The 60,040-nt window shown below is 38.1% G+C and overlaps 4 protein-coding genes and 1 long non-coding RNA gene across 6 annotated transcripts; 3 read left to right on the top strand and 2 right to left on the bottom strand.

The window, feature by feature from the left end:
• The first annotated feature begins 1,312 nt into the window (after positions 1–1,312).
• grm5a (glutamate receptor, metabotropic 5a) lies at positions 1,313–29,511 on the top strand. 2 transcript variants are annotated; one of them, XM_004076311.5, is made up of 18 exons: positions 1,313–1,467; positions 1,592–1,893; positions 1,963–2,096; positions 2,804–3,065; positions 3,272–3,386; positions 4,772–5,021; positions 9,843–10,078; positions 10,166–10,287; positions 10,354–10,478; positions 10,560–10,728; positions 13,982–14,108; positions 15,011–15,128; positions 15,661–15,847; positions 16,530–16,688; positions 16,774–16,899; positions 17,011–17,193; positions 26,156–26,325; positions 26,821–29,511. In XM_004076311.5, the coding sequence occupies exons 2-18, from the start codon at positions 1,672–1,674 to the stop codon at positions 27,710–27,712; spliced, it is 3,597 nt and encodes a 1,198-aa protein (XP_004076359.1). In that variant the 5' UTR covers positions 1,313–1,467; positions 1,592–1,671; the 3' UTR covers positions 27,713–29,511. The 2 variants fall into 2 exon arrangements, with proteins under 2 accessions (XP_004076359.1, XP_078787239.1); XM_078931113.1 differs by having other exon boundaries at positions 1,328–1,467; positions 1,592–1,897; positions 1,967–2,096.
• A 1,461-nt stretch (positions 29,512–30,972) lies between these two features.
• rab38b (RAB38b, member of RAS oncogene family) lies at positions 30,973–36,435 on the top strand. The gene is made up of 3 exons (XM_004076216.5): positions 30,973–31,397; positions 32,589–32,866; positions 35,235–36,435. Exons 1-3 carry the CDS (start codon positions 31,169–31,171, stop codon positions 35,382–35,384), a joined length of 657 nt encoding a protein of 218 aa, XP_004076264.1. The 5' UTR covers positions 30,973–31,168; the 3' UTR covers positions 35,385–36,435.
• Positions 36,436–42,182: 5,747 nt separating this feature from the next.
• On the bottom strand, positions 42,183–47,601 carry bach1b (BTB and CNC homology 1, basic leucine zipper transcription factor 1 b). The gene is made up of 5 exons (XM_004076215.5): positions 47,376–47,601; positions 47,032–47,280; positions 45,359–46,729; positions 43,424–43,630; positions 42,183–43,335 (listed from the first exon to the last, which is right to left on the bottom strand). The coding sequence occupies exons 2-5, from the start codon at positions 47,278–47,280 to the stop codon at positions 43,015–43,017; spliced, it is 2,148 nt and encodes a 715-aa protein (XP_004076263.2). The 5' UTR covers positions 47,376–47,601; the 3' UTR covers positions 42,183–43,014.
• An 815-nt stretch (positions 47,602–48,416) lies between these two features.
• On the bottom strand, positions 48,417–59,492 carry map3k7cl (map3k7 C-terminal like). Its single transcript, XM_004076214.5, has 5 exons — positions 59,171–59,492; positions 56,414–56,495; positions 53,872–53,930; positions 52,690–52,805; positions 48,417–49,183 (listed from the first exon to the last, which is right to left on the bottom strand). The coding sequence occupies exons 2-5, from the start codon at positions 56,487–56,489 to the stop codon at positions 49,003–49,005; spliced, it is 432 nt and encodes a 143-aa protein (XP_004076262.1). The 5' UTR covers positions 56,490–56,495; positions 59,171–59,492; the 3' UTR covers positions 48,417–49,002.
• On the top strand, positions 50,435–51,302 carry LOC110016373 (uncharacterized). The gene is made up of 3 exons (XR_013647607.1): positions 50,435–50,573; positions 50,987–51,082; positions 51,180–51,302. It is a non-coding gene; the product is annotated as an uncharacterized LOC110016373 (long non-coding RNA).
• Positions 59,493–60,040: the final 548 nt, after the last annotated feature.

Below are 60,040 nucleotides of genomic sequence, written 5' to 3'. Positions count from 1 at the left end.
ACTGCAAAATATTTATATACGGGAAACAAAACAAAACAGAAAAAAATAAAAATTTGGTACAAAAAAATAAACTAGTCGACGCATTAAACACAGAGGAAAAGTAAGAAGGAGAAACCATCTTTTAGGAAGACCTAATGTCAAAGAGATGATACTATACAGATACACAGAGGAGTTTCCTAAATATGGTCATAATTAGTTCATAATTAGTTCATAATGACTGTGGGAGTCACCGAAAGTAAAAAATAAAGAATAAAAACGTTGGGCTACTGGGGTGACTATTGTGTTTTGTGATTGCAGGAATCAAGGATGATGTCTTGCAATAGTTGTAGTCACAGTGAGCTGAAGGCACAGTTTCTGCATGTTGCATCTGTGCTGTTAAATTCATGAAGTTCTTCTTTCCAAAATCAGTTTAGGATCATCCTTTTAACGCATAAAAGGGGAAAAATGTTGGTACAAATATAAAATGAGCTATACATGGCCAGAAAAACACCCAGGTTTCATCTTTTAACGGATTTTCTCTCTAAATGGTAATCATCTTGGTTGTGCTGAAATACATTTCTTTAAGTGCTTTTGTGCAGCTCATCGTTTCCTTAAACAGTCAGTTATTTTTTTAAAACGAGGTACTGGCTGTAAAATGGACAGAAGTAAAACTACTGTTGCTTTGAGAAAAGCTTTTAGACACCTCAGACCTTTACAGAATATTCTATTCAGAGACTCTAGTAACGGATTTTACAAAAGAATAATAATAAAATTCTTTAGTATTATTAATACTATTATTTCATGATTATTAATAATATTATTTTTTGGCTATAATTGACCACAGTAGGCTAAACATGTATCTTTGCCAGTAATTTCAGGTGTTGTGCCATAAAGAGACTTTTAGAAGCAGATTAGACGTCTATAGGGAACGCGCAGCTAGTAAATGCTGTGCATCTTAGTTACAAACCCTGCGCACCCCTGCAGTCAAATAATCGGTTTGCGGCAGAAAGTCACTTAATGGCACAACACCTGCTTTCAGAGGTAAATATGTATTAACAAATCATTCTGTTTAGTTTATGAAAAACTATGAAAACTTTGCATGAAAGATAAAAAAATAACTAAATTAACTCCAGAAGAAAAATGATTTTTTTTCCATTTAATTACTAATAGCATAAACATTCTGAATTTAAATCAACATGGCAGCCTCCTTTTAAGTGAGATCTTGTAGTTTTCTGTCTATGCAAGCTGGGAGTGAAGAGGAGGAGGAGGGAGAGGAGGAGGAGGAGGAGGGGGGAGAGGAGGAGGATATCGTGTGCGTCAGTAACTCAAACATGTTCCAATAACGGGATGTGTTATCTGCTGCTATTTGCAGTTTCTGTAGCCAGGCGAGCTTGAGCAAGAAGCTGCTGCAGCTCCTTCTGGTGCTCCTCTGTGATGGAAACGCTCTCATCAGAAATGACTTCTGCATGGCAACTGGCAGAGAAGAAGGTGAGCACAGGTGTTTGAAAGTTTACCTGTCCAGGGGGAATTTGAAACGATATCAGCGTTAGGTATTTTAGAGGTTTTAGACTTCTTTCCTACTGTAACTTCCTCGCTGCGTTGCTTTGTTTAGGAAAGCGCTGATTTTGGCTCAACACTCATCATGCCAAAGTCAAGGTGTTCCTCTGAGCCTCAGCTCTGAGGAGATCAAGGATGGCAGGAGGCTTCAAAAGGAGTATAAGGGTGCAGAGGAGGTTGTTTATGGGGCTGCTTACAGTCACTGTGGTGCTGGTTTGTGATCTGAACTGGCTGAGTTTGAAGGAGCAGGTTGGAGTCAAAGCCCAGAGCAATGAGAGAAGAGTTTTGGCACACATCCCCGGTGACATAATCATCGGAGCTTTGTTCTCTGTCCACCATCAACCACCTGCTGACAAGGTACCTGTTGTAAATGTTAATGCATTTGTGCATTTCCCATGTGGAAGTGATAATAATTCTCTTTTTTAGGTACATGAGAGAAAATGTGGAGCTGTGCGTGAGCAGTATGGGATTCAGAGAGTAGAGGCCATGATGCACACTCTGGATCGGATTAATGCAGATTCCACAATCCTTCCCAACATCACCCTGGGCTGTGAGATCAGGTCAGCAAACCATCAGGAAACGTGTCACATTGTTCTTCTTTTGCAGCAAATTTCTTTGAAGGAGAAGGTAAATACTGCAGGAGGAAATTGTGGGGAAAAAACAGGTCAAATATGCCCTTGTGGCTCATCATCTGTTCTACTGAATGTTCAAATCCATTTAACATAGATTATCAGGATGTCAGTCTACAAAATAAATCTCACAGTATAACAAAATATAGGACAGCAGTCAGAAGTCTTATATCAGCACATTTTAGCACAATGTGCTATTATTAATTTCCTCGCAAATCAGATAGCAGTCACAGAGATAGTACACACACAAGAATATATGCACAGAGCAGAGAGATACTATACAACAAAAAAAAACAATACAAAAAAAGAAGATTCTGGTAGATGAACCACAAAAACATCTTGTTTGGAAAGAGTCACTACACTAGAAAGTCTAAAGAACTTTTGATTTTGGAAAAAGTCTATAATGTAAGGCACTAAAAATGATCTTGTCTTATCTTAGATATGGAGGATTTAGATTTTTTTTTACAGAAAGTGTAAACTACCTGTTGTTTTTGTTTTACAAATTTCAGAAACAATTAGGTGGTTAATCCATAAAAAGCAAGAACTTTTAAAAATCTTAATTTTCCACTGAGATGAATCCAGTGGAAATAAAATGTGATTTAAAAAAAATGATAGCTTAAAACCTTTGTTTATACCAGGGACTCATGCTGGCACTCTGCAGTAGCACTGGAGCAGAGCATTGAGTTTATCCGTGACACACTGGTCTCCAGCGATGATGAAGAGAGCCAAGGCAGATGCTCCACTGAAGGAGGGAGTGTTCTTCTTCAGGGCAAGAAACCCATTGTTGGACTAATTGGACCCGGATCAAGCTCTGTCGCCATCCAAGTGCAAAATCTCCTCCAGCTTTTTAATATTCCTCAAATAGCCTACTCAGCCACAAGCATGGATCTCAGCGACAAGGTGAGCCTACAATGGTTTAAACAGACAAAGTATCAGGACAGGCTCGTAAAAATGTTTTACAGCATTGTTATCATTGCTTAATTTGAGTAGGACAATGTAAGTTATTGTGGATCAATAAGCAAATGAGAAGAAAGATGTTTTAAATGCAAACATGTGAAGGTGGCCGTCAAAATCATCTAGCGTGCAAAAAAAATCCTTTCCAAAAGAGCCTGTTTAAATACTTCATGAGGGTGGTGCCATCAGACATGCAACAGGCCAGAGCCATGGTGGACATCGTCAGGAGGTACGGCTGGAGCTATGTGTCTGCGATACACACTGAGGGTGAGACGGCACTTGTGCATCTTTTCCATCATTCTTTCATTTGGATGTGATTGAAGTCTGATTGTTGCATTTGCATTGTCTGCTTGTTGTACACTAATTTTAAAAATCTTTATTAAAAGTTTAACCTCAATCCTTTTTTTTAATCTCTAGTCTTATTGCTAAATTTAACTTTTGCTGCAGAAAAATCTTTGTAAACATAAGACGTTCAGAGGTTCTGCAGTATAGTTTTTGCAGTATAGTAGAGTTTTACAAATTTTTCTCCAAGTTTGTCATTTATGTTTGATTTTCCTTTTTTATTGCCAGCAAGAAAAAAAACATCATTTTATAAAAAAAAGTGGCTCAAAAATTAGCATGGACTCACAGAAGGGGCTAAAATGATGGCAACTTCTTTTAAAGTTACCTTAAAACAGCTGCCACATGGAGGCATTTAGGAAATTTAAAGACATACAAATTCAGCAGAAAAAGTCCATGAAATATGTGCAAGTAAAGAGGAAACTGCTGGTGCATCATTACCATTTATTTCTGTTCCCTTGAACTTTTTGCATCTGTTGTAAGGGCTCAGGACCATTGATGTATGAAATAAATCCCTGTAGATAAGTGCTAAATCTTGACTGTAGTTTTATATACCAAGCTGTTTTTAAGGAGGATTTAAAATAAGTATTTTTTGAGCCAAAAGCCTTTTTTTTATGATAAAACGCAGTTGAAAGTTCCTGTTTTGAAAAACCATGTGTTTATGTTGGACTCTATCCTTTTTTTTTTGCCCTTTTTAAAGTCAGTTAGCGGTGGAAATGGGTCAAAAGGATCAGACTTTTCACCGCTTAGTCATGCATTTACATGTAGTTGTTTGATAAGGTGGTTTAGTCGCAAAGACAAAAATAATACTTACAGTTTTGCAAAATATATCTAGCTTTAATCAGCATTACATAAATTATTTTATGGCATGCGTTACCTAAAAGGTTTTCACTGTCATATGAAGAGCTGCCTTTCTTACACTTTACGCACTTGCAGTAATAAAGTGGATGGCCCAGTAAATAATAGCAAATTAGAAATTATAGTAACCAAACACCAGCAGAAAATGGGTGACCTACTTTTCAGCAAAATCCGTAAACTCAGCCATCAACAGTTCCCATGGTAAAGACGACTTCCCCAGACTCTTGCTGTGTTGGCACTACTGTATTCATTTTCTTCTGTGCTAACATTAGTGTGAACACAACTAAACAGGATTAAGAAGTTTCCTGGAATATATTTGATTTACAAATTACCATAAAAAAACAAGTTTAGCCTTGTTTTCAGGGCTTTAATAAAGAAACCTGTTAACATTTGTGTTTATTTATAACATTCTTAGGTAACAAATGCCCAGTTAATATGTTTTTCTTCGTCTGTAGGTAACTATGGTGAAAGTGGAATGGAAGCATTTAAAGACATGGCAGCAAAGGAGGGAATCTGCATCGCCCACTCTGATAAGATTTACAGCAATGCAGGAGAACAGAGCTTTGACAAACTACTGGAAAAACTCAGAGGTCATTTGCCCAAAGCTAGAGTGGTAGCCTGCTTCTGTGAGGGGATGACGGTCAGAGGCATACTGATGGCCATGAGACGCCGGCGTTTGGTCGGGGAGTTTCTGCTGGTTGGCAGGTGAGGGGCTTCCTCTGGGTTTTAAAAACTATGACTGGATGTCACACCAGAACTGAGATTTTTTTAATTTACAAGTGGCTAAAAAGGAATTTTTAAGTGTTTCACTTTCTAGTCTTGACGTTACAGGTAAAAATCTTTTTTCAGAAGTACATCATCATCATCATCATCTTGGACCATCTTTGTCCTTTCATCGTCACCACTATCATCGCCATTTTGACATATTCACCCCCCCTATCGTGGTCTTGGAAATAGAAGGTATATTTTGTACTCTTTTCCCCATGTATTTTACCAATCAATATCTACACTCTAAAAACATTGAGGTTATTTTTCAGCTCAATTATTGGGTTTTTATTATTGGAATATAATGTTGGGTAATTTTTGATGCAAAGCTAATTTTATGAGTTACTGTTGTTTCATTTTAACCAAAATTTTGTTTCCTTTTCTGAGTTAAAATAACCCAGAAAAACGTTAGTCCCTTGTTTAACCTCAGAGTTGGGTTAAAAACCAACCCAAATTGTTTTTTTTTAACTATTGAGGTTTTAGTGTGTATGTTTGATTCTAAATTAGACTAGTTTTTAGTCAGATAATAAAATTGTTTGAAATGCTTTTATAAAGGGAATTTGTGCTATTTTTAAGTGGTGACATTAAAAAAAAACTTTAATTACACCTGTTAAATCAAAAACATGTTTAATAAAAAAAAAATAAATACAAGAAAAAAGAAAAAAAGAAAAGAGGATTGAACTAGCAAGTTGTTTGACTCTTTCCGAGAATACCATGTTTTATTTTAAGGTTCATCTCTCTGGCTCGCTCGTGTCCTTGGTGTTCTATAAATGCCTTTCCTCATTAGGAGCCACATATGTAGGCTGTCGCTCAAATCTGACAGCAGGAAACATAAAATAACCTTGAACCACATATTACCAAATAATACACTCTATAGTTTTTGCATGCAAAACAACACTTGACATTTTTTTGTTTTTGATTTCTCTTGTTCATTTTACAATTTTGAAGTAAACTTAATAGCACTGACTTGTGTTTAGTATTTTCATGCTCTCATTTTGCATTCTGTCCTATGTCACAGTGACAAATGACAAGAATATGTGGAGTTGTTTTGGAAAATAGAGCAAAAGTACAGAGATGTAATCAGTAAACAAAAAAACAAATGTAAAAAATAAAAATAAAAAAGAAATGAAATTAAAAAACTTTGAAGTATTTCTGAAGCAGGGTTGGCCAGCAGGGGACAAAAATTAACAAAGGTAGCCATATTGAACAGCACATTTTTTGGTAGATTTTCTTTAAAAAAAAATCAAAATAGAGGGAGATTTGAATTATTCAACAGCTGTTAAGTGGTATTTTCTCTTAACTATCGGTTAATTTACAGTAAATAACAGTTTTACATTTATGAATCATGTAGCAGATGCTGAATGTCTTCCAGACATTTTCTGCACTTATTTTTGCATTGACAGTTGCCAGCAAAATCAAGCATCAAAAATGCTCCACCTAAATGGAATTAATGCAGTGTAGGATGCCTCTTTGGTGGGTAAACCATGCTTAAAAGCCTTTGCTTGATTCCACAAGTGGCATTTCTATCATCGATGCAATCTGGTTTACATTTATTTTCTTTAATGCATATGCATCCGTTTCATTTATGTTGCTTTGAGGGGAAAGCTCATCTATCAGATAAAAATGTGACTTTACACCCACAAATACTGTTATAGGGTGTATCAACATATCCTGTTCGTACTGTAAAGCTTTTTTTTTATTTGTACATTAAATTAAAATTTTTTATTTGTACATTAAGAATCCTATAGTGTATTTATTTTTTTATTTGTTTTATTTCTTCACTTGGTCTAAACATTTAAGTGAAAGAGGGCTAGATTTAAAGTTCAGAGCTTATTGTGTGCAAGCACGCCAGGGTGTGCACGTCTGTGTATGTGAGTGAGTCGATAATGCACACTTTTGCACTTTCGTCTGTCTTCAGGCATGTAGGTGGTGTAGAAGCATACTGCATACAGCATATTGGCCCCCCAGGTCGATGTGTGGGTTTCAGAGCGCTTGCTGAAGAGTGATTCAAACTATCTAGAGTCAAAGCTCTCTATGCTTCTAAATATCCGCTCCTGCTCGTGTACCATTTCTGTCCTCACTTCTCTAAGGATGTGTTATAAAATGATTTCCTACATCACCAGAAGCAGGCATTATAAAACGCCCACTCAACAGTTGTGTAACTCGAGCTTGGTTAGAGAAGTTTCCAAAAAAAACACACTCATTTCTCTCTTTTTTATTTTTTATTTCAAGTCGATTGGAAAAAGGTTTTTTTTAATGATGTGTTATGGCACATGCGTACAGAGGTGATCTACCCTTTGCCTTTGCTAATTTAGAAAGGAGACGCGTCCAGGTGCTGAATATAGAAGCAGTAGACAGCTCATTTTGAGACAGACTATAGAAAAACAAATAAAGACAATAAAAACATGTTTTTTTCTGAGTTTCAGTGGTAACAAAGGCAAAAATGTCTTTAAAAATTCAAAAAGTTTTTAATCCTAAATTATGAACATTCAAAACATTTTACAGTTAAATAAAAAATGCTGTCATAAATATAAACATTTTGATGAATGATGAATGATGAAAACTATAATGTCAAATCAATGAATTAATTTAAAAGAAAACTAGGGCAAAACAATGAACCAAATAAAAAAAAAGAGCACTTTTGCACCTCTTGTGGCTTCTGTGGCAGCTCAGATCAACTATGCATCTTATTGGTTTAAAAAAAAAAAAACACTGTGCACATTTATTAAACTGGTTCAAACTTTCTCATTGAAGGTAGAGGTTCGGTTTTTCAGAAGTAAATTTTGTGAACGACTTTTTTATTAGTGTTCACACTTAAATGTTTGAACTAATTCAGATCTTGACTGTTTGTCTGTGGTTTCACTTTTTAAGTTTTTTAAAGGTACATTGTCCCCCTGACAAATAACTGCAGCTTTTGTTTATTGTTGTGTTTCTCAGTAAAAAAAAAAAGTTCAGTTTTGTACTAAGCATACATCTTAGCAGGAACTTTAAAATCCATATTTCTTTCTCCCTGCTGGTAATTTTCCTAACATTTTGCTCATATCCTCCTTTAATATAGACATACACCTATTTTCATTCGATCTTCATTTGGTTTATTGGCTCATCACCAAGCAAGATTCCCATGATAATGTGTTTGCAGACCAGTGATTCATCACTAATAACATTGTTCATTGTTCAGATTAGTCTTTCTGACTTATTTGGCCACAATAACTGTTCCACCTGTCAGTTTGCTGATCTGTTTTTTCCTGCTGTGACTTGTAGTCTTGTCAGGTTGGTGCATCCCACACAAGAGAAAAACCTTAATGAAGTCTCTAACAGCTTTAATCTAGTCTTCCAGTAATATGTTGATTACAAAAAAAAAAAAAAAAAAACTAAAGCTGCAGTATGAACAATTGACTTTACTTACCTGAAAAAAGATATTCTTTAAAAAAATGTATTTTAACGTAAAAATATATTTGATTAAACTCTATCTAATAAATATTTATATATATATTATGTATATGGCACAATCAATTACTCATACATATTTTTACCATATAGTCATATAGTCAGAGAGCTCAAAGCTGCAAAAGAAGAACCAAATACAGCTACACACACAAACATACATTTACTCAGTTCAATACTGAGTGTCACTAATTTGATACCCAAAGCATTTCCATTTGGTCTCACCGCACATTTATATCAAGGTCAAAATTTCAAATGCAAACTAGGTCTGCAAATTAAAAAATAGGAAAAAATAGTAAACGAGGGGAAAAAATGGCAACAAATGTCTCTGGAGGCCATTAACAGTGATACACCTTTTCAATTTAATGCACATTTAAAAACTGCAGCTCTTTTTACAATTGCACTGAAATGTAAAAAGCTAAAATGTTGATTGCCAGTCTGCCCCAGGGCAGCTGTGGCTACAACCGTAGCTACCATCACCAAGTATGAATGAGGAGTGAATGAATAATGGACACAATGTAAGCGCTTTGGGTGTCTTGAAAAGCGCAGATAAATCCAAACCATTATTATTATTATTATTATTAATTTCGTGTCATGACAAAATTCAAGGTTTGTTTTAATTTACTTTATAAGAGAACTGGACTGAGTGATCCTTTTTCCGTATTCCAAACAAGAAGTACCTGCTGGTACAAAAAAGCCAAAATGCCTTAGACTTCTATTTAGAAATTTAGAAACAGTTATTACACTGTCATTGGATGTGTCAGAATAACCATTCTAGCTCTGATACCATTTTTAACAAGTTCTTGCTAATTCTATTCTTTTTCATACTAATTTTGAAAGTTATTTGTTATAAACTGGCCAATCAGATGCTTTAGTAAAAGCATGTGGTGCCGGTTGGCCCCCACCTTCAACGTTTGACAGATTCTCCCGACCTGCTTTAAGTGGAAGGGGTTGGACTTCATCAAGCTCACTCTCAACTGGCGACGGTAGCTGCCATAGAAACATTGATTCAGACCGACTCGAACCAATCGCTGTTTACTTATGTGGTCTGGCTCCAAAATGGCGACGCTGGAAGTAAGCCATTTTCAATGGGTGACGCCACCCTCACTCAGTCCAGTTCTCTCATACAGTCAATAAATCAAATACAGAAACAAAAATCATCAGAGAGATTTGGTTTTTGACTTATAAAGCAATGCTCATCCAAGCTTTTTTATTGTCAAAGTTAGACTCTGCTATATAGCTTTTATTTTCTGTTTACCTGCCATTTTGCCGGTCATGTTTACAGCTAGCTGTGTTTTTGTCTATTCCACTACCAAGTGACGGCTGGGCTGACAGGTACGACGTGACAGATGGCTACGAGAGAGAAGCAGCCGGTGGAATCACCATAAAGCTGAAGTCAGCTTATGTTACCTGGTTCGATGACTATTACCTGAACCTGAAGCCTGATGCCAACCCGAGAAATCCCTGGTTTCCTGAATTCTGGCAGCACCGCTTCCAGTGCAGGTTGAGAGGCCATCCTCAGGAGAACACGATGTTCAACCGTACTTGCAGCTGTTAGTACCTCACAGACGTAGCAACCTAATCTGTGGACGTGATGTGAAAAACATTTGTTCTCATGGATAAAACTGTGTTTTCTACAGGGAGAGAGTCTCTGCGCCACCAGTATGCCCAGGACACCAAAATGGGTTTTGTCATAAATGCCATATATTCCATGGCTTATGGCCTAAATGCCATGCAGCAATCTCTCTGTCCGGGGTATAAGGTGTGCAGATCACTTTTGTTTTCCAGCTCGTTCTTCATGGCATTCACATTGTTTGATCTTCCCTAGGGTTTGTGTGAGAATATGAGACCCATCGATGGTCGCAAACTCCTTGATTTCCTAATGAAAACCAATTTCACCGGAGTGTCCGGTGAGACCATCCTCTTCGACCAGAATGGTGACTCACCTGGCAGGTGAGGATTCTCCAATAAAACAAAAACAGGGGGCTTGGAGGCAAATCAGATGAATGAAAAGCATACCAACATGTGCCTCAGGTATGAAATCATGAACTTCAAGCAGATTGGTGAGAACGAATACTCTTACATCCATGTGGGAAGCTGGGATCAGGGAGGACTTAAGATGAATGATGAGGAAATCTGGAGCAACAGCAGTGAAGTGATCCAATCGGTCTGCTCTGAGCCCTGCCAGAAGGCCCAAATCAAGGTAAGAGGAGCCCTGTCAACTCAACGTTTTTTTTTAACAGAATGCTTTAAACATGAAAGTTAAACTTTTTCTCAGCTTTTTACAGAGGTTTTGTGTATTTTATTTACATACAAGCCGTCATTTGTCAACCACTGACAGCAATAAGTTTAATTTTATTATTTTAAGATTACAAGAAAACAGAACATTATAAAAACCCAGTTTTTCTGTTATTGTCTTTTTCGTCCTATGATAATCGCCAAGCAAAAGGGGCTCCTAAATTTAGGATCTGTCAAACAACCCACACAGCAGTCTTAAATTGATCCCACGGGTTTACAGTCCTAAAAAAGATAGCCCAATAAAATAATCAAGTCCATCAGGGACTGAATTCAGCCTTTTGTTCAGATCTTAATCATATCCCATATGTCCTCCTCTACAGATGCCCCCCCCAGTCTGTCCAAATCACAAAGAACGCTTCGTTCTCTTTTTTGTTTTGTTTTCCCAGAAGTTTATCAGAAAAACCTCATTAAGCAGTCAATACATGCACTTTGTAGTTTGGCAGGTAATGTAAAAAAGTACTTATAGTTTAAAAAGATGTACGATTTTCTAATTTCCAAAATTCAGAACAAAAAAAAAGGAAAAAAGGAAAGATGTGTTTCAATTTAAGAACTAAGGAAATACAATCTATAACATTCAATTAAACAAAACCAAATCACAGTCGAAATAAATGTTAGATAAGAATTGCTCTAAAAATAAAATCAATGAGCCTTGTTGCTTAAATCCACCTATCTAAATTTGGAACTTGCAAACTTGTCAGTGTCAGTGTCCTTCCATACTGAACGCTTTAACGTAAGCCACAAGCACACATATTATAAAGAAAATATGTATATATATGATAGATACAGTATATATATATATATATATATATATATATATATATATATATATATATATATATATATATATATATATATATATATATATATATATATATGTATGTATGTATACAGTATATATGTGATGGACTACTCTTAATGGGTCTTTTTGTAGTCCATTTAAAAAGCCAAAAAAATCAAATGTAAAAGAAATCTGCAGATACAACTGTGTGACGTAACATAAAAACAGGGAGTGAAAACTGCTTTGCGTAGAATTGAAAAATACCTACGTAAGAAACTAGTTCTAGCTATATTATTCACACAGAAGAAATAAAGTTTTATATCATGAATCAACTTCAAGTCATTGTTGCCAAGTTTCCAGCTGACCATCATCATAGTTACTTAGTTCATGAACTGGAAACAGAAGCAAGAGCAAAGGGAAAAAAAGAAAACAAATGAATGTTGGAACTTTATTCTTAGTAAAACTAATTGTTTATTTATAAAATATTTGAATATTTTTAGTTATAAAACAATTATGAATACACTTATAATTATAGATTATTGCTGCACTAACCTTTTGAACAAGATAATATGATAATAAATAAATAAAATCAAATCTATGATTCTTGAATGTATATGAGTTGTAAGGAAATCTGAAATCCTAAAACAAAACCTTATTAATCTTTTCTTATGTTACAGGAGAGTGTAACACAAATATAGCAGTGACGTGGTGGTATAAAGTGTCGGTCATTATAAAGCCACAAAGCAGAGCAAGAAAATGTACAAAAAATTAAAACCTAACACCATCTCAATCTAAGTAATCAGCCTCTATCTTTTCTGAACTGCATAAGAAAACTTGCCCTGTTCTCATTTTTCCACAGTCCTTAACAATTTTACTTCCACCACCACAATTAACTTCTCAGCAAATCTGAGCAATTCAGATGTTTATATTTTTTTCAGATATTCCTGGAATTTGAAATGCATCATCTCTATCTTGTATATTTCATGAGTACCATTTATCTGGCCTTTTAGTTGAAAAATAAAACTCTTTACCAGCCTAAATATCTGTTTTAAAAAAAACATAACTGTTCATATCCTACTATATCGTTTTGATCAACTAACCAACTTTGAACCAAAACGGCTTTTTTTGATCATTTTCCATCTTGTTTTTGTGCCACCCGCGGTCCTTGCAGCCACGGCCAGAAACATCATCAAACAGCTACAGATGGTGCAGAGAAAGCAGCAAGACATCTTACAAAGACCAAAGGAAGTGGTCATATCCCCCCAGTACCAAAGCTGACAGTAATTCAAACAACGGATTTATAAAATACTGCTGTCTGAAACCCATAAACAAACTGCCACTTTAAAATGTTTCAGCAAAAATGATCTGGAAATCTTTTAAAAATAAAACTGGGGAGAAACAATTTGACTGTTGCTCCCGCTGCTGAGCTTAACTTTACAGATTCATTTAATAGTCAGCTGGTTATCTAATTTGACATATTTGACGCCAGAATTTATTCATTTTGGACAGATTAAAATAGAAGAAAAATCATCATGTAACCAGCAGAGTGTTGCCAAGAACAACATTTTAATGCCCATCATGCTCTAGCAGCTATTTAGCCATACAGGTGAAATGTATTAATGTTTATCACAGTATTTCCTTATAAGGGGAAAGAAGGGACAAGCCATGTAAATATGAAAAATTATTAATAACCTTTCCCATATAGATGCATCAAAATGGATCCTCAATCATTTAAATGAATATTCTTGTGGTTTATTTTAAAGCTGGGGTGCAACAATTCATTTTTTAATAATTTGATTCATGTCATTATTTCTTTTCTGATACTATTTATAGTCAGTGTTGGTTCGTTTTGAACGATCCGATTCACTGACCTTAAATCGATCCAGGACATCTTTAACCAAATATTCATCCAGTGTGACTAAAGAGTGTGGTAGAATGTTCTAATAATGTTCCCTTTGGATTGTTTTGATGTGGTTAAACAACAGTGGGTTGAATTAAACAAACAAAAATGTAAATGGATTTGCCATTAATTCTTGCTTACACGTATGTTTGTACACATGTTTAATTTACACTTGCAAGAAATACAAGGCGTGTGTAACAATTCCCCTGCGGTCAAATGACTTTGCTAAATTTCAAAGTATTTCCACACATTAGACTGTAATGATGGTTTGATCAGCCATCAAACCAAACAAGTGCCCATCCTGATGCACTTGTTGTTTTTACGTTACTGTAAAAAAAACTTACCATGCCCCAATCCAAACGGTATTGGTACTGGACAGAATGCAAGATGAGCTTCAGAAGTGTCGTTGGAGCCTTGAGACTTGTGTGTGTGTGCGTGTGTGGGTGTGTGTGTAAAATGCTTGTGTATTGATGCCTGTAGGTGATCCGAAAAGGAGAAGTGAGCTGCTGTTGGACTTGCACTCCCTGCAAGGAGAACGAGTTTGTGTTTGATGAATACACTTGTCGAGCCTGCACCCTTGGCTCTTGGCCCACTGATGACCTCACTGGTAAAAACAAAAATCATTTTTTACTTATAAATCACAAACAATGCAATGCCACAAGGAAATCAATGGCATGTGTGTTTAACCAAGTGACTTGCACTTGCATGTGGGTCTTTAAAAGCTAGGACCCTAAAAAGATTTACCAAAAACTTGAGCTTAAGAACTTTCTCCCACATTATTTTCAATGAAAAAAATGCAGGTGATTGTTGTTTCCTGGAATGGATGAGTTTTCTTCCGTTCACAGAAAGTAATGAAATTGCTTAGTTTCCTGTTTTTCATTTTCTCTGCTCCATCTTCAATGTCCTGCTGTCCCACCATGCATAAGGGAAGAAATTTTACATTTAAGTGAAATATGTTCTTAAACACCTACTCCAATGAAAATTGTGTTTTTGGTGTTTTTAACATGCTCTTGTAGCATTTTTCTCATGATGGAGGAAATATATTAAGAAAATTAAGCTTTGAGTGTTTCTTTATTTTAGTCATTGTGAATCAGGAGCAGACAAAAAAATGCTGTTTAAAAAAAAAAGTGTAATTGTTACTTTGAAAACACGCTGAACGTGCGTCCCTTTGAGCCCTCATTAGCAGGAAGGGGAACGGGGGGGAAAGGGGTTTTTTTTTCGTACCACGGCCTCACCTACAACTCAGATGCGAATATCTGATGAACTACTGCAGCTACTGTCCAGGAAAAACACCTTTTTTTTTTTTTTAAAGTTTGACTAAAAAGTACATAATTATAATTAAAAGACCGCTACGAATGCTCTAAAATAATTCAAAAGATAATTGGAGTGAAACTTTAAACAGTAAATTCTTGAAACTGAACAGCTTGACGTACATGCAAACTTATCCTGTAACTCTGTCATAATGGAGCAAATTTTTCCTAACTTGTTAAACTTGTTTTTTTTTCTCAGGTTGTGAACCAATTCCAGTGCAGTACGTGCGTTGGGGGGATCCAGAGCCCATTGCTGCTGTAGTCTTTGCCTGTCTGGGCCTGATGGCAACACTTTTTGTTACTTCTGTTTTTATCAAGTAATTTTAACTGATTTTTCTGCACTCTACTCTCTATTTTCCATTTTAAAAAACATTTATTCCTGCTTGTTTGTTTGTTTGTTTTTATTGAGCCTGTATATGGTCTCTGCATCAACCTGATTGCCAATCTAGGACCAATCAATTGTCTTTATCTTTATCTTAGTCGTCCGCATGGTTACTGGGATGCTGGAACCTATCCCAGTTGTTTCAGGTCTTGCCATGTTGCCTGGCCATCACAGGGTCACACAAAGACAGACAACCACTCATGGGACAATTTAAGAACCAGGGTCTCCTTACTGAGAGGCAACAATGCTCACTGTGCAGCCCCAGTTTTAAATTATAGGCCAAAAATAGAAAGATGAAATTGACAAGAGAAAGAAGTAAACAATTAGTTTAGCTGTCTGAATCATGCTTGTATACTTTGCTTTTCTGCAGTCTGGTGATTTTTATATTTTGCTAAATTGAAGTCACTTAAAACCATTAAATGGTTGATTTAATTCTCATAATGTTTAAACTTTGTGTTTGTATGAAGGTTTTGGGACACTCCTGTGGTCAAGTCATCGAGCCGTGAGCTTTGTTACATTATTCTAGCTGGAATTTGTTTGGGCTACCTATGCACTTTCAGCCTAATTGCCAAGCCACACATTATCTATTGCTACCTGCAGCGACTGGGAATTGGTTTGTCCCCCGCCATGAGCTACTCTGCTCTCGTCACTAAGGTAAATTTTGTCAATGTTGATAACGTTGATTTTTTTAAGTGTAATTCTGTGTGTGACAAATGACACTTTTGTGTTTCATTTAAACCACTGAAAGAGCCAAACAAAGTAACAACTGTAAAGTAGCATTTCTTTTTAAAATATAATTTTATCACAAAAGTCCAGACCTTAAGGGCCAGTGTTCCATAAAAAAAGTTAAAGACATTATGTTGATGAATTAAAAAATACATTTAGCAAGTTGTAAGTTTTTTGGTTGATCATTCAAGACCTGAGAAAGGTATATTTTTGCACTAAATAAACTTAAAAAAATTAGAGTTGGTCAAATGACATGGTCAGACAAAAATACCTTTAGAAATTCTTCATTTCCATTCTATTCGTCAAAATTGTTGTTGGCAAGGGGAGGATTACTCATCACTGATGTCTGTCTGCCATTACAGTTATAATTTCTGATAGTCTTAGCATTTTTTGGCAAGCCAAAATAAATCTTGGAAACAATAAAGCCACTTTCAGAAATTGGATGATATCCAGTTGCTAAGAAAGCAAGCACAAATTGATGGTGAGTGTGTGGGTTGGTGCTGATATATAAAATCAGGGGCAAGGATTATTCCCATGAATCAGTATGGGTATTATCCACATCCTATGTAACTAAAGCATGCCTAACCGTTTTATTTATTTTTTGATCCAGACCAACCGTATAGCACGCATCTTGGCAGGCAGCAAAAAGAAGATCTGCACCAAGAAACCTCGCTTTATGTCCGCCTGCGCACAATTGGTCATTGCCTTCCTACTCATACTGCTGCAGCTGGGAATTATTGTGGCACTTCTTATCATTGAGCCCCCACAGGTGTGTGTTTTTTTGTTTTTGTTTTTTTTTGTAATTTAACTTCCTTATTACAATTTCAACAACTTTTTTGTTTATTTCTTTTAAGGTGATCTACGACTACCCCAGTATCCGTGAAGTGCATTTAATCTGCAACCTGACCACTTTGGGGGTGGTGGCACCACTGGGCTACAATGGGTTGCTCATCCTCAGCTGCACCTTTTACGCCTTTAAGGTAATTTAATAAAACTAGTGAATTTATAAGAAGATTTATCTTGGATCTTGATAAAATACTTTACTCTGCTTTCCCTAAAAACAAACCTATTTTCTCCTTTTCCCTTTGCAGACCCGTAATGTACCAGCTAATTTTAATGAGGCCAAGTACATCGCCTTTACCATGTACACCACCTGCATTATCTGGCTGGCTTTTGTTCCCATTTACTTCGGATCCAACTACAAAATCATAACCATGTGCTTTAGTGTCAGCCTCAGTGCCACAGTGGCTCTCTGCTGCATGTTTGTTCCGAAGGTAAGACTTAAATACAAGAACATTTTCAATATCAATGTCTTTTTTAAGAGTGACAAGGCCAAGATAGCAACACGATGTTTAATCATATTATTAGGTTTAAAGGTTGTCATCTGGACTTGGTTTTTAAAGTTGAAGACGTTTCACCTGTTATCCAAAAGGCTTTGTCAATTCTGAAAAAGCTGATAAAAGAGCTGGTTTATATCTGCTCATGGGGGAGGAGTCAGACCTGAAACTGGATTGAATTGTCTACTTAGACTTCATGTTTTCGGGTCGTTAGGAGTCCTTTGTCCTCAGCTGGGGCTAGGGAGACAGTGGCTACCCTTCCCAACCCTTCCCAATCTCTTTCAGCTGTTACCGACCCAGGCGGAACTGGTTTGGTTTGTTTGGGTTTCATAACACTGCCGTAGATGGATGGAAGAATAAACCTGAGACCACCATTCTTGTTAAGAGAAGGTTTATCCTTCTTGACAAAGATGGCTTCTTTCACTCTACGCTCAAACCATCCTCTCTCTCTGGCTAAATTTCGGACTTCACTGTCCTCGAACGAGTGGTTTGTGGCCTTCAGGTGGAGGTGCACTGCAGAGTACACAACGTTGCTCTGTTTATCCTGTTATTCACGTCATTAGCCGCGGTTACATGGGCAAAATATCTCGATCGGATCAATGGTCGGGTTAAAATTCAACCGTGAACATGGGCACAGAAAACTTTTTTCCGATTAGAACAAACGTTTACATGGGTCACACTTTCGGTCGGAAAATATCATTTGGGCATGCGCAGTAGTGTTGAAAATACCGGAGGGGAAATGAGTCCCGTTGTAAACAAACTGCTGCCACATACATTTTAGGCAGCAGCTCGGTAATATACGACACGAACTTCCAAACTTGCTTTTATTAATGTTATGAATATTATGAAGCGCCTGTTCGCTCATCGTTTTATTTTTAATCCGTGTGGTCAGTGCTTTTTCTGTGGAAGAACGGAGCTGGAAGAAGCCAGTGTTAGGAGTGACTAACACGTGCTCACAACATTAGCCTTGATGGACACAAAATCCCGGACCATGTGGGAAAAGCTGCAATCTGCATCTTGGCTGCACGTAAATGTGTGGGAATAACATCAGCCTTTATTTTGTCGGGGCACAACTGGAAACACAATTTCAAGTGATTGTTTGAACAGTTTCTAAGGACTTAGCGACATTTCTGCTTTGAAAAGCTCACACACCGCCCCAAAGCCGCTGTGTGTGCTGGCGGCCCGAGATCTGCTCGAACACACGGTTCTCCTGAAGCCGGCAGCCGCTAAACCAGAGTGGCGGGTCGGCTCGCAGTCCTAATTCTCACACATAACAAAACGCACACGTAACAAAGCATCCTCCCCTCAAAGACATATTAATAAATCAGGCTGCTCTGCTCAGAGAGGTTCACTCGGTCTACTGGCACCGGAGCCCGAACGCAGAGCTCGGGTGCCGGGTCAAGACATCAGTGGGCACGAAGCGCTCCTCCCCCACATCCCCCTTGTGAGGGGTGAAAGAGAGGGGAGAGCCAGCGGAGCAGGAGCGGAGCGGTGCTTTTCAAGGGGCATCCGCAGAGCGCTCCAAAGCTTTCTCTCAGCGAAACACCATCTATGCATGAAGTAAACAAGCGCAGTAGTGACACATGATCGGAATGAACCGTTTACATGCACAACGATCGGATCAACAATTGGTATAACCCACCTATCTCAATCTGAAAGAAATTTTGATCCGAACGAGTCTGATCGGGGCAGAGTATTCCGAGCGGCGCGTTTACATGACGCATTGTTCTTCCGATCAGGCGTTCCTTCCGATTACTTTTGCCCATGTAAACGCGGCTATTGATTTACAGTAGATACCTTCACATTTCTGTCTGTGTGTGTCTCATTGCATTGCATTTAAGACACGGAAGATGTTTAGAGATCTTATTTTTTTTTTTTAAAAAGCACGAAAGCATCGGTAATCACGTTTTCATGTCTGGGTTCATTCACATCCTGGTACGCTCTCCGTCCATCTTGCTGCAAAAGCCGCTTTCTGCCGCTACTTCCATGTCTCTGTGAGCATTCAATAGGGGTAAAAATGAAAGCAAGAATGATCGATATATTATTGTCTCGATGAAAATCCAAAAAATATAATAAGCTTAGGCTGGCTACTTCGCCAAGCAGACTTAACTCCTAGCAGCACAAACATGGATGTGAGCAATATCCCATCATGCATCACGCATACCCAAGATGCATCTCGACCAGCCATTCATTTGGTCTTGTTGTTGCACTACAGTTAAAGGGACACAGTGATTGGTTGAGGTGCTCTATGGGGAAACATGATGCACAATGGTGCACGTAGCCTACTAACCTTCGGATGTAAAGTGACTGCAAATGCGTATGATGCTTTTGTAAAGCTTTTTAAAATAAATAAATTTGATCTCTAAACATCCTTGTGTCTTCAGTGCAATGTAATGAGACACACACAGACAGAAATGTGAAGGTATTTGCTGTAAATTCAACTATTGCTCACATCATGACGTGAATAACAGGATAATTGTGGGCTAGTTAGCATGTAGCCTACTAGCCTTCGAATGTAAAGCAACTGCTAAAGAGTTTGTTAATAAAAGACAAGTCCTGAATATTATTATTCCTATTCGACCCTAAGCTACAATATCAGCTGGCTGTCTGTCTACCGGCAAGGCAGCGGCCCAAATGCCGGCATGACAAGCAAAAGAGCTCTGCGCCGGAGCCATGAGCTATGTCCGGTGAATTGTATGGCAAAGCAACAGGCCTAGGTATACTAAATCTTATGATATGATACATACATCATTGAGACAATAATAAATTGATCATTTTTGTTTTTCCTTTTCCTTTCTTGAACGAATGTGGGTCACAGAGACACGGAAGTTACCGCTGAAAACGGATTTTAGGCCGGACAGAGACCATATCCGTGACTATGACTTATGACGTGAATAAATATTCCGTTCGCGCAAATTAATTATTTCGTTCACACAAATTAATTATTTCGAAGGAACGAAATAGTATTTTGTGGGAACGGAATGTTATCTTTTGGGAACAGAATATTATTTCGTGCGAACAAGATATTAATTTGTGGGAACAAGATATTAATCTGTGGGAACGAGATAAGTTTTAGTTTTTAATGTCAGGACACGGGCTCCGTAAGTTTGAGATGAACTGGGATGTTATGTTGTCTGAAAATCCCTTTTAGTTTTTCAGACAGACCTGAGGTAATGCAAAATATTGTTCCCTTTAGGCTTTTGTTCCTTCTTGTCTTGTTTTCTTGTATGTTGGGATTTGGTGAATGCCCAGTTGGGATATCTACAGGTTCGGTGGGCTTGACGGATATGTCGCTCTTCTTTCTTCTTTCCGTCAGAGCTTGTGGGCACCTCTTGGGCTCTGTGTTGTAAAGTCCTGATAACGCCTAGTTTGTGCTGTAAAGGGTGGTTTGAATCAAATAACAGATACAGTGTGAGCAGGCTTCCTGTACACTTCAACCTGGAGCTATCTGTCATCTCCAATGATCACTGCACAGACTAGAAAGGCAAGGCCATTCTCTCTCTTGCGTCTTCCCTGGTGAACTTGATGTCTTTGTCGGCCGCGTTGATTTGATCTGTGAACGCCTCCACTTCCTGGATTTTGATTTTGACCCAAGTGTCATCCACGTATCTGAACCAGTGACTTTGAGTAGCACCTGGGAACAAGTCCAGGGCTCTTCTCTTGACTTCTTCCATATATAGTTGGCCACAATGGGCGAGAAAGGCGAGCCCATAGCACAGCCGTGCCTCTGCCTGTAGAAGTTTCCCCTGAATTGGAAATATGTGGAGTTGAGGCACACTTCCAGCAGTTTGCAGATGTGATCTGGTGTCAAATTTGTTCTTTCTTGTAACTCCTCCAGAGTCCTCCAGTAAACTCTCCCTCCCTGCAATCACTGCCTCAGTGGTGGGAATGCAGGTGAAGAGGGAAGTTACATCATAAGACACGTAAGTGATAGAGTCGGTGCTGCTGACAATGGGTCTCAGTGGCATTCCTTCCTTGTGGATTTTTGGGACGCCATGGATGCAGGGTATAGTATTACCCGGGTACAGTCTGTAATAGAGTGGCTTGTCGATGACTTGATCTCTCTCCAGCCTTTGTAGGCAGTTTATGACCTTCTTGTAGAGGCTGGTTGGGTCTCTTCTCAGTGGCTTCATAGTCCGCTGCATTCAGGATCACAGTACATATACACTTATCCGCTGGTAAAATGTTGATACCGTGATCCTTCTCGGGAGCTGTTAAGGCCTTTCTTTCATCTGGGAAAAGATTGGATGGTGGTACTTTGGCACTGGACAGTGCAGCCGAAATTTTAAGCTGTACTTCTGTAGCTTGAGATCCAGTCAAATTGTTCCTCTTTATGGCCGTTTCTCTGGCTGTGATAAGGTCTACCAAGGGGATCTGATTGGGTGTAACCGAGAAATTCAGCCCCTTGGATAGTACCTCTTTCTCCGTTTGAGTCAGTTCGTGGTCAGAAATATTCTTAAACCACCTCTCTTTGTTGATCAGTGCTTTGGCATGGTTCTCTCTATTCCTCCTGTTGAGACTGTCCTTGAGGATCTGTTGTTGATTGGTGAGGATCAGAAAGTTCTTGATTTGCCTTTGCTTGCTTTTATTGTGTTGTGCCAGATGTGCCGCCTGGGTGAATCAAACAATCTTCTGAAAAACGTCTGTTGTGGCCAAATTGTCCTGTAGATTCTCCATTTTACTCTTTAGGTTGTTGATGATGAAATGCGTCTGTCTAAACCTGTCCTTTAAAAGTTGGGTTCGGGCTCTGTGCATGATGTTCTCAGCTCTGTGTCATTTAACCCCTTTGCCCGTCTGTAAGCTATTGGGGATCATGTTGCTTTGTCTGCATCTCATGTTGAACCTGAGGTAGTTCTTGTAGTCCGCCAGTTTCCGAGCTGATTTCTAATGATATTACTTCACTTTCTCCAAAAATTGAAAAATTGAATCATGATTTTTCTTAATGTAACATAATTTTGCACATATTTTAACTTTTAATACTTGATAAAATTTTGTTTATTTTTGTTTATTTTACTGATATAGTATTATTTTTATTAATCATATACTTAGGGTGGTCCTACGACGGAGTTTTAGGGCCACGGTGAGGAAAAAAAATTCTGGCCAACATGACGAGATTAAAGTCGTCATGTCGACTTTAATCTCGTCATGACGAGAAAAAACTCGACACAAAGTTTCGAGAAAAAACTCGTCGTGTCGAGATAAAAGTCGAAATAAAGTTTCGAGATTAAAGTCGCAATGTTGCGCGAGAGCAGTGAAGCTGAGTCTTTTAGGAGTATTCAGTGTTATGGCTAATGTTAGTGAGCTAGTGGCTTTGTATTTAAGAGTTTACGACAGAGTTTTATGGCCACCAGAAAGAGATTCTGAACCTTTTGGCGACTCAAAATCAGATTATTGTTAGTGGAGCCGTCTTTCCGGGTATTTGTAAAATAAGGAGCTCAGAGACACCTTTGGGTGTAGAGGATCGCTGCAGCCTTTATTCTCCTTTTCATTCACATAACCTGAAGTTCATCTGTCACATTGCGTCACGAATCTGTCATCCGATCACCAATGCGGAAGTAAACAGTGTTACATTAGCCCCCTCCTGCAGATGAAGCGACCCGTTTGATCATTAAAAAACAAAGATGAATGAAAATAGTCTGTTATATTAGCATTACAACGTTGAAAAAGGCAAAAAGTGCTTCTCCTCCTCAGACGGAAGCATCACACAAACATAGAGATCTGGTCTTTGGTGGAGGAAGAAAGGATTCAAGCAAACAGCTGCAGGGACACCGATGGCTTCATCATCGGGCTGCAGAGTATGGAGGCAGAGATCCTGCAAACCAACCATCAATAAATAAAACTTTAATAACTTGTAAATCAAACAAATGAGCTTCCAGACATTTGGAACGTTATCAATAAACATTCAGCTCACCTGTTCAACAAAGTTTAGTCGGTCTGATCTGCTGCTGCACGGCGTTCACCTGCTGCTCTGCATTCTCACTTCCACAATAATCTCGTAAATTTACGAGTTTTTTTCTCTCTCGCGCGCAACATTGCGACTTTAATCTCGAAACTTTATTTCGACTTTTATCTCGACAAGACGAGTTTTTTTTGTCGAAACTTTGTGTCGAGTTTTTTCTCGTCATGACGAGATTAAAGTCGACATGACGACTTTAATCTCGCCACGTTGGCCAGAATTTTTTTTCCTCACCGTGGCCCTAAAACTCCGTCGTAGGTCCTTCCAGATGGCTGAATTTTCAAATTTTATAGTGTAAAAAAATTTCAGCTCCAACCCCTGAAATTTGTTGGAATAGCTGAAAAAACTCTCCTTGTATTTTGTTTTCCAATTCCAACAACATTTACCCCTCCCTCAATGAGACTGGTATGGTGCCTCAGCAGAAGACTAAGGCGAACTAAGCTGGCTGCCAATAAATAGGCTTAGCAGTCTCAAAGTTTGTCACGTGAGGGGGGTGGCTCAAGAGCCGGTTGGACCCAGAAGCAGAGGCGGGAGGCAAACAGTTCCAAGGCCAGGGGGTTTAATAAACAACAAACAAAAGGCGCTGCAGAGCAGGATGACAAAACAAAAACTCACTGTGGCGTGGCATGAAACATGGCATGAACGGACGAAGACACATGAAGACGTTAAACACACGACCAGAAGTTAATGGACCAGCCCAGGAGGAAGGCAGAGACAAGACTTATATACAGACAGGGCAGACAAGACACAGGTGAACACGATCAGGGCAGATGGGGACCAAAGGAAGTAAAACTCAAGAAACATGACAAGACAGGAAACCTTTCAAAATAAAACAGGAAACAAGACAGAACAAGAACTAAAGCGGAAAACAAGACACAACAAACTCAAACCATGACAAAGTTAACACTAACAAATATTTGGGACAGAGACTGTAGATTGGATATGGAATATGAATATCGCCTTTTTAAGATTTTTTTTTCACATTTAGAACAAACAGGAATACAAGCATGCTCAGTTATATAATGGATGTTTTGAATGTTTACAATTTTCATCATCATTGATATTTGTTCTTTTTCATACATGTAGAATTGTAGATTAAATTGTTTAAGATTAGTTCTGGTGTTAAAACTTTCATTCTAATTCTAATTTTAATTTATGTTGTTTTTATTCCTTGACAATGCGCACCCATAGGGCCCGAAGGGGGAAAACTTCAAGGTCACTGAGGGAGGGGTAAATATTGTCCAATTGAGACAAAATCCACAAGGAGAGTTTTCTCAGCTAATCCAACCAACTTCATGGGTGGGAGCTTAGAATTTCCAACTTCCACTTTTAAGGACCACCCTGCATGACTTTTATAAGTAACATAATCTGCATATATTTTGGATAGTTGATCTGCATTTTCCATGTTGATATCTAAAATAGTTATTTTTTATATAATTTAAGTAATTCATTTTTTTCATGTGCTTTATTGATATTTCAGGTTTCTTAATTCTGTCAGATAAAAGTTAGGAACCGGATAATGATAAATCATGTAATTAAATGTTTACGGTATGGGTAGGTAAAGGTGGGATTATATAAATTTGCTTCCTTCCACTCCCTTTCAAGCAAAATTTATTAATATGTCTAATTATCTTAATTTTGATTCGTCATTGTATGAATGGATAACTGATGATTATATTGTTGTTGTGTATTATACTTATTTGATTGCTTGAAATAAACTATTTAAAATCAAATCAAAAAAGGTTGTCATCTGGACTTAGTTTTTAAAGTTGAAGACGATGTTTAATTTTGATTAACAATATAAATAACATAACTTTTATTTCAAAAATATTTGTTACTTCCATTTCAGTGAGAATTTTTAAGGTGCACTGCAGAGGGTGCGGAAGCAGACTTTACCAAGTTTGACAAACTGAATTACAATATAAACAGTAAATTACCATAAAATCTGGAAGCACATTAAAACAGATTTTGTTAAAGAAAGTATTATTTGTAGTAATTAACAGGGAGCCCTAAACACAACCCAGAGGAAATTGGGAGAATACCCTCACTTTTTTATCGGACAGAGTTATCAAACCAGGCAACCAATGCGTGTTCAAGTCTATGCAAACACGCATTTTGTGCTCCCTCTATCAAAATTCTTGCGTCCACACGTCGCTACACAAGTTTCTACGTACAAAATGTGCCGCCATTGAACATTCATTGAAAGTTAAACCAGGCTGTACTGAGACAAGGGGCTCGGATTTGATAGTGACATATGGACGGCTTCTCTTTTTCTTAAATAAAGAGCTAACACTTTGAAAATTGATCATGGAGGAGAAATTATTAATTGTGGTTTGTGTCTGGCCGGAATTATATGACACTAAGTCTGCTATATAGAGTAGAGCTGTGAAAGAAAAAACTTTGCGAGATTCGTACCACTTTGACATTTCGCACCAAACATCTTCTAACTGTAGGTGGTGGACATGCACAAGTAAATAGTAGCAAAATAAATACAGAAAGAATCTCCTCCCTGCTTGTCCAGTGTGTACACCTTAGGCAAAACATTTTCTTTTTCCTAGGGGGGGTCCTTGCAAAATATAATTGAGAAGCACTGGGCTAAATACGTGCTCAAGAATGTACTTTTAGCACGTTGTTGAACACGCAACACGGTCTGAACGTAGCATTATACAACAGCTCTTATGAAATCTTATGAAAATTGATCCATACTTCTCAGTATCCACATCAATACTGATGAGATTTGCAACTTTTGTAACATCAGCTTTTGTGCTGCAGGGTGTTCTGAAACCCAATTGGTATTCTGTTGAAACACTATTGATCTTTACAAGTTGTGTAGATGATTTTAAAACCAAAAGTTTTGAAACCACAAATTTTCATTACCATTATATTTGTACAACTTGTGATGCTATAAATGATTGCATTTTGTTGCTCCTTTTTTCTAATCAGGTGTACATCATGCTTGCCAAACCTGAAAAGAATGTCCGCAGCGCTTTCACCACGTCCACAGTTGTGCGCATGCATGTAGGCAATGCCAAAAAAGCAGCCAAAACTGGCAAATCTTCAAGCAGTATGGCCAACTTGTTCCGGCGGAGCGGATCTACCCAGGATAATGTCAGGTATGGAAAAATCGAAGACTATATGAAGTATGGATAAAAGCAGGCAAGACAGTACCTTTTATACACAGATCCAATTCAAAGTGCCTCAAACATAGCCACCAGAATTTTCTTTTTCTTTTTGTCTTTAGTTTTTGTGGGTGGTAAACTATGTCATGGAAGTGACAGATCTGTCAAAACACTGTTCACATTGGAACATTCAGGCTGTCATAGCTACAATGGTTGCACCAGGCTTAGAATAAAGCCAGAATGAAAAAATAATTTGTACTGAGAAAAGACTACCTCATTTGGGTTACATATTCCCAAAAGAAACTTGCAGCCTTTAAGGATTTCTCTTTCTAGGGAAGATAAAAGAAAATGGAAAGACATTAAAAAATGACATGAAAAAGCAAAATATAGAACAGAGGATAATAGAGACACTGGCTGAGAAAATGTTAAAAAATACAATATTATCAAGTCGTGTGGTTACCAGCACACAATTTTCTCCATATTTTGCAGCTCCAATGGAAAATCGGTGACCTGGGGACAGAACGAGCGCAGCTACAGACCAAACCTATGGAAGAGGATGTCATTCCACATCAAGAAGAAAGAAGCCGTTGAAGTGAATCAGACAGCCATCATCAAGCCCTTTTCAAAGGAAGATGCTCCTGCGGACAGTGGTTCAAAAGAGGAGTGTGAGGAGCCACAGGTGTCTCAGACTTTGCCCTGCTATCCTTCACAGTCACCTCAGACCGACGTCGGTGCACATTCGTCAAAGGCAAAAGTCTGCCAGAGAGAAGACAGCGACAAGGAGGCACAGATTTTACCAACATATGTACCCGAGCATCCTGCTGGGATCAGACGAAGAGGCGGGGAGAATAGTCAGGCTGTTGGTTTTGTTGATGATGGAGATATTAGCATCATAAGTGTGGGTGACATTGGCCAAACTCAAGGTGCCACAATCATGGACCAAATAAGCTGCGTGGTTAACCGTTTCACGGCCAACATCAGCGAGCTAAACACCATGATGCTTCCAGGAGGAGCCACCGTTAATTCTCCCTGCACCGGAGCCCTACCTGATGGGGATCCCTCCCAGGGTGCACCTCAGTACCTCACGCCCAGAAGCAGGCAGGGCCCCCCCACGGCCACCACATACGCTGAGGTGATGGCTGTCCCCAACTTCTGTGACAATCCAGCGAGTAAGATCTACGAGCACCTGGCTGGAACTCGCGTGGCTGGCAGGCGAGCCAGAGATACTGAGGAGCTGATGGCTCTTACCCCACCTTCTCCTTTTAGAGACTCATCTCTGAGTTCTGATGGCAGCTCACCCCCTTCAATTTCCCCTGCTTCCGAGGCTGACTATGACCAGCTGCTGCTCAAACATTATAGCCAGAGCTCCTCCTCACTCTAAATCGTCCTCTTTGTCTCTTCTGGGAATATTCTGAGTCTTCTCAGTCTGCGGAAACTGTTTTCTGCCTTTCTGCACACGGATAGCAGTTTTGTAGAATCACATTTTAGATGAGACTGTATGCTTCCCACAATTCTCATTTCATAAGACTTCATAAGATGGCAAAGGTGCATTTTTCACTGCCCAACAAAATCTTAAGAAACGTCAGTTCCACTGCTTTTACGATGATCTAAAAACATGGGCATTTTCTAAAGTCTTTCTAAAACTTTTCTCTGACACCTCAGTTTTAAACTCCAAAGAGCTAAAATGACCAGAAGAGGAAAAACAGTTTTTTTTTCGACTTTGGAACTTCATCCACCACTGTCAAAAACAGACATTTATCAGGTGTTCTTATTTCTTTGGTTTGTGTCAATATTGCAAATATGTCTTAATATTGCATGTTTCTTAAGAATTGAGAAAGTTAGGTGTTTGAATTTACAGCAGGTTGTTGAAATACCGTTGAATTTTTTACAATTTTTGCCTTTTCTTTTTTTAATGTCCTCGCTTTTAATTGACATTATATAAATCAATTCACCCAACCTATCATGTTTTTAGCTCTGGATGCAAATGCGTCCTGAAAAAAGAAAAACAATAAAACACAAGATTCCTACACTGCCTTTTTTGATAGGCTGGTACTTTCTAAAGCTTGACTTTCTGTGTTGTAATAATCAAGAACAGAAAAAGCTAAAATGCTCCAAAAATGCACTTTTATATTTTCTAGGTGGGGACTTAGGAAAAAATGCATGCAATGATAAACCTTTTACACCTCCAAGTCTCAGCGGACAACGTTATCAGGTTAGAAACCCACAATTAGTTTCTGAGCTATTTTTTTTTGGATTCTCTTATCTAATTGTGACTTGAATGTATAATGAGTTGTGATTTGTTGTGGACCAAAATAACTCTCAGGATGTGTCTGAACCAAAAAAGTTTGACCGCCACTTTTCATCCTGCAGAACAGGCCCTTGTCACACGTGTTGGCTCAAATCAATACATGTTAGCATTCTCTGAATTATGTTTGCAAAGAATTTTTTTATAACATTGCCTTGTTAAACCTCTGTATTTATAGTAGCAAAAATAATGACATTCATCTTTAGGTGTTTAAAGGCAAACTTAAAAGAAACAGTCAAGTGGATATGCCTGATGCTTCCAGCCTTTATTTTAGTTCAAATGTGCCAATATCTCCTTGCAATGGATAGCATTGTTTTTCTTTTTGAGGACTAAGTTTTTTTTTTTTTTTTTTATTTAATCTTGAGTGTATTTGTTGATTTAATGCTTGAACATTTCATTTTACTGGAAATGATTGTTCTTGTACAAAAAAGGGGTTTCTGCCTCTTCATAAAATGTAAATAGTTGAGAGACCCATTACAGGTTTTGCAGCTTTTCGACCTTTAGAAAGAAACTGGTTCATCTTTTGTTGTAGTTATAGCTATCTTTACATTCTGCTTGCTTATTGTTCTCTGCTTTTTTTCAAGAGTAATCAAGGCTTTAGACATGCTTTTGTTTGTTATGGTTGCAGAAGGCTGTCTTTTGATGTGGTTTGTTACTTTGGTATATTTTTAAAATGAGTTTGCAATATAATCATAAGGATTTAGCATATTTGCATGCAGATCTGTGCCAACTCAGATAATGCAGATGCATACTATTCTTTGTGCCAGTAACTACTGATGTAATCTGCAGAATGTTTGGCTTATCTTTTCATCCTCCTCTCTGATAACCGGAATATACAAAACAGGGTTGTCCCGCATTAAAGAAATCCATCCAAAGGGATTGTTCTTTTTTGTTGTGACAGTCTATTTCATTTCTAGTAGAAATTTCTTTTAAAAAATAAATTATGCATTTTATTTAAAAAATTTAAATTATTGCATGCCAAACTTTTTTATACTCAACATTTTGACATCATGTTTTTATTTATGTAGTTTTGTGCAAAACGCATGAAGACATTTAGGTAATTTTATACATTTTCTACTCTGTTACTTTATAATACTAGTTTGTTTTAATAATAATTGTATCAAATAAATTTAAAAGTGATAGTACAAAACATTTTCCGGTCACTGTTTATAAAATTCCGAAAAAGTTTCACCAATGCCGTAAAATGTTATCCTATAAACAAACGTCTCATTTGGAAATGCAGCCAGACCTCACTCTACACATAATAAAAATAGACAAACTGCACACATTAATATTCACTGATGGTTATTCAAAGCACTAAAATTAGTTATTTTCTGCCTGTGTGAACAGTATGGAGCACTTGTGGGTATGTAAACATGAAGTGAAGAATACAGAAACCCAAAAAAGCATGTTGTAAAGTCCTAAGACCTGATCATTTCTTTGACATGCCCTTATTATTATGTAATCGCAGCGCTGCAGTTAAGCCCCCCCAGATTGTCCCCCCAACTTGTCCCTCAATTTTTGAGACAATTTTAGTATCATTATTTAAAAAAATCTTTAAAACAAGATTTTTAAATGAAATTTTGAGCCCCTCAAATTTTTGGTTACGCCCCTGTCTTGTGTGTGCCACCCCCCATCTTGTTACAAGATGTCACCCCATCTTGTCAGCACCCAGGCCTTAGCCAAAATCTTCACTGTCTCAATGCGGCAAGAGGAATTTCTTAGTTTTGGGAAACTTATTCCCAAAAAAAAGCTTAAAATGTACTTTCGATTATTTCATTCATAGATTGCTCCCTCTTAAAGAAGCTGAGTGAAAGATTGCTGTTACAATCAAACAGATTTCACCTAATAGAGACTTTCCTTATGTAAACACCCTTCTGTTTCAAAATAAATCCGTTTATGTGTTGCATTTTCCTTTCTAAAAGAACATCCTTAGCTATTAATCATTTAGTGTGATTACTTCACAGTTGATAGGCAATCGTTTAACGACTAATTCTTAATCAAGCTAGACTTCACTTCTTGATAAAATGTTTCACATCTTAGCCAAAGATCTCCACAGTTTGGTAAAATCTAATTAAAAATGCAATGCAAATTAAAAATCAATAAATAAATCAATAAAACGTGTGAGGTTACATTCAAAATAAATGTTTAAATTACATCCACAAATTTTAATTGTTTTTTCAAAATAAGTTGGAATAGACGGTTGCCTGCTATTTTTACGCAGTGTTAGAATCAAGTAAATTATGTTTGAATGAAACTTGGGGATGTTGACGAAACAAAAACCTTCATCGTGGGCCTGTGTTATATTAAATGCCACAGTCAGAGTGCTTCCAGGAACCGCGCCCTCGCCAAAGTGCGCAGAGCGTAACTCCTGAGCTGAGGCGAGCCGATGTCACAAGTTTCCAAGCTCTGCCCCACAGCGCTCCCCAGGCTCCGGACAGAGGGCGGTTCCCACCCTTCTGACACACACGGAACCTAAACACAACATCTTTCAGAGTGTCATGAAGCTTCTGCGTCGGACAGCCAGGCGGTATGGCTAATCACCCATTACGCACAAACGGTATGCGGAGTCTGCAGAAAGAGCACCTGTACAAGGTGCTCGTCATTGGAGACCTTGGGGTGGGGAAAACCTCCATCATCAGGCGGTACGTGCACCAGACTTACTCCACAAACTACAGAGCCACAATCGGAGTGGATTTCGCCCTGAAAGTGCTGAACTGGGACTCTGAGACCGTCCGGCTTCAGCTGTGGGACATTGCAGGTGAGAACAAGTAGCCAAAACGACAAATCAACTGGAGCCAAAGCAGGGCTGGATGAAAGCTCACACGTAACTGTTTAAATAACTCCATGAATTTCCTTATTGCTTTTATAAAACATGAAAACTAAAGTAGTTAAAACCTAGCCTAGTAGTTAAAACTCTTAAAACACAAACTTGTGCAGCAACGTTACTTCCTAAAAAGCTGATGGTTTGAGCTGATAACACTTTTCTACATGCTGACAGTTAAGCATGACTTGTAGAATTATGAAATGTGCATTGTCACAGGGGATCTGCTGATAGGAAGTTCTCTTTCTCTCTCTCACACACACAATTGTTGAAGAAGAGTCCTCTGTTACTCGATCATCCATTCAAGGTGATGTTACTTCACGTGAATAGAGTCATGTGAAAACAATTTAAAGGCCAGTCGCAGGAGTGTCACTGTAGCCTAAAAAGAATCTCACACAAACCTTAACCCTAACCCATCTGGATTCATCATTCAACAGTGTTATAATATAAGATTCACTTTTTTTATGTATTTTTTTGCTTGAAGTTACAAGTGTGAAAAATCTGAATGATTCTGCTCAAGCTTTAAGGATACATTTCATTTGGCACACAGGTCAGGTAAAGCTGGAAATAAATGGCACTGTGTCATGTGAGGTACAAAGTGCTTGTCATCTTAAAATTTCTGTCACCTCAAATACCTTGAATGAAAAGCAGAACGTCCATGGAGTCGTACTTTTTGATGTAGACTAATATTTTCTCTTTGTGGAAAACCTTATTTTTTCTTTAACATTAAAAAAAGAAGTGTTCCGCAAGCAGAATTTAATTGGGGGACAAACATGATCTCTTGTTACATAGCAACCAAAGCCGGTGAAGATTTCCTCCATTGCCAGCAAAGTTATGCAACCATTCCACAAGCAGAAAATTCACATTTTTATGCAATGTTTTACCTTGTTTTATAAACAGAAACAGACAACTGCATTCAGGGTTTGTTAAAGTGCAACAATCGGACATCAGGAATGTGTTGTCTCATTAAAACCCTGGAACAGCAAACTCCTGTCTTGATGCTAGCTGCATTACGCACTTGGCTTCAAAAGCAGAGAAACACAATGAGAACTGTTTATTGTAAAACTGATGTCTGCTACGTCCACTGAGTGAAGAGGCTCCTTTTCTTGGTGTGTTTGCTCAACCCAGGTCAGGAGCGTTTCGGGAACATGACCCGAGTGTATTATCGGGAAGCCATGGGGGCTTTCATCGTGTTCGATGTGACACGGCCCACAACCTTTGAGGCGGTCCTAAAGTGGAAGGAAGACCTGGATTCTAAAGCTATGCTGGCCAATGGAAGCAGCATAGCCACTGTCCTGCTGGCCAACAAGTGTGACCAGATCAGAGACCTAACCAACAACGGCCTCAAAATGGACCAGTTCTGCAAGGACCATGGTTTTATAGGCTGGTTTGAGACATCAGCTAAGGTGAGTATAACTAAGATTTTATTTTTTTTATTTTTTATTATGTCAGTAATGGAAAAAAAATTAAAAGAAATTCTGGAGAGCTAAAAAACATATCCCAATTTACAGCATTTATATCCTTGAAAAAATGTAGTTTTAAACTTTTCTCATTTAATTTACATGAAATTCAGTATTAATCATCATTTTTCTTGATGATTAATGATTATGATTAAGCTATTTTATGGCAAAATAAAAAAAAAATGTCATTTTTTTTAGGACATAGTTTCATTAGAGCAGCAAGAGTAAGCCTGCCCCCACTTTCCATCATCCCTCTGTTCACACTCTCTCCCCCTAGCTTACAGCCCCTCACAACCCCAACCTAACAATAGCAGTGCAACAAAAATGGTGAGCAGTATTGGAGCTGTAAAACCGTACAATTGTGAGCCGGATGCCAGCTCGGACAAGAACAGTGAAGACGTACATGGAGCTATTTGTCTACAAGTGAATGCATCAGAATTGAGTGGAGCAGGGACTTTGTAGTCCGCCGATAGCAGCTTCTGTCTCACATCTTCAAGCTTTTTCAAATGGCATTTTTTCATCTGCTCTCAATTAGGAACAACAAAGAAATACTCAGAAACGCAATTTTAAGCTTAATTTTCTTTGTTTATGTCGCCCATCATGAGAGAAGTGCCACAAAAATACAATTTTCATCTGAGTGCGTCATGTTCTTCCTTTCGCTCTTTCAATTTTTATTCAGAGGAAATGGTTATACAAAAGACAAATTTTCAAACAGCTTTTTTCTCCAAAGTGATTTGATTTTTTTAAAATGGAAGCCTATTAATACAGCTTGATATAATTAAACATGAAGGATAATAAGAGGCACATATTAAAGATCAAAGCAGATTTGAAGTGCAGATTGAGCTTCATTAGTTTTGCACATTTTTGGTTGGTTAAACACCCAACAATCAGCTGTTTAGCTGTTTTAATGACAAAATACTTATCTAATAAATGTATTTAATTTTATTTATAGTAGCTATTTTATGTCAAACTTATTCAGAGTCACATTTTTCCTGACAGCTATTAGACTCTACAACGCCTCATAAACACTGGGCAATAATTAGCCTATTGTTGTTATTCATTTCTGAAGTGTGTTTTGAGCGTTATTTATTATCTATTTGCTGTTTTTACTAAAAGCTAAGGTAGCAAGTAATTTCCCCTTTGTGGGATCAATAACATTTTATCCTAATCTATTTTATTGTATATTCTTATACAAAACATAGAAAGGCTGCCAATGTTTGGTAAAGTCTAAAATTGGTCCAAAGGTGTTGGGAAAAACAATATTTGTTTAAAAAGTGATCAGAACTATACTAACCAACAGACTGAAATGAAGAAAATGAAAAGTTCAATATCAGAATTATGGAAATAATTGAAAAGACACTGGATTTTGAGTCCATAAATGTACAGAAGTAGCAGATTATCCCTACAGTTAGAATGCTTGCTCAGTATTCACACAACTATTGTGTATTTGTACTAACAAAGACTGGTGCAAATATACCTCTGTCGCAGACAAAGCAAGAAAAAAAACCTTCTTACAGCAGTACTTGTGCAGAATATTTTAAAGCTTTCTTTTTTCTTTTTGTTTTTTACCTAAAAAGTATTTTCATGAGTAAAACTAACAGTTTGCATTCCCAGTGACCAAAAAGTGAATTTTCTAGCTTATCAAGAAGATAAAAGGTTGTCAGGAAGAATAGCCTTGAGGCCTCTGCAACAGAGTAAGGACACTCCCAGGGAAGATCTTCTTCCATAAGGTCTCTGTAAGCAGTACAAATTCCTGTTGATATCGCCAAAGACTGCCCGCTACTATAAATTTTCTGACACTCATATTAGAATTCAATGGCCATTTTGTTATCACAAATCCATTGAATTCATATTTTTGTGGCAGTAAAACTGTATAAAAACATAGAACTCTGTTAATGTCTCCCTGCTGTACATCATCGTTGTGGTGAGAACTTAAAAATAAAATAAAGGTGTAAATGGAGATTTTTCTGCACCAGTACTCTTTGAGCTGGCAAGGATTTTATTTTATTTTGCATAACAGATTGGAAATAATATTCACACATATACATTCCAACCCCCTGCAGTATGCACACATGGCTTTAACTACTGCAAATGTTGTCTTCATTCACACATCCTCTGTTCACACTGCTGTGCTGGCATCCTTGTGGCACGAAGACTCGACATTCTCAAGGGTCAAAGTTTGTACTGAGCATGCTCAGTTAGACCTTGTGTGCAGATATGCGGTGGCAGTAGACAATCACAAAGCTGAAAGGGGTTTTTGTGTGTTTTTTGTTTTTTTATCCTAATCATGACGGCAGTTGTTTCTGCTCCGTAGGACAACCTGAACTTAAAAGAAGCTGCAAACTTTCTCATTAAGCACATGATGGCGACGGAAAATGACATCCTGAAATCTGTGGTACCCGACACCATCTCACCACACCTCAACCCCGGCAGAGAGATGAGTTGCTCTGGCTGCTTCAAATAAAGGCGAGACAGACAGGGAAGGAAAAGAAGCACAACTGGATGAAGAGGGACAAACTCACCATGCTACAATTTCAGGACATCTGACCAGCGTTCTGATAATACAGCATGGGTTCTTCAATCCATATCAAATGTATCTCTTTTTAGCTTTTAAGTTGAGGTGGAAACTAAAGCTCACATGGACTTAAATGCTCCACATTTTTTCTATTTTTTTTTATTTGCACGAGCCATGTTGTGACACTGACATTTTCTGATAAGGAACACAGCTGTCTGTGCTGTTTGCACGTGGTCAGTCATGCCAGAGAGCGCAGACTAGAGTCAATAATCTTCTTAGTCCACTTACCTGATTAAGATTCCACTCTCAATTCTCATAGCAGTTCACTGTGAAAAGACTGACAACGTGGACAAACCTCCTCACAGTGCCGTTGATTTCTTATCCAAAGAAGAAACTCAGAGTTTCTTGTTATTTTAAAGAAGTCTTACTGTGTTCTCAATGTTTTTAACTCCTGAAAATGAGGAAGCTTTTTTTTTTAAATGAGCCAAAGAGCCAGTGTTATCGAAGAAAGAACACTTTTCAAAAAATGATTTCTTATTTGTGCAGATTGTATGATAAATGTACAACTAAGTGTCTCATTTAGTCTTATTTAATTTTATAGTAACATGAATATTTATGGTTTGGGGGAAGTACAAAGACTGAGTTTAAACTGAGACACACAGAAAGAGGTGCTTCAGATTTGACGGGGAATAGCAAGTCGACTGGAACTGTTCAGGTTGAACTGACTTCTGAGGCGTCAGTTCTTACTGACTGTGAGAACATATATAAAATAACAAATCACTAAATAAATTCACACTTTGGTGAAAACTGATTATGAGTGTTTTGTTTTTTTGATTGATTTTTTAGTGCTAAACTGGACACTTGTAAGTTAACCTGCTAAAACCTTGGTCTCCATGGAAACAGGAGTCTTTTTTATGGGTAGGCTGCATCGCCTTTGTTTCTTTCTATACTTCATACGTAAATCTGCTGATGCCTCAAAGAATAAATTCATAAAAGCTGTCCTTGTTTGTGTTCCTCCTCATCAACAGTGCCATTTTTCTTTCTTTTATTGTTTCACTTCAAATCTTTCACTTTTCACTTCTTCCAGTTTTTGCTACTAACAAAAAGCCTCCTCGCTGTTTTATGTGTCATAGGTTTTCGTTTTCTTGAGTTGTTTGTACAAAACTCATAAAAAATGTTGTTACAATAAGTTTCAGAGATTCATGTGCAGAACTCTGAGGAAAATAATCCCAAGTATTCGGTTACATGGACATGTGCAATAAGACTCCCCTGACATTTTGTTTTCTTGATTTTGCACTTCCTGCATCTTTTTTGCATACCTAACACAATAGTGTCATTGTGTAAATGTCATTGTTGGCCTAACAGATTTAAAGAATCCCTTCTCACATTGTGAAGGTGTTTGTGACTCATGTATCATGTGATAATAGCATAGTGTAACATTACAAATGCTTTGCGTGCATTCAGGCATAGGAAAAACGCTGCCCAGTGCTAAAAGCGATGCGAAGCAAACCAAACGATCTTATAATACTATTCTATGCTAGAGTATTCTTTTTGTATCTTTAATCAAAAATGACATTTTTTAACTCCCAAGCAAAGTCCAAATCTTGAAATTGAAGATCTACATATCAAGTTTTCAGTTTGTGAAACAAAAGAGGACAAATAAAGCAATTTTAAATTCTTCTGTATTTTTTTTTCTTCTAATTATGCCGCTTTAGTTATAATTTGGATTACAAGTTCAACAAATCCATTTCTCAGTACTTCTCAAGGTCTGCCAGAAAGCCACCCACAGAAAATGCTCAGACAAAAACGACAAGGAGTGTTGGACAGGGAGGGGGGAAGATCATAAAGAAAATGTGGATCCTTGAATTTTGAGGGAAAACATTTGAACATCATTTAATCAAAAGTCCACAATGACAAAACAAAAAACGATTCAGACAAACGGCTTTAAAATAAACAGAATGCACACAGACTCAAATTCATCTTTCTGATCGATTTAGGCTTATTAAATCATTTTAAGCCTGAAAAACTCTTTGTGGTAACCTCTCCCATTCAGCTAAAAATATTTGGGTGACAGATAACACGACACTATTTGAACTGGCATTATTTTCCTTGATCAGACAGCTTAACCCTGGTAAACCAGATCTGTAGAGCCATCTATTGGCAACGTATGGAAACTGCAGGCAATGTACTGATTTAAATAGTTGAAAAATAAGGATTTAAACATGTTTTATTGTTTAATGAGCGTTAACTATGCTATATCGTCTCCTTGAATATTGTTAATAAAAGAAATAAGGGAATGCACTCTGGGATGAAACTCTAAAATAAAGAGAAAAGTGCAGCCACTCAAAAAAATACCTTCATCCTAAATCACATCCTTTCTCAGACATAAGACCTCTCTGTGCAAGGAGTTATCATCTTTTAAACCCATGGGAAGAAAAGATTAACTGCTCCTAATCACTCCTGCTTTGATCAAAAAGCAAAACTGCAATTAATTAACAATAGTAAATGTTTCACAGCATTTACACAGAGGGGATGAATCTGGACAAAAAAAACGAGCCTCTTCTAGTTTGAGCAGTCTTTGCTGAAAGAGTGATAAGGAAAAGTTAGGAATTATTCAACTCAAAAAGACTGACAAAGCAAATCAAAAGTAACAACCAACTTAGTGGGAGACGGTGAAACTGTGGCTGGAGAGATTCAGGAGAGACAAAGAGTGAATCATTCGTATGACTAGACCAGGGGTCTACCAGGGATTGGTTAGATTTAAAAAAAAAATTTAGGCTGAAATGCACCACAAACTGTAAAATAAACAGTTTTTTAATCACAACTGGCATTACCTACCACTACATTTGCTGCATTTGGACAATGACAAAGGGTTTCTTTTATTTTGAAAGGACGCTATGTGAACCTCTGTCAAAAGTTATACATTTTTTATTATATTTTGAAAAAGACTACTTTCTCTTTATATTTGTGTTTTATTATGACGAAAAAATATTTCATTTACATTTATCATGATAGTGACAATGACGTAAATGCAGAAATTGACAGAATGGCTTAGTGTTGAAGGTTGGAGAACCTTGATTGAAAAAAAAAATTCTTTAGACTTATTTAAGCTTTGTTCTTTGTCCCTCCAGCTGACTGCAGACAGAATTTGCATCCCACTAACAATACTAATAGAATAAAATTACACCATATACTGTTTTAACCCCACCCTTACATTGACGTGTTCTCCCTACCATGACAAAGGTGAATAAAGGTGTCATGGTAGGAATAACAATGTAAGGGTGGGGTCATCTAAGATAGCACAAGGGTTAAAAGGATTTTAAGGAATGAAGAATTTTGCTTTTAGAATACAAATTCCAGACATAACTTTTTATTTTGGATATTTCACACTATTTTGCTTAATTTATTTTTTGTACTATAACATGAAACTTCAAAATACACAAAAATTTGAATGATATCAAAGATGTCATTATGTGGCATGAAAGGCTGCATACATTTTAAACTCTCATCTGCAGCAGGGACGTGAGCATGATTATAGAGGGGCAGAGGCTCAAAGTCAGAAAAGGGCAGAATATGCACAATTTGTGAACTTTGAAAAATATGTGAAAAAAATAAATATCATACTGGAAATAATTTTAATGTGAAATAGGTCCTTCCCTTAAAACACCAGCCCAACCTTCTAGCGGCAATGTCCCTGTAGATATTAATCACATCACTGTGATTTATGACTTTGTCTTTTTCAGTGGAAAGGAGAAAGAGATCAGAGAGCCTTTCTTCTTCTAAGAATCTGAGTGAATTTTTCAACAATTTTAGCTTGAAGAAAGACCTCCAGATAGTTATGGTGGAAATAATTTCCTCTAGTATTGGGAAGATGTCATGTCCATTGTTGTTTCTTGCTTTTAATGTCACTCAATGGCGTTTAAACAACTTGATTTGCATAACCCTTGTGCTATCCTATGACCCCACCCTTACATCGACGTGTTCTCCCTACCATGACAAAGGTGGATAAAGGTGGAAAGATTTCATGTAATCCATGGACACCAGTGAAGATCACAAATCATTGAAGAAAAAAGGTTCAGCGCACTGTCTAGTGGGTCTAGATGACCCAACTCCCAATGTTAAATTGCCTAGGATAGCACAAGGGTTAAAAACTGTTTAACCCTTTTCTTCAGTGGAGACTAAACACAAATGGATGTTACGTGATGTCATTTCCAAGGTGTCGTTTAGGGAAAAGTGCTCAAGCACAGTGGCGCCACCAGGGGGTGGCCAGGGGTGGCCACGGCCACCCCTCTCCGACACCTGGCCACCCCAGTGGCCACCCCACGCCACCCCAGTAGCCACTATAAGCTGTGGTAGCATCAGTTGTGCGTTTCATCCCAAATGCACAGCCAGCAAGCGGGCAAGTCGCTCTGATCACCTAAACCGGCCCTCACCCCCTCCCCTCCCTGCTGCCTTTGAGTGCGCAGACAAGAGGAGCCGCTGGACGCAGAATGAATAAGACGCGTGGTTCACTTCCGCGTTCGAACCCTCAGATCCTCTGGGCCGGTCAGACAAAAGAACCAGTCTCAGTCACTAAAGATGAACTTTCTTTATTACTTTTTCCTTAAGTCCAAAACGGCGACTGACCGCGCGCGTATGCGCTCCACACCCTCACACGCGCTCTCCCCCCTCTCTTCCTGCATCGCGCGAGCACCGGTTTCAGCACGCACACACACGCGTGCGCGCGAGAACGCACGCACGCACACACAATCACACATCCCAAAATGCTACGTTTCTTTTCCTGTTAATTTTCCGTGGGTCTTTAACAATCTGTTTACTGTACTTTAGAGATAGATAGATAGATAGATAGATAGATAGATAGATAGATAGATAGATAGATAGATAGATAGATAGATAGATAGATAGATAGATAGATAGATAGATAGATAGATAGATAGATAGATAGATAGATAGATAGATAGATAGATAGATAGATAGATAGATAGATAGATAGATGACTTTATTAATCCCACAATGGGGAAATTTCATTTATCTGTGGCAGCAACACGACATTCAGAAATAATCTGTATAATATAACATCAATAAAGGACATCACAAATTACATTTATATTAGATAATTAAAAATATCACTCAAATTATTACGAAAAATTACTATCAAAAATTAGATTCTTATTAAATAAAGAAATAAATATTAAATATTAAATAAATACAGCTGCAAAGGTGTAAAAAACATGCGGTCTGCAAAACATGTAAACCCTGTGTGCAAATACTTGGTGCAAATACGCCACTTCATCAGCGGCGGTGGATGTGTCATTACTTTTTATTAATAAGTAAAAAAAGGATGTCCCTGTCACAAGCCACTCATTTTCATGGCACTATTTAAGCACTGGTTGTTGTGTTACCGCAACATTTTGATGTGTTTTTGTTTCCACAGAGTTACATATAGACATTAGTTGATGCTTGTGTCTGTCCATTTTCAGAGAATGAAGAGAAATTCAACATATATTCTTATTTTAAGAATAAAAGTGCAGCAGAAGGAGTGAAAGAGATGGTAGGGGAGCAACAGAGGAGTAGTGAGGAGGAGGAGGAAGATGAGACAGAGCAGCATGAATGACAGAAGAGAATGAGGAAGACAAAGATGAGACGGCATCAGAGGAGGGACAGTCAGCATCATTGGTCAGAGAAGCAAGGCAGAACTCAGCATATGCATTGGCTCCACCTGTTCCTGGACCAACTGGTGAAGTTAGAATTATGTTACCCTAATAATAAAAATGTTTCATGATTATTAGTCTGAATAGAAATGTCAACAGATATAATTAATAATTAGAAGGATATTTTATTATTATTTCAGAACAACAGATTTCATTTTTTGTTTATTATAGATATCTCTCAGTCAAGAGCCGAACAGCCCAAGCAGACACACCAAAGCATTAAATATAAACAAAAGAAAATAAATATATATCAGTAGTAGTATCTACTAATGGTATCTACTAGTATCTATTAGTTATTATACTAGTAGTATCTACTATAAGTTCATGTTCTACAAAATATCAGTAGGCATTTATCTTTCTGTTGGTTTTCTAAAGGTTGTTTTACTACGTTTGGTAGAATGAATTTTAAAAATATAGCTCATGGTTTTTGTGTGCCACCCCAAGATTTAATGTGGCCCCCCACTGGCCACCCCCATGAAAAATTTCTGGAGGCGCCACTGCTCAAGCACCCCCAGGGCTCCACGTGTGCATGTGCGTATTCTGCAGTGATCATGCACAGTCACTAGAGGGCAATGAGCTCAAAGGTTCCAGATTCCCGTGGTGGTTGGTCTTCTTGTAGCTTGCCATACCAGCAGAAGGTCATTGTCACTGGCCATCCTAAAAAATCCTATCAGCTGCTACAGTATTTAGATCCCATATAAAGAAATAAAAGGATGATGAGGAGAGTCAGAAGAGCTACAAAGTTGTAGATGTTTTACTTTGAAAAGGGGGAGAGGGAAACTATTTTTTGGGTGTCAAAATATGTTATAAAGACAGTAAAAGCAGAGAAAAAATGCATTAAAAATGCAAAAGGAATCAGAACATCTTAAAATCTTTCTGCTTGTTTTTCCTTGTTGATTCCTTATTCATACAGTATCCTTTTGACCCTTAGCAGTGATTTAGATAAGAGGAGCTTAAGATAACAGAGTGATGTGGAAACCACAGCAGTTTCGTCCAATAAAAGGGCTTCTGCTAAACCAAAAATAACGTATTCTGATTAATTATGTATCCAAACTTTTATTGCACTTAAATTAAGACATATTTACATGCTATGTCTGTACCAAATAAATGAGATGTCTCACTGTGGTCTGTGGAGGAGAACAGGCCACAATGACAGCAGCAAAAAAGATAGTCAGAGCAAAGACCACAAGGTAAACATTGCACACTGTCTCAAGACATTTTGGTCAAGCTGTATGGTATTGCTGCTGAATGTTGTGGTGTATTGTTCTCTTTTTTAAGACCAATGTTGTCTGCAAGATATTACTTAACAGACCAAAAACAATGTTGGGTCAAGATAGGTTTATAAAAGATGTAAAAACAAAAGGAATAACCTTTAAGACTTACTCAGGTATGAATACAAAGAAATGCAAGTTTTCAATTTGGTTTTAGTTTTGTGCAAAGTCAGGTGAGGTTGCTGGAGCCTATCCCAGCTGCCTTTGGGTGAAGCTGTGGACAGTAAGATCTCCGAGAATGGAAGCCTTTGTTGCTGAATGTTCTTTAAAATTTTTAATTCTTATAAACTTGAAATACAAGGCCTTCAAGCTGTGGAATGCGTTGTCATCATCTCATTAATGTTTGGAAATAAAAAGATAGCAAGTCCAACAATAATTATCGATTTTGTTGGGTAGCAAGTCCAACAAGTTCGATGATTATTGCATCTGCTGATCACAGTAATCCTGTTGTAAATGCTGTATGGTGATAAGATCAAAGACGCACTGATTTATGCTGAGGCTACAATAAAAGACAATGTTCCTGTGTCATGAGGGGTGCAGGGTTCATTTCACTGTCATCGTGACACCAGGGCACCAAAAGAAGTTTTCCAGCATTTTCTAAAGTGGCTGTTCGTCTGTGGTTCTGTCTCTGCCGGAGCTGGATGTGTCCTTATTTTCAAAATCTCCAGTGCATGCTGGGAGAGGTGCTTGGAGCAGGAGCGGAAATCCGTGCTGCGTCAGAAACGCATCTATGTGAGGGAAGAGGGAGGATAGCGGGCACTCTGAAGATATGTATTTGGCTAACACTTGCAGCTGTTCTGGCTGCAGGTTGGCCTCACTGCAGACCCTTTGACACAAGGCAGAGACGCTGTGACATGTTCTCAGCTTCATCTGGCCCAGTTGGCTCCTCTCCACAATCAGTTTCTCCCTCTCTGTCTTCTGCAACGCAAACAGAACACCCAGCATCAATAATTAATTAAATGGGCAAAACAATTATAATAAAAAGCTTAGTAATAATAAGTCTTACAAGTTTGTTGATTTCACACTGCAGATTGTAAATGCAGTCTAGTTTTCTTTTGCGACAGCGCTGTGCTGCAAGGCGATTTTTGCTGCGTCTTCTCATGTCGTGAACAAAATCAAGCTGTTCCTTTGTGAAGTCATACTGCTTCAACAGTTGCTGGAAGTCATTCCGGCTTAGATTTATTATCCTGTCAACAGGGAATGGCAACTGAACCTAAGAAAACCCCAGACACAAAAATAACATTAACCAGTGAGAAACAAAATAACAGTAATTGAAAATCTTGACACTAGCACAACTACTGGTGACATTGTTTGACATTTGCCCCCCCACCCCCCAATTTTAAATAGCTTCCAAGTCCCACTCTGATCATCTTGTCACCTACAATAAAAGCGTTCCCAGTGGTCTTTTAATTATAATTGGGATGATTATAGCCAAAATCCAGAAACTCTGTATTGTATTCTAGAGCTCGGTTTCTGCAGAGCGGAAGGAGTTCATCAGAAATAAGTTATGGGGGGGACCGTTGGCATTGTATAAGCCTGCCCACACATCTCGTCAGCTCTTTGTTTACACTTTCTCCTGGTAGCTTACAGCCCCATAACCCCAAACTAACTTTACTGGTGCAACAGAAATGGCAAGCAAAATTGGAGCCATCCAGACGTACAGTTTTGAGCCAGATACCAGCTCTGAAAAGGAAAACAAAGATGTCCGTGGCTCTAGTCGTCTACAAGTGTAAGCATCAGAATGGAGTGCAGCAGGGAGCTTCTACAAGCTTTTTACAACTACATTTTTTCATCAGCTCGTGAATCACAATGACTTGAACAAAGAAAACCTAACAAATGCTATTTTAAGCTTGATTTTAATCGTATATGTCCATCAGAAAAATGCCACAAGAACATGTTAAAAACACTTTTGATTTTCTTATTAGAGTGGGTCTTTAAAAAGGAAAAATATAGATTTTAATTTCTAACAAATATTGTTTTTTGGCAAAAGTGTTTTTTTCTTTTTTGTGGGATGGAGAACAAGGAAACACAAAAAAAAATCCAAGTAGCTTTAGAGTTCAAAGCCTTTTGAGTTCTTGAATGATATTGTGAGTTTGATCGACAAAGATCCAACTTATTGGGAAACATTTGGAGCTAAAAATGAGCAACAAAGCAATATCAAGCTCAATTAAAGAAGGATAGTGAGTTCCAACAAGTCGCTGCACGTTGACACAAACATGCCACAGTAAAACAGGCTTGTCTGGTCTTTTCATAACTCCTAGATGTAAGAAATGGGATCACTGTCAATGCATAATTTCCAGAAAATTCCTTGGGAAACAGTAATGCTTTGATATATAATATGGAATTTTATGCAATATCTTTTTCATGTGAGAAAGACAAATTCAGTCTAAATGCATAGTTGTTTTTTTTAGCTTTTGGCCTTGTTGGTTAATATTAACTGCAACAATGTGACAGGAAAGATTCCCTGTCTTGTTTACTACAGGAGCATATTTTATTTGTAAAACCTACATATATTTAATCAGAATTTACAATGGTAATTAGTTTGTATTATAACTCTATCTTATAATCTGAAGAATAATCCTGGACAAACATTATAGATTCTTGAATCCTGTGCTTTGACCAATACTTTTTATTGAGCTGAGCTGTGAATTTTTGTTGAAATGGACTATGAACCGATGAGCAGGACTCATAACAACGGTCCAGGACATATATATACGTATATAATCAACTGTTCAGGGTCAATAATTGACTTCTCAGCCTGGTGGATCTAGTTTCAAGACTCATTTGTTTTTCAAAATATGTCCTTAAAAATGAAAACTATAAGGAAGTAAAGTTTTTTTCCTGCTGCATTTTTTTTTTTTGTAAATTCTGGTGAACAAAACTTCACAACTGCAGGGCAGACATCAAATCAGAAAAACTGCTTTATAGTTTTTGTCCTCACCTGCCTGGCTCTTTCCCTTGTGGAGGACTCGCTGTCTCCCTCTGTTTCTGTCTCTGAGAATCCATCCTCCCCAGAGTTCACAGGTGACCCACATGACTGAGAGGTCCCCTCACACTCCGACATTCCTGCCTGACTATATGAATATTCCACTTTTTCCAGATCACCGTAGAAAAGACAGCTGGGATTGCTCCGACCTTTTGGCCCCTCTGAAGATGAGCTTTGTGCCCACCTGTCACTTGTTTCGGTTGAGAGTCTACCTGGAGGGAAGTTTGGATCAAAGGGAAATGTATCTGACCCCTGCTGCATGTCAAGTGGGCCAGTCACTTCCATCTCCATGGTGCTCCTTTCTCCAAGATTGTCTGCATGAACACTTTCTCTTTCTCCAACTTGACAGCAACCACTTTCTCCCCTCTGCTTATCTACCAAATGTATATTGTGAAGAACCGAGCCTGGCTCTGATGCGCAAGCAGCACTATTGGGCTGGTGATCTGTAATGCCAGCTACAAACATCTGGTGCTCTCGGGAACAGGTGATTTGAGGGTCATTGAAAGTTCCCAAAGAGCAATGTGACAGCATTTTGTCTGTCTTCAGGGAGTTAGCACGGCATGTGTCAGGTGAGCTGGTGTGTTCCATCACCTCCTCCATGTCCTTCACCACCACACAAAGCTCATCTTTCTTTTTAGATCTACACTTCTCAGAGTCAACTTCCACTTTGTCCATGTGGTTTTCACGCCTGTCATGTGTTTGAGTTCTCAGTGGCTCACCAGACTGACCTTTGCTTTCTCTGTTAGAGGTTGAATTTCCTGGGAATTGAAGCACGTGTTCCTTATTGCTGTTTTCAGAGCTGGGGCTTGGAGAGCAGGGAAGGATGCAGTCATTGCAGATCTTCTTTTCAGGAGCACACGCCTCTTTTCCACAAGCAAGCTGGAACTTCCGGTACTTTGGACACTGGATTAAACTGTCAGTCCCTGCTTCAACCCCCAGTGCAGGGATGTCTTTCATTTTTGGACTTTCCATCATGTTGTTCTCTGGTTTGTTACAGTCCAGACTCACTTCCTGCTGAGATGATGAGTCAGCAACTGGTTTTACTTCTTTGTCACAGAAAGACGGATTGTCAGAGTCTGTGCCGAATTCTTCCTTTGACACCTGCTTTTTGTGATTTTTTTCACAACACATTTTTTTTACATGTGGAGAGGAGCTTTTGCTTTTGGAGAAAAACTTTGGAAGGAGGAAATCAAAACAAGCCTCATCTAGATCCCTGAAGCCAAGTATGGAGGCTGCGTTTCGTATTTGTAAGACGTTCTCTTTCACAAAGTGCAGTTTGGATGTGTAGGCAAACTTTAGCAGAGCTTCAAAGCCCTCAACCGTCACCTGTAAAGGACAGAAGAAATCTTTCATGTTCCTAGAAAATGCATATTTCTTGTCATTTTGACCCATTCAATTAATAAATTAGTATACACGTGAATATTATTCTTAATAGACATATTTCTATTTTACAAAACTGTTGATATATAAGTCAAAAGTTAAAAAAAAACTATATATATATTTACATATATATTCATTTAAAGCTTAATGCAACAAATATTTAAGGAGAAAACCATTTTCTCAGCATTTTCACATGAATGTGGCAGAAAAGTGATATATTTTTGTAGCACTTTGGGGTGATGTCTCACCTCTGGTGGCAGAGTGACAACTGCTCCATGCTGCATGAGGGAAGAGATCCTCAGCGAGAAGTACTCACTGCAAGAAGTGAGTACGGAGCGATGGGCCCTGAAACTTTGACCCTCCACCATCACCGTAACATCACATAACGTGTCCCGGCAGCGCTGCTCATCTAGGCGGTGCAACACATGGCTGGAATGCACTGTCGACTCAAAAGTAAACACAGACGACCGCGAGGTAGACATGGCCATCTGGGACATCTGTTTGTACACATAGCACACACACCGTTTAAACACCTAAGGTCAAAATTTCCCTTTATGACAATAGTCAGACTTTCAGGTAACAATAAGCTTACCTTTCAGTGCAGACTTCATTCAAGCCTCTTCTAGTAATAAAGGAACCTCCCTTGTACACTTGGATGTTGCTAGATGGAATGTTGTTCCACCAGGCTGTTTCTCAGAAAGTCTTATCTCAAACTGCCTTCTAACTAAAAGCTGCGCTTGACTCAGTCATATGGCCTGTGTGTGAGTACGTGAGAGGGAGGGGGGGGGGAGTTTGAGGGAGAGCCTGTTTGTGTGTGTACGTGTGTGCGTGTTGCAACACACATGGGTGTAACAAAGCAGAGCTGACTCATGAGCTCCTGCTGATAAAGGATGAGCAAGCAGTTTTCCCTTCCTTCCAATCCCACCCTTGGATCTGTCTGGTAAACGAGAAAACTATTCCCAGAAAGGAATTTTTTTTGCTAATCCAAACCCCCAAATGCAGGAATCAAGACAAGGAATGTAAAGTTGTGTTTACATGAATGCATTGCTTGTTATTGATAATTTATTCTGTGTAAAACTAAAAAGGACAAGTTCTAGAAAGAAAGAAAAACAAATATTTTTTTACAGGTTTCCAGAAACAGGGGGACGTTATGATAATCAAAAGGTTAATATTTTGCAGAAATGTGTTGGCTCATGTCTTGTTTTTTTGCTTCAGCTAGCAAATCATTAAAGGAACTTGGTGCAAAAAACATATCATGGGTGTCTGCAAGCAAAAACATGGAGGAATTGTCCAAAAAGCAGAGAAAGACTGCACTCAAAAGCTCAGATTAACATTTTGATATTTTATCAATTGGATGTGTTGAGAAAACACACATATATATACCAATACGACACTGTACGAGTCTCTAGCTGACTAAAGCTTCACTTCACTAAAATGCAGCTGCCACAATCACATGATATGAAAGAAGAAGGAAGTCAGCCACAGGCAAACTGACCAATCAGGTCAGTGTTTTATGATTCCAAAATGAACTAATCTCGTCATTAACAAAAGAAAAAAAACATAACTTCCTTTTTCTTTGTAATATAGTTAACAACGGCATCAACAGAGAGAAATGAAACTAAGGAACTGATGCTGGTGTAAATAAAATGCTTTTATTTTAAGATTTCCAACAGAAAAGCAACTGTTTTTTTTTAATTCCTCTTCTTTAGATTCATACTACCACTCAAAAAATATACATCTTGTTCAGTGCTGTATTTTTGGGCATATATATTGAAATAAGCAACCAAATGTTTTTTTTACTCATCTTTTTGACTGGAAAGAGGTTTAGATCAGAACATTTGGACCACATCTCCCCACCTCTGGTTTCACAAGAGTTTCCACAAAACCTGAAACAGATTTAAGAACTGACAACTTTTTGTTAACTTGCGTAACTGCTGGTCCTTATTCTGGAAGACCGAATGCTGTACATCCAAAACAGTACCTAGTTGCACTGTGTCAACAGGTGGTAGAACAATCATAACAACCGAAAACTGATGATAAGTGTACGTCTGTGGTTTGAACAAGTGACTCAGACTCAAATAAAAGCCAGCTTCAGTGTTTCTGTGTAATTAGCTGATTCATACATTGTGTAAAGCGGGTTTTAGTGGAACTTTTATTTCTGGTTGCAGGCCTGATGTCAGCCGGATGTTTGGTGGTCTCAGGTGCTGTGCGGTCAGAGGTCACGAGGGGTCTTGCCTCATACGACCGGTAAGGCATAGCCTCTCCAGCTGTTGAGTGCACTCTTTATGGACAGTCACCAAGGTGTGGTTCTCCTCTGTGAGACGCCGAAACTCCTCTTCCAAACGTGCAATCTCGACGGCCACCTTCTCATCCTCCACTAGCTCCGCCAACAGCTTTTGTCTACAAGAACAAGCAAAGGGAAAAAAAAAGGATTTGAAGGGATTTAAGGAGGCCCGGGTCTGGTTCTCCCTGTGCTAGTCTCCAGCCCAGATAGAATACAGGGTTCTGTCAGAAAGGACATCCGGCGTTGAATTCTCTGCCAAACCATTTGTATGAATCAATGAAAGCTGCTTCACTGTGGCGACCCCTGAAGGGATATGCTAAAAGGTGTACAACAACAACAACATTTGCATTTATTCCAGAGAAAAACCCATTCAGCTATCTGTGAAAACATCCAGTGCGATTTAACTACTTGAGTGATTCCAATTGTGTGAGTCAGATATGACATGATCATCATTCCACCCATAGGTCTGGGGCTCCAAACAAGACTTGATGGGGTGGGGTTTTCCTGATCACGAGAACAGTGAGAAATCAGCCTAAAACACAGCAGGAGTTGGTTGATGATGTCAAAGCAGCTGGAACCACAGTCACCAAGAAAACCACAGTAATACTTTGCACCGCAATGATTTAACATCTTGTAAAGTCCCCCTGCTAAAGAAGGCACATGTGCAGGCCTGCCTCAACTTTGCAAATGAACACCTTCATGAGTTAAAGAGTGATTGGGAGAAGGAGCTATGGTCAGATCAGACCTACATGGAGCTCTTTGGCTTCAACTCAACCCGCCGTGTTTAGAGGAAGAGAAATGCTGATGGTGTTCAATTATGTTGCAAGAACACCAACCCCCACGGTCAAGCACGGAAGTGAAAACATCATGCCTGGGGGGGGGGGGTTGCATAATGCTACTTCACCGTGTGGATGGGAGGATGGGCAGAGCCATGTACCATCAAGTCCTGAGTAAGAACCTCCTTCCCTCCTTAAGCCAGGAGGCTTAAAACGTGTTGTGGGTTGGTCTTCCAACAGGATAATGACCCAAATTAAACAGCCAAGGCAACCAAGGAATGACTGAAGAAGGAGCATATCAAGGTCATGGAGCGGCCCGGGCAGTCTCCGGACTTCAATCCTATAGAAACTATATAGAGAGAGCTACAGCTCAGAGTTTCCAAGCAACAGCAACCAAATCACTCTTCTTTGCAACTGATTTAGAAATCTTGCAGAGAAGAGTGGACCAGAATTCCTCCTTAAAAGTGCAGAAAACTGGACATCAACCACAAGAACAGTCTGTCCTCTGTTCTGCTAATAAGTGTTTTGCCACAAAGTAAGTAAGTCTTTCTGGCAAGAGGGTTCAAGTACTTATTTCCTTCACTGTACGAGTGTCTAGCTGTTCTGTTTCTGATCCATGAAATGAAAGCAAAACAACCATGAGTGCAACACGAAATTACTCATCATAAGAAAGACTTTCCAGGATTTAAATCAAATATGTGAGCTAATGAAGACCTGAGGGAATTGCAATGTGAGTAGAAAACACAATAATTACAATTTGATTTGTCAAAGTGTGACATGTCATCAGATTATAAAGTGTCTGATTATCTACCCTTATTTTGTGTGCACTTAGTCTTAGTTACATTGACAAAATGCACTATCTGATGTTGTCAATCATCTAGGGTTTAGTTTATCTATGTTTCAGACTCAAAAGGGACCACATGTATTCTTTATTTTGACCTGCTAAACAAAACTTTCAGACCTTTTTTGTTTTTCTACCACTGCTGCCTTTATTTACAACTATCAGTTGGCAGACAAGGCTTAAAATATCCTGTTCCTCTTCCTTGTTTAACTCTCATTTGCATGCATGTGAATGAACAAAGTGGTTTGTGTCAGCGAGTGCATGACAAAAAGCAACCGTGAACTTCGGAAAATCCCTTTCAGTATGTTTAGGTGGAGTTGCCATGGTCACACTTGCAACACTTCATTGAAATATGGGAAGGAACATACCTAAAGCAATGTTTTTCTGTTACCAAAAAGGTAAAAAAAAAATATCAGCTTTATTTAATATAATCATTTCAAAAACAGCTTTTTAAATGTAAGTGAATGTTTTTTTCTTGTTACTGCTGTGTTTTAGTTTTATTAACAGGTTCTGGTTAGAGACTTCCGCGTATCTCACCCTGACTCATCAGACTCCTATCTGGACTCAAGGCCACGCTCATGCCAACACTCTGTCTGCTGTTTTCTATTTAGAACCCGTAGGGTGTTGTGGCTTGTTCGTGTGTGTCTGAGTGAGAGTGCGGGCGTGTGGGTGTTTGCGTTGTGTGTGTAGGAGTAACAGCAAGAGCCTTGAAAATCCAACTGCTAATACTACCCACAGCTGCTTGGGACACCGGGGAGAGTGTGTGTGCCTTGGTGTGTTACAGATAACACAACCTTTTGTACAATTACATCCAGTTAGTCATAATTATTAAAAGATTGGCAGCAAAAATATTTGAAAACAAGATCCAGATTGAAGCGGTGAAAAGCAGTTTACATTTCTTAGACATTTGATCTTTTTTTTTAGTTTAAAACAAATTAAAATGAAACAACATTGTAAAACTATATCATTTCTATGAGTACTATTAACAACTTCACTCAGAATATCATGTGCTTCATGCTTTTTCCAGATAAGTGGTTGGGTGTGCCACCTGGTGGACATAATGAGTTCCTCTTATAAGCCTGTATATGAAAGTTTTTTCACACATACTGTAATTTAAAGTGGTATTCCATTCTAAATTGCAAAATGTATTTTAAATTGCATGATTAAATTTTTAATTCAATTGTCAATTGAGAATTTAATAACCCTTTGAATTATGGCTGGGGGGAAAAAAAACTTCCATTAAAGTTACTTGGCAGCTAGCATTTTTGCAGCTAGCAGGTGTGTTCATAACATTTGACTGTGTGTGTGGACAGGCTCCGCCCTTTTTTTTTTTTTTTTTTTTTTTTTTTTTTTTACTACATTTGAACCTTACCATAATGATTAACAACCAGTAAACGTGTTGCTTTATGCTGCTTCATGGTCTTACCCCCCTTCCCCTCCTATTATCACCCTCCTACCCCCCCCTCTCTCTAACGTCCCTCTCTCTTCTTCCCCTCTTTCCTTTTCCGTCCGGTCCAACACCAAAGATTTTTCAGACATGATTGAAATTAATAAAGTTTGGCCTCAATTACAAAGGGGTTTATTCAGACATACCTTTGGTTTGTCTGAAGATTAATAACCCCTCTTGTTAAAGTAAAATATGTCCAACACAAGAGGCCCTCAGCTCTCATCTGTCTGCCCAGCTGTTGGACAGGACAAATTAAAAAAAAAAAAAAAAAAAGTTACTTGGCAATTTAAAACGCAACTAATTTTGCTTTTATTCAAAATAAAAAAACGTTTGTATTTAAATTTTTCATATTGACATTTAAATTGAAAAATGCATTTTCAAATTACATAATTAAATAGAAAATTATTTGGCTATTTACAAAATTACTTGAGATTAAGGGGTTAAAAATAAACTTCTATATCTCTAGGAATCTATTTTGAACAATAATTTTTTTGCAATTTTGCTATGAATTTGTACATTTTTACATGGTGTAGGGCAGTGTGGTAGTCAGTTTCTCACTTGCGCTCCTCAAGCACAGCGATCTCATGTTTGACCTGGTGAAACTCCCTCGCCATCCTGCAGTGTTCCTTATACACCTGGACACTCTCCCTCAGAGTCGCACATGGTGGCACTGGCTGCAACATGTTAGCAGAACAGGGTCAAAAGCATGTTGTTGTTTTTTATACTAGCACCAGTGGTTTTTGTAAAATACTAGAATGCATTTGGAAAATTCTGCTGTTTTCAGAATAAAAGCAAAAGCTGTGAAGATGTTTTCTGTTTTAACTTAAGCCATTAGGAGTTACAAGGAAAGAACATTTGTGATACAGGATTTTAGTTAGTGCTAGCTAAATGAACCAAATCCAATTAGGGGCAATTAAAGATTGACACTAAATAATTCACTGTACAATTTAAAAAAAATATTTTCAAAGCAATTCTAATACAGTGTTATAAGATTAACTGAATTTTTACCTTAAATATTTGTAAATTGTAGTTTAACTTGGAATTGCTACAATTTTCTGAATTCTCAGTTTAAAATTGTGATCTATTGGTTGAATGTCATATCTTCTCCCTTCGACTAAAAATAAGATTCACAAGTGTTCAAAATATAGTATTTTAAATGATCTGTTCTAACATTTGATGTAGATTAATTAAATCAGTAATTACAAAAAGTCAATTTATCAAAAAGAGATTTGCAGTTTATTTTCTATTGTTTATTTTATGTTTAAAGGAAAAATAAATGCATTCATTTCAAGAATTTAAAAGAAAAGCATGTTATTATAATTAGATTTAAGAGCAATAAAAATAAATGTGGGTACGGTTGGGGAGAATTGCCCAAAAGAAAAAACTATGATGTGGATGTTTTCTGCCTTTTTTTAAGGACAAACCTAGATGCTATAAGCTTAATCCAAACATTTACTTGTTAAAGTGCCTCATTTTGCAACTGAAAGCTTTTTTTTTTTTTACAAATATCTTATTGTTTCTTGTAATTAATTTAAAACTTCATAAATACAATTTTATAGTTAAAGTGCATTGTATGAGACAGTTTTTACAATAAAAAAAAATGTTAACAGACCGACAATGAGAGATTATTATAAAAAATATGAAATTGTTTTGACTCTATTCTCTTTCTTTTTGTTTTAAAAATTTCTCGTAGACTTTTTCCTTTACTGCTTTTTTAGAAAATACAAACAATGTTTTTACCTGTAAGCGCTGTTCAAGATCAGGAAAGGTCTGGGAAGGATCCTCCACATCTTTAACACCTAAAATACAAAATTACATTGTTTTATTAGTTAAGTTCAGTTGTGAAATCTTAGACTAGATTAAGTTTCTAAATAAATAAAAAACAGTATAAAGTAAGAAAGTACAGTTAAAGCACTTTTTAATTTTTTCTTATTTTTTATTTTTAACCCCAGAATTTTACAACACAAATGTTAAAGCTGTTGGAGAAGAAGAAAAGCCTAAAGATTAATACACTGTAAACAAGCTGCTTTTAAGGAGAAATATCCTAAAAGACATCCAAACAATCAGCAGCAGACTACTACCCAATATTGACAATCTAAAATCTCACATGTGGAAGTTAAAATTCATGACCTGGACTATTTTAGATTGTTAAAGGATAAAAAGGCAACATTCCAACAAGATATATTGATTGTGCGGTAATAAAGCATTTGTGCAAGAATTACATGCATGAAACAGTAATTTGGAGACCATGTTGTGTTTGTTAATTATTATAAAAATTACTATAAAACAAACAGTAATATTCACAGTCAGACAAAGATTACTGTTTGGAAAAAAACTGAGGTACCAAGAAATAACTGTATTATGTTTTTCACCTTTCAAAAACATTATTGAATGAATAAACACATAGCTAAAAAAGTTTTGAAGATTACTTGTTACAAACTGTCCTTTATTATTATTATTATTTGTTCTAAACATAGAAAAACAATGTCTTACCTCCATTGTCATAACTCGTACTGAAAGGCAGCTATTCCTCAGTTTAGGTTTTTGTATTTACTCGCTCATTTTCAGAGTTTGGTGACCATTTATTAAGAAAAAACCCTGATTTATTACTTTTAATGTATGCGTCTCAAAATAGACACTGAAAATGGAGTCTGCACTACCACAAACGTGGCACCTGTCAATTTAATCTCAATCTTAATCTTAATCTCTATCTTCATCACTCAGCAATCCAAACCCAACCCAAAAGAGGACCTACATTTTTAAAAGGTGGGTCATCTGGCAGCTCTGCAGTCTTTGATGTGTCACCCATTACACTAAGGTAATATTAAGTCTGATTTACGACAAAATGACAGCACAACAACATCCAAATCAAATTGCTTTCCTGAAAGTACATCAATGGTCTAAAATAAAGCAAACAAACAAAAAAACTACAAACTGTGCTCAGAGAACGTCACAAGACAGCAACCCAGTGCCATACAGTTTTTCTGAAGCACAGTAATGAGCTGTCAAGTTTGAAGATAAGAGCACAAAGGGTCAAACCCTGTATCAGGCAGAGTGGCTGCCAGGACAGCCAAGAAGAACAAAACAGAAGGATTCAGACAGACAGGTGGCCAGATAGAATCCGGACGGGTTGTCTTCCGGTTCTCAGCTCTTCAAAGTTGTGGAACATGTGGAGAACTCCTATGTGATTGAAGCAGCTCTGCACTTTTGTTCTTCTTTGTTAGTTATTTAAAGCAGAGCGTCTTCTGTCTAGACTGCAGTGGTGTCAAACTCCAGGCCTTTTTCTGGTTTTCCAGAAATCCTGCCTTGTCTGCTGCTGATTACCTGGATCAGGTGTGTTTAGCCAGGAAGGAGCTTCAGCGGCAGGTTGATTGGAAAACATGTAAGACACTGGCCCTCGAGGCCTGGATTCTGACACCCCTGATCTAGAGGGACCCTTGTTAGGAGCTGAGGGCAATTCAAGCAAAAGCCACAAAGCCACTTGAAAACGATCAATCATGAGGTTTTCAAATAGACCGCTAGCGCATTGAGAGGGCTGCTTCTGCAGCAGCCCTTCATATTATCTCCTGAGGGAAAGACAAGGAGGATCAGAGATGGGTGGAGAAGAACTGGAAGTGTTAACTGCTTATAAATATAGGCCAGTGTTCTAAAAGCTGAAGAGTGAATCAGGCAGCCAAACACTGTCAGTATTAGAGGAGAAACCTGACTCTATTGCAAAGCTGCAGCTGCTGTCCCAGTGCCTGACCCTGCTGTAGTAAAACATCCTGACAGGCAGCACCTATACTCTCAGAGGTATGTGAGTCAACAGTCAGAATGTGGCAGTTGTGGAACAGTTACAACACCTGAAGACATTTAACATTTTGCTTTATTCTTGTTTTTTTGGTTGGTTTTTTTCTTGGATGATGAAGTTTGGATTTGGTGAGACAAGTGCACAGCTGTGCATATGCATGTGTTTGCTTTTTACCATGTTGTGATCCCACAGAAATAGCGAGAGCACCTGTTTCCACAGACAGAAGAGCAATCATAGTTGAAGTGAGTGGGAGCAGTGGGGGGTTGTCACACAGGCCAGATTGTAGCTGTTTTGGTTGGAAGAATGTCACACACATGTCCCGCACATACTGGAAGCGCACTGAGAGCGGGCTTTATCTGGTGTTAAATGATCAGATGAGTAATAGGATGGACCAAACTCAAAATAAGTTCTTAGCGTCACTTTTAGATCATTGCAGGAGCACAGGTGTGTGCGCGTGTGTGGTATGTACTGTATGTGTGTAACTGCGGATACCTGATGCATCATCAAGGCTGAAGGCGATTCTAACTTCAGATTTATCGGGAGACACTCTTCTGGTTGAGGTTATCATTTATTCCTTCATGAGGCAACATGAACAAAAAACAAAGCTGTTAACATATTCCAACATTTAATATTCATATACATATATAATCTAATATTTTAGCTGTATATGCAAGCAATGTTGCTTCCTGCTTTTCACTCTGCAAACTTTTGCAATCAAATCTGCAAATCTGATTAAAAATTTAAAACCTTAATTTTAGACAATTAAGATATTTTACCAGGTTTTAAGTTGTCTCTACACCTTTTCAGAAATGAGGAATTTATGCTAAAATGAGTTAGCCTTTGCTCCATTCTCTTGACAATACAAAATTTTGATGTTAGACTCAAAAAACCTCAAATTTCTCAGTAATTTTTGGTTCAATTTTCAGAATGGTATTGTAACCCTTGTGCTATCCTAGGCACTTTAACATTGGGAGTTGGGTCATCTAGACCCACTAGACAGTGCTCTGAACCTTTTTTCTTCAATGATTTGTGATCTTCACTGGTGTCCATGGATTACATGAAATCTTTCCACCTTTATCCACCTTTGTCATGGTAGGAATAACACGTGAATGTAAGGGTGGGGTCATCTAAGACAGTGTTTTTCAACCAGTGTGCCGCGGCACACTAGTGTGCCGTGGGAGATGGTCAAGTGTGCCGTGGAAAATTGCCCTCATTAACTGATCTAAAAACATTTCCCATCTCCAGGATTTCAGCTCTCTGTTCATCCAAACAGGCCCTGATAAAACACTGAGGAGTTAGGAATATAAAAGATCGTAAAATACTTTTTCTTTGGGTTTATTTTATTTTATTAAAGACATTTTGATAAGAATGACCGTACCGCGATTCAGCTGCAGCTCCGGCTGTATTTGGGAAAAGTCCCGTCCCTTTGACTGTCTCCACCAATCATTCTTGAGGGGCTTAATCACGTCATCAGTCTGACCAATCAGAAGTGGTTAAAGTCTTCACTTCCATGTCCCGATTTAGCTCGTAAAGTCGCTCAGTTCTAACAAAAATACCAGCTAAAGCTCGTCTTTTGCGCTGCAGCTTTCCACAGAATCCGGTATCAGACTGTGGAACAAGTGAACAAAACAATGAAGCTCCGAAAACCGATCTCCGGCCGTTTTATGCACTACATCTCCCATGATGCATTGGGTTGTGAGAGTGACAGGGCACAAGGAGATCTGTCGTTAGACGTCTTGAAACCAACGAACACACATCAAACTATTTTTAAATCTTCTAACTTAACTTTTATTGCATGTTTAGAAAAAAACAGCTGCAGTTTCCAGCTTTTTCTGCAACAATTATCTCAAAAATGCATGTGAGATTGTGGAGGGGCTGTAGATCAATACAGACTATGAGTTTATCCTTCTTTTTTTTAATTTTTGGATGCTGGTGTGCCGCGGGATTTTTTTTAAGGTTAAAGTGTGCCGTGGCTCAGAAAAGGTTGAAAAACACTGATCTAAGATATCACAAGGGATTCAGTTCAATGACTGTTTATGAGTTAGACTGGTATTCATTGTCAATATCTTTTGGAAACAAAAATTTAAATTTATGCTCTAAGAATGGATCTTATGAGGATTTATTAAGATCATCCAACTTGTATTAAGATTGTGTTGTTGTTTTTTTATTTGAGTGATTTCCACTTATTACACTAGTTTTTTGACACTGTCATCAAATGGAACTACAATTAGGTACATAGAAATGAAAAAAAAAAATACAAACCAGTTGCTCAGAACTGGCAAAAAACAAATTACTGGATTGGATGAAAAAAATGTTTATTTGATTCTAACTGTAGCTTTTTTAGCTTTTCATTTTATTTTTGGAATTCTTGTGTGGAACTCCATGTTATAGATTTTGGTATCTTATAATAAGATTTCTTGATAAAACAAATTACGTGCTGCATATTTAATTTTACTACTTTTTAGTGATTTTCTTCATAAGATTAGTATTTATTTCCTATTTTTAGGCTACACCTTTTGCATTTTAACCCTTGTCCTATCTTATGACCCCACCCTTACATTGACGTGTTCTCCCTACCATGACACAGGTGGATAAAGGTGGAAAGATTTCATGTAATCCATGGACACCAGTGAAGATCACAAATCATTAAAAAAAAAGGTTCAGCGCACTGTCTAGTGGGTCTAGATGACCCAACTCCCAATGTTAAAGTGCCTAGGATAGCACAAGGGTTAAAAGAAAAAGTTATTTTTTCCTTGAGTGTGTTTTAATGTGATGTTTATCCAGCCGTGTAACTTTTACACAGAGACTACATGCTGAACTCAGCAGGTGTTTGGTTTGAATGAAAGCATCAGACTCTCTGATAAAGCATGTGATGAAACCACCCGTTTGGAGTCTTATAAATACACGCACTGCAGTCACCAGTTTCATCATGCACCGAAAGCTGCAGTGGGATTAAATAATTAGAGAGCTTTGACAGACTGGTTTTGAGGCCTGGGCTTTGCATGCTCTCCTTTACTCAAGGTACAAGCTTTTTATATCAGGGCATTTGCCTGATTTAACCCTTAAAAGACTCTCCTACCACTACCTCAATGACCTTGTGCACTTGAGCTGTTAATTGTAAGCTCATGAGGTGCAATAAAACGCTAATACTTTTCAGGAAATCAAAAGCAATTTACAAAAATATAATATTATAATAAAAAGCCATACTAGCATGTAGAGAACTGTCAAAAGCCAATAGGTCACAGTTACCTGAAGCAGCACCAACTGGAACTGGAGACAGAATTTTCCGTATAGTAAGGATTCACTTCCCGCAAAAAAGCTTTTGCCTTCAGACCTGGCTGATTCCCGTCAGAGCTCGGTTGACATCTCTAAAACAGTGTGGTCAGAGCCAGCAGAGATGGAGTTGACCTGCCAGCTTCTTGTCTTTTAGATGATGTAGTTAATTTTTAATTCACTGAAGGAAAAAAAAATCTACATTTAAATCAAGTCGTTTGGAGACATCCACTTCACTGGTAATGAAAAACCCCTGCAGCTCAGGTTTGCGGGGGCTCGCATGCACGGTTCCACAGACTGCAGCCACGCGTCGAGGAGTAACATAGAGGCTGGCTGGCAGAAGAGGAATGCCGTCTGCTGGCCCCCTGTGGTAGTCCGGGGCCAATTAAACATCTCAGATGACATGACTTTAGCCCGCAAAAATGCCCATAGCTCCAACACTGTTTTGAGTGACATGGCGTGGATGGTCATTGGCTTTGCAATAGCTGTGCAATGATGCAGCAGCTCAGAAAGAGCTTTGCATGTTTGCTCTGGGGAAGGAAAAGTGAGACCTTTTTGACCCTTTATGCAAAAAAAGCACAACCTTTTTAATGCCTCATTGCATGTGGGTGAGACGTATGTGGAAGCCCGTGGAGGTAACATGGAAACAATGCCAGAGGATTTAAGGGATGTATCCTGCTTTCAGGCCCTTTGTGTATTGTGCTGCAAAGACCAGCATATATTCATAGAAAAATCTTGACTATATGTTAGGATTTGCATATTGTTGATGTTCTAAACACTACAAAACAGGTATAGTAGTCTCGGATTTCTCTGTAAAACTGTACAATCCTGCTTATTAATAAATAT

This window comes from Oryzias latipes, chromosome 14, assembly GCF_053564925.1.
Source record: "Oryzias latipes strain Hd-rR chromosome 14, Olatipes_Hd-rR_3.1".
Lineage (NCBI taxonomy): Eukaryota > Metazoa > Chordata > Actinopteri > Beloniformes > Adrianichthyidae > Oryzias > Oryzias latipes.
Note: the sequence above shows the minus strand (reverse complement) of the source record. Positions and strands in the feature narration are given on the sequence as shown.

What these genes read in the sequence shown, in the direction of transcription:
- grm5a (XM_004076311.5), top strand. Translation starts at nt 1,672, where the DNA reads ATGGCAGGAGGCTTCAAAAGGAGTATAAGGGTGCAGAGGAGGTTGTTT. An exon ending in AATGGTGACTCACCTGGCAG is followed by an intron (nt 10,479 to 10,559) that starts GTGAGGATTCTC and finishes CATGTGCCTCAG; the next exon opens with GTATGAAATCATGAACTTCA. An exon ending in GCCAGAAGGCCCAAATCAAG is followed by an intron (nt 10,729 to 13,981) that starts GTAAGAGGAGCC and finishes TGATGCCTGTAG; the next exon opens with GTGATCCGAAAAGGAGAAGT.
- rab38b (XM_004076216.5), top strand. Translation starts at nt 31,169, where the DNA reads ATGGCTAATCACCCATTACGCACAAACGGTATGCGGAGTCTGCAGAAA. An exon ending in TCAGCTGTGGGACATTGCAG is followed by an intron (nt 31,398 to 32,588) that starts GTGAGAACAAGT and finishes TGCTCAACCCAG; the next exon opens with GTCAGGAGCGTTTCGGGAAC. An exon ending in GGTTTGAGACATCAGCTAAG is followed by an intron (nt 32,867 to 35,234) that starts GTGAGTATAACT and finishes TCTGCTCCGTAG; the next exon opens with GACAACCTGAACTTAAAAGA.
- bach1b (XM_004076215.5), bottom strand. Translation starts at nt 47,280, where the DNA reads ATGTCCCAGATGGCCATGTCTACCTCGCGGTCGTCTGTGTTTACTTTT. An exon ending in TTGTCACTCTGCCACCAGAG is followed by an intron (nt 46,730 to 47,031) that starts GTGAGACATCAC and finishes TGTCCTTTACAG; the next exon opens with GTGACGGTTGAGGGCTTTGA. An exon ending in AGTGTGAAATCAACAAACTT is followed by an intron (nt 43,336 to 43,423) that starts GTAAGACTTATT and finishes TTTGCGTTGCAG; the next exon opens with AAGACAGAGAGGGAGAAACT.
- map3k7cl (XM_004076214.5), bottom strand. Translation starts at nt 56,489, where the DNA reads ATGATAACCTCAACCAGAAGAGTGTCTCCCGATAAATCTGAAGTTAGA. An exon ending in CAGCCTTGATGATGCATCAG is followed by an intron (nt 53,931 to 56,413) that starts GTATCCGCAGTT and finishes TTTGTATTTTAG; the next exon opens with GTGTTAAAGATGTGGAGGAT. An exon ending in ATCTTGAACAGCGCTTACAG is followed by an intron (nt 52,806 to 53,871) that starts GTAAAAACATTG and finishes AACATGTTGCAG; the next exon opens with CCAGTGCCACCATGTGCGAC.